Source organism: Sarcophilus harrisii, chromosome 3, assembly GCF_902635505.1.
Source record: "Sarcophilus harrisii chromosome 3, mSarHar1.11, whole genome shotgun sequence".
Classification (NCBI taxonomy): Eukaryota; Metazoa; Chordata; class Mammalia; order Dasyuromorphia; family Dasyuridae; genus Sarcophilus; species Sarcophilus harrisii.
This window is the reverse complement of record NC_045428.1, coordinates 586,643,978-586,715,334: the sequence shown is the minus strand read 5'-3', so window position 1 is coordinate 586,715,334 and position 71,357 is coordinate 586,643,978. Positions and strand designations below refer to the sequence as shown.

Sequence of the window (71,357 nt, the reverse complement as noted above, 5' to 3'; positions counted from 1 at the left end):
AAGGAAGGAAGAGAAATTTTTCCTCCTCCTCTATACTTTATTCTGAATAAAAAAATTCACTCTCAATAGCTGTTTTTCCCCCATACCTCTCTTGAATCACTCCCCAAGGATTGCTCTTGTTTTTAATTTAATTTTTCTTTTTATTTTCAAAACATATTCAAGGATAATTTTTCACCATTGACCCTTACAAAATCTTGTATTCCAATTTTTCCCCCATCTCCTCCACCCTCTCCCCTAGAAGGCAAGTAATCTAATATATATTAAAAATGATCAATATATATGTAAATCCAATACAGGTGTATGTAGTTATATAATTACCTTGCTGCACAAGAAAAAATCAGATCAAAATGAAGAAAAATCAGATCAAAAATGGAAGAAAAATGAAAAAGAAAATAAAATGCAAACAAACAACAAAAAAAGTGAGAATGCTATGTTGTGAACCACTCAGTCCCCACAGTCCTCTCTCTGGGCGCAGATGGCTCTCTTCATCACAGGATCATTGGAACTGGTCTGAATTGTCTTGTTATTGAGATGCTCTTGTTTTTTAAAGGCCACCAGGGGCAGGGCTGAGCCTTCTGCTAGCCAGTAAAGAGCTGCCCAACACTTTTATCAAGTTAATTGAAGAATGGCTTGGTATCTTCTAAAAAAATAAAAAATGTAAAACCTATGCTAAGTCCAATGAGCAGAACCATCAGATCATTATACACGGCAACAACAAGATTATACAATAATCGATTCTGATGGACCGGGCTCTTCTCAACAATGAGAGGATTCAGGCCAGTTCCAGTGGTCTTGTGATTAAGAGAACCATTTACACCCAGAGAGAGACTGTGGGAACTGAGCACCCTCATACACAACATAGTATTTCTACTCTTTTTGTTGTTATGTGCTTGCATTTTATTTTCTTTCTCTTTTTTTCCCTTTTTGATTTGATTTTTCTTGTACAGCAAGAGAATTGTATAAATATTTTCACATATATTGGATTTAACATATATTTTAAGATGTATAACATATATTAAATTACTTGTCATCTAGGGGAGGGGATGGGGGAAGGAGGAGAAAATTTAGAACACAAGACTATACAAGGGCCAATGTCAAAAAATTATCCGTCCTGGTGGCCCAAGAAAAAAATACTTATGGTTTAGATTATCTCATCTTAGATGATCCCATTTCCCAAAAGCAGAAGTAAAAAAGTATCCAATATACAATGAATCAGCTATGTCAGGCAATTTATTCCTACACATAAAAGAAAAGTTAAATACAAAAGACTCACAGTGTACATTAACAAAATGAATTAAAACAAAGTTTACTAACAATGTATTTATAACTACTGTTATAACTCCCTGAGAAGTTGATTCTTAAACCTTACTAGAATATAGAACCCTTTGTAAGACTGCTGAAAAGACATTTTAGATTTCACCTCTGCCCTGCCCTATCCAAACAACTTTCAGGATTTACCTGCTGGCTATATGTCCAGGTTTGGCTCTGTCCTTTTGCCGGTGACCATTCTCTCTTAGATAACTTAGATAGTTGCCAGGGAACCCTCCATTGCTATCATTTAATTTCCATTTGATTGTATCCAGGACTTTCAGACCTCTTAGAACTCAAAAAATCACCTCCAAGCCTGAACACAACTATCTCAGAAGTTCAGGTCAGGAAAAAAACAATTCAAAGATATGATTCAAAACCAGATTCAGGTTTGCCTATGTGAGACGTGAGCTATGGATGCATTTTGTGGAGACCATTGTGGAGATCAGGACAAGCTGTCCCTTTCCTTAGCCCTGTCTTAGGAGGTAGCTTAAAAAGTTCTGACAAAATTCACAGTCTAAATGGAAGAGCAGAGCTGAAAGTTTCTTTCTTCTCTTTATAGATCTTCTCAGTCATCAATCAGTTCTTCTGGTCCTCAGTCAATTAAAAAAAAAACTCTTAGACACATGCTACCATGTGGTCTTTTGGAACCAGGAATGGCAACTCTGGGCAGACTCCATGAGATGGCTCCTATAATCCAATTCAAGCTTGCAAGAAAGAAAGAAAGAAAAAAAAAAAAATATATATATATATATATAAAATACGTGTGTGTACATATATTAACATCAAAAATGTACTCTGTAATTTAGGCTTAATTTTGCCAGAAACAATTTAATTGAATTTAACATTAACTTAATATCGAAGTCATTTCTAGTTGAGACAGAAAAGGAGACAGGAAGGGAAGGGAGAAAGATGTTGAATATGGTATAATCTCCCATGCCCTCCAACATGATTTTCTATCCCCAAGAAGATTTCAGGTAACACTTGTAGGTGTTTTGAACAAGGAAAAGATCATAATATGTTAAAATACAGTTTGGGGTTAATATTTGACTAATCATCACTCAGTTCCTTCCCTACTTCTTAAGAGTTCCTTCCAATAATGAATATTTTTAACCTTGAATTTCCAAAGAGAAAGCCCTATCCCCCAGCAATTATCCCATCCAGATAAGAGTTAAATTTGGCTTCAAAGGAAAGTCCTGGTCTTTGTTCTTTCCACTGGAAGGGGAAAGAGGAAGGTCTGGAAAGGGTTTTAAGTTGGAGAAATAATATCTCCTAATATTTTTAAAGACATTAAAAGGAAGTTTAAAAAAACATACTTCCACAAATATAAAAATGGGATAATAATAGCACCGACCTGGAAGAGTTGTTGTGAGGATAAAATGAGATTACTATTTAAAGTGCTTAGCACAGTACCTGATACTCTGATAATCCCCTGTATCACTTGATCAAGTGTTCAAGTGCTCCATTTCATTCCATCAGATTGTCCTCTCTATTTTCCCCACTCTTTCACTCATCTTCAGTTTCTCACTTCCCATTGACTCATTCCTGCTGTCTACAAACATATTTTAGTGACCCTATCCTGAAAAAAAAAATCCTCACTCAATTCTTCCATCCCTGCTATTATCTTCCTATCTCTTCTTCCACTTGGAATGAATCTCCTCAAAACGCTCCTACAATAGAGATCTCTCTACTTTCTCTCTTCTTAACCCTACACAATGACCAGAGCTTATCATTCCTTGGAAAACTGCTCTCTCCCAAGTTACCAATGATTTCTTAGTTGCCAATGGCCTTGACTCAATCCTCATCCTCCTTGACCTCTCTGCAGTTTTGCAGATCACTCTCTGCCCTTGACATTATCTTCTCTCTAGGTTTTTGGGATACCCATCTTTCCCCGTTCTTCTTCGGCCTCTCTGACCATTCCTTCTCTGTCTCCTTTGCTGGATCCTCTTGGAGATCATGCCCTCCATCCCCTTAGAGTTCCATCTCTTCTCCTTCTATACTACTTCATTTGCTGGTCTCATCCGATCCTAAGGTTGTAATTACCATCTCTATGCTGATGTTTAGAGGCAGCTAGATGGCTCATCTGGAGTCAGGAAGACCAGAATACAAATCCAGCCTCAGACACTTACTAGCTGTAAGATCCTGGACAAGTCACTTAATCCTGTTTCCTTTAATCCACTAGAGAAGGAAATGGCAAACCATTCCAAAATCTTTGCCAAGAAAACCTCATCAACAGTTTGCCTGGAGTGGTGCACAGGGTCATAAAGAGTTAACCAGAAGGAACAATAACAACTACAACAAATATTATCGAATTTTATCCTCAGAACAATCCCGTGAGATAGGTGCTATTATTGTTGTTCTATTTTATGATTGAGAAAACTGAGGATTAGAGAAATTAAGTGTCAACAGCTAGTAAGTGTCTGAGGCCAGATTTGAATTTGGATTTTCCTGATTCCAAGCCCCAAACCCTACTCACTCTACCACCTCTCAGTCTTTGAGAGGTTGAGAATAATTGTGGAATAGAGACAGGTTCTTCAGTCTCAGAAGTGGAGTCCAAGATTTGATTTGGATGTCTTTTCAGAACCAGAAAAATGGAATGAACAGTTGAGGCAGAAGACCAGCATGAGGATAGACGTGTTCTCACTGTCCAAGGGGGATACAAGATCTGCTAAAGGGGAAACCTACAGGGCCCAGTGGCTTGCAGTCCTTCCAGGAAATTTCCACTGTCTGGGATGGGTGATCTCAGAGACTATCTCAATGATCTGATGGCTTCAAAGATTGGAGATAAAGACATCATCCCAGAGCTCAACAGCCTTTAGGTGTCACCTGTAGTGACAGTATTGACTAAGAAAGAAAAGACTCATGGAGGGTGGGGTGGAGGGATCTTAAACTTTGAATAAGGAAACTGAAGTAGACCAGGATGCCATACCAAGGACTGCCCTGGACTGTCTGTCTGGCAACCTGTGGTTCTCAACATTGGACTTTGGCAGCGGCTCCTGAGCATCAGATTTCTGTGGTAGAGGAAAACAAGAGGGAGTCTGCTTTCAGCTGTTCAGTTGGATTTTTGCTAGTTTGAGTGTAGATCCTAAAGCATCTTGGAGGCAGCCACCATTTTCTAGAGACTCGGAAAGTAATGGGAGACCTAAATTTTCTATATAAATGTTTGTATAATTTGATGACATTATCATCATCATCTTTGGGAAGATCCTGAAAGAATCTGAGGAGAGATTGATGATAGTGTCCCATTGGCCTGAAGAAATGGTTCTGAAGTGCCTGTCTTTGCTAAGTATGTGGATGACAACAAGACTTGATCATTGACCCTAAGAAGAAAGAAATGCTTCTTATTTGGCCATATAGAGAAAAATTTCAAGGGATAGCTGGATATCATAGTGCACAAAGCACAAGATCCCCCATTCCTAAGGAGTATGGGGGTGAAGGTGGTGGCCCCAGATACAAGATACCTGCAACAGGAGCAGTGATAGTTCTTAATAAGGGCCAACTAGGTGGTGCAGTAAATAAATGACCTAAGTACAAATCTGACCCCAGACTCTTTCTGTGTGACCTTAGGCAAGTAACTTCAATCTGTATGACTCAGTTTTCTCATTTGTAAAATGAGCTGGAGAAGAAAATGGCAAACCACTCCAGTGTCTCCACCAAGAAAACCATAATGGGGTCATGAAGAGTCAGACACAACTGAATAATAACTAGAACCTTCAAGATCAAGTATTTTTCTAGAGTTTGGCAATTATCAAAAAATCTCTCTCTGAAGGACTTCAGATGAAAAATACTTTCCACCCTGAAGAAAGAACTGATGGTATCTAAATACAAATTGAAACATACTTTTTTTTTTTAACATTCTTATTTTTCTTAAGTTTTTGGGGGGGAGAGAGTCTGTTTTCTTTCACAATATACTGATACAGAAATGTGTTTTGCATGAGACTACACATGACCTATAATCAAATTGCCTGCCTCTTAATGAGGTAAGTGAGGAAGAAGGGAGAGAAATTGAAACTCAGAGTTTTAAAAATAAATGTTAAAATTTGTTGTGAATGGGGGAAAATAAAATACTCAATTAAAAAATCCTTAAGAATTATGTTGCTTATATACTTATATTGTATTTAATTTAAACTTTAACATATTTAACATGTATTGGTCAACCTGTCATCTGGGGGAGAGGGTGGAGGGAAGGAGGGGAAAAATTGGAACAAAAGGTTTGGCAATTGTCAATGCTGTAAAATTACCCATGCATATAACTTATAAATAAAAAGCTATAATAAAACAAAAAGAAAAAAAAAGAAAGAATGGTATTTGCATCTGCAAAAAAAAAAAGAATTATGTTGCTACAACATGACTATATGGAAATATGTTTAAAAAGCATATCTATGTATAATCTATATCAGATTGCTTACTGTCTTGGGGAGGAGGAAGGGAAGGAAGGGAGGGAGGAAAAAATTTGGAACTTAAAATCTTACAAAAATGAATAGTGAAAACTATCTTTCCAATAGTAAAATACTATTAAATAAAAAATAGAAAAAAAAACCACAAGAATGATGTTGCTACATGTAACTGCTTACCTTCTCAATAAGTGGGGAGGAGAGGGAGGATGGGAGAGGATTTAGAATTCAAAAGTTTTAAAAAGTGTTAAAAATTGTTTTTACATGTTAGTGAGAGGGGGCAATAATTATGTTCTATTCTTAAAGCACTGATTGATCTTATTCACACCTGTGTGACTGAAGGGACCCAGAAACAGAATGGACAGCAAGAAACAATTAATGATGGATGGACAAATATGGCCAAACTTTCATATACTTTATTTATGCATAATTATTGCACATTGTCTCTTTCATTAGGCTGTGAACTCCTTGAGGGCAGGGCTGCCTTTTGTCTTTTTTTGTATCCTCAGCACTTACTACTGTGCCTGACATACAATAGGTGCTTAATAAGTACCTATTGTCTGACTAATAGACTGGTCAACTGCCTCTCACATGTACCAGTGCTGGCCCAATGTAGACTTAAGCAAATCTTTTATCCTGCATATAGACGCCAACCTGGATAGAGCTTGGTAGCCATCCTGGAGTAAGGGAGACTTCTAGAGATCCGTGAAATTTGTCAGCAAGGATTTGAGTAGCAACAGCACGTGTTGTACACCATCTGAAGGCTGTGGTTCATAAATGAGTTGTTAATGAGATCAAAGACAGGGTGTATAGAACCAAGTTGCAAGTGTGAGCTGGAATATATATATAACTCCCAGAATTTTTGTGATGAACAAAATGAGATAATATCCGTAGAGTGCTTAGCAGACTGCCTGACACATAGTAGGTGCTTAATAAATGTTCATTGATCAATTGATTAAATTTTAGGATGCAAGACTCTAGTTCTGATTAGCACTGTGGCCAGCCTATGCCGTCATTTATGATATTATATATACATAATATAATATATATTTATTATTATATTTTATTTATTTCTATTTTATATTGTATAAATATAATATATATAATATCTATTGTATATAATATTATATAAATATAATGTATTGTATTTATTATTATAATATATAATATAATTATATATAATAGATATTAGATATTATATATATTTATATATTCCTATCGGAGCTAAGGTAACCACTGCTTGCTAAAAATAGGGAGCAGTTGCGGTCAATAACAAATTCTGTATACACTCCCAACCATCTGGATGTAGACACCCTATCCTGAACACCATCTAACAACAAAGCTATGGAGATATTTAAAGAAAAAAATGAAAACTAAATCTGAACTCCCGAGTGCAAATGGCAGTGTACAGACAGTAGCAACATAGGAGGAGCCTACTTCATTGAGTCAACCTTTTGTGCCTCAGTTGTCTCTGGATCACCAAAGGTGAGAACAGAATGGATGAAGTCCTTCAAGAAACGATATAGTTTCACTTATTTTGGACTCCTTGCCATCTAGGGGAGGGCATGGGAGAAGGGGAGAAAATTGGAACACAGGGTTTTGCAAGGGCTAATGTTGAAGAATTGTCCACATATATGTTTTGAAAAATAAAAAGCTTTAATAAAAGAAGAAAAGAAATGCTATAAACCCAAAAGGGAGTCCATGGTTCCAAAGTACTTTAATTCTGGTACTTTATAGGTATTCTACTATTGAGAGGTCGAGGAGTGGAGGTTGGAGCTATAAAATAGACTGAGATATTGGGCTGTTACTGATTCCCCCAGACGGTGTTAGAAATTAGTGATACTCAGTTTATATATCCCTCTGTGACCATGAACATTTTTCATCTTGACTTGAGACACAAGGGGACCCTGAAGCTAGTGAAAGACAGATTCTATTGGCCCAAGATAGCTGCCAATATCACCAAAGAATATGAGGCTCATGATCATTGAGTAAAAAAGAAAAGTATTGTTGACTCGCGATGTGAATTAGCAAATAATAGAGAAACTAACAAACCTTTGCAAATGGTCTGTATTGACTTTCTAACTTTTGAAGGAGATAATAAGAACATGACGACTAACCAGTCTTCACAATGTTGTTATTCAATCATTTTTCAGTTGTATATGACCCTTTGTGACCCCATTTGGGTTTTCTTGGCAAAGATACTGGAGGCATTTGCCATTTCCTTCTCCAGCTCATTTTCCAGATGAAGAAACTGAGCCAAACACAGTTAAGTCACTTGCCCAGGTTCACGGTGAGTGTCTAAGGTCAAATTTGAACCCAGGTCTTCCTGATTCCAGATTCCTTGCTCTATGCACCATACCACCTAGCTGCACTTCTCACAATATGCTTGGAGAAATCTCACCTGGAAGAAAGCTTCCATAGTTGCTGAAGTACTGTGGGAGAAACATTTCTTAATGTAGAGACTTCCTGCCACGATCCCTCCAGACCACAGCAGAGACTTTAAAAGCATTCTCTTCAAGCAGATGTCAGCATTAGCTAGTTGAAAGAGTTCTAACACGGTATCTTGCCACCCTCAAGGGGACCCATATCCTGGTATTTCAGTGTCACCCTATTGAATGAGCAAATGAGAGAAAATCTCAAGGGAATCAACACATGGCATTCAAGGGGCACACGTTTGACCCCACGGGGAATAACGTCGCCAGTTTTACACCCTACCTGCTAATAGGTATAAGCCGCACCCATGTATTAACTTGTGTTTTAGAGTCTCCTAGGATGGAGAGACTTTGGTCACTCCCCACCAAGTAAATACCTCAGTTGAAAGAGTAGCTAGAAAATAACCGTTTGGACATGTATACTAATATTGTATTTAATTTATTCTTTAACATATTTAACATGTATTGGTCAACCTACCATCGGAGGAGGGGGGTGGGGGGAAGGAGGGAAAAAATTGGAACAAAAGGTTTGGCAATTATCAATGCTGTAAAATTACCCATGCATATAACTTGTAAATAAAAAGCTATTAAAAAAAAAAAAAGAAAGAAAGAAAGAGTAGCTAGTATCACCCAATCACAATCCCAATTCAGATACTCCCCATGCATGTAGGCAAGTCACCTCTCTCTGCTACAAAATGGAGATCATAATAGCACCTAACTCCCAGAATTTTTGCGATGAATAAAATGAGATAATATCCGTAAAGTGCTTAGCAGACTGTCTGACACATAGTAGGTGCTTAATAAATGTTCATGGATCAATTGATTAAAGATTAGGATGCAAGACTCTAGTTCTGATTAGCACCATGGCCAGCCTATTCCGTCAACCAGTTCAGATATAGAAAGGAGCCAAGGTCAGTAGATTGTTGGAGCTCCAGCTCTGTCTGACCAGTGACCAGCTTGATTGCCAAGGCATACCTCATGATAATGCTCATGTTTTCCCATGTAATGAATGTGTGCCTTGCATGTGTTAGTCAATTGCTGCATGTTTTGAGTGTGCTTCTGTTTGATTATTTTCTTGTTCATATTTAGTTTCCTTAAGGGTTATATCCCCTATACATTATTACTATATCGAGTTAAACTTGGAATGACTTTGTTGCTTTAGCACAGTGTCTGGCATATAGTAAGCATTTAATAAGTGCTTTTTGTCTTGCCTTGTATGTGTGCTACTGTTTTTCATATTTTATTATTCTGTAAGTTATTATGTGGATTTACTCCTGCTGCCCTTGGCTCCTGGGGCAAAAAGGAAGAGATTCTATATCATAACCAGTATTTGGAAATGGGAAGAAGGTAGCCTAGTCCAACCTCCACACTTCACAGACAAGAAAATAGAAAAACCTGCAGGAGAAATGACTTGCCTTCACATTCAGCTGATGAATCCATGTCTTCTGACTCCAAATCCAGAGCTAAAAAGGAATGTATAAAGGAAGAGATGATCCTGCATCAGAAGCTGGTCCAGCATCAAGGGAACTGGAGATGCAAATGATTTCCTGGGATTCCATGGATCACTGAGGTCCTGAGCTTGGGGTATTTGGGGGAAAAGAAAAAGAGATAATGGCAAGCTGCAGGAATGGTAAAGACTATTCAGATCATTTTCCATTCTCAATGTGATGCAGGTGCTAGTATTGAATCCCCATCCCCAGTTTCCTTGTTCTACAAAGATTATATTATATCAAGGCACGTGGAAGTCACAGTTTACTTCAGATGCATCTGTGGCCATCCTGACAGATGGCAATAGACTCCATAGTGATTGATGAGGCCCTCCCTTCTGTCCTTCTCTCCTGCCTCTGGTAATTGAACAATTCCCAGCCTCAAGCCTTGCAAAACCTTGCTTCCCTCTCTTATAAGGAGAGGAGGGAGACAAAACCTGAACCAGAGGATTTGCCCCATTCCTGCAGACAGAAGCATATTGCAGTGGCTGAAGTAATTTCTGATGATGGCTAGCCAGCTTTTCCCACTTCCCGGGTCCCTGTGCTTTTGTCTTACTATTATCTATCCCACGGAAACAAAATAAATGAGTGTGTCGAGCTTTGTTTGAGTATGTTGCTATTTAAGTGATAGAGAACAGATTGTAGTCTGGGCAATGGGGTCATCTCTTCCAGGACCTACTATGGAGGTAACCAGCAGGTGGAGAAGTGGCTGAATAATCATTGCTCCGTCAGGAAATTGCCAACTTTTTAGCATCCCATTCCCTGGTATTTTTTAACCAGCGCAGGTTGATAATTGGAGAAAATATAGGAACCTGGTGAGAATCAGAGATTGTTCTGTAGTCAAGTAGCAAGTATTTTGATGGAGGTAGAAGTGTCCTTTGAAATGCTTTAATTGTGCACCCCTGGGTTCCTCGTTTCACCTAGTCTATTGTTAGCAAGTCCCAAGCTTAGGTTGAAAGGAAAAGAGGAGATGGTTTTCCTGGGTATATTCTTGGTCTCCTCTCCAGACCTTTTCTCCTGCTCATAGCTCCATGGGTACCATTGTATCCATCGATACCTATAGAGCTCTAGACTTCACCCATTGTATGAGCATTCCACATCAAAGTCCCCCATAAATTTTCCCATTTCATATGTGTAGCACAGAATGGTCTAAGATGTTTATCCCAATTCCAACTTGTTGGGAGGTGTTCCCCAGAGCTTGACTACCATATACTCTCAGGATTTTAGGGGAGGGAAGGGTTGAATATATCTTTTTAGTGGTAAAGTTCTTAAGCCCCCATCAGTGTGCTTCTCATCGTAATGATTCTTGGATGTCATTTAGTTAACCAGATTCAATTTGTTTTGAGAAAGTGTTTATAAAAATAGTCAAGTTAGAAGTTAGTATAAAACATTCCCATCTTCACCCCCCAGTCTCTAACCAAGTAATGTGACACACTCTCCCAGCTCCTATTTACTGGAAGTCCTTCTCTCATCTTCATGTGGTACACAAGAAATTCTATTTTGACATGGAACAGCTTCTTTTCTGGGCTCCCTTGGGAGCCATGAATCTACTTCTCCATTGTCCTTAGATCCAAATGTAGGCTCAGACATTAGCTGATCAAGAGATCCTGCTAAGACATCAGTGGAAAGTCCAAAATCCTTTAGATCCTTCAAAGTTCAAAAGATCCTCCTCTGGCTAAAGGAAGAGGAAAGAGATTTGAGCAAAGATCAAAGCCAAGACAACTTCCTCTTTTCACCTCTCCCTTCCAAACAATTCCTCCTCAGAGGTTTTACTGGGAAGCCAAACTTGCTCCAGTGTCTCATTTGATTTTCTATATGTGATCCTTAGGGAAGGATCAAATTGCTCCAACCATTCTTATCATGATCCACCTAGCACAGTGGACAAAAGGCTAGACCTGGAGTTAGGGAGATCTGTGTTCCATCTTGATTTAGACATTTTTTTTTTTTAGCTGTAGAACCCTCTATCCGTAAGTCACTTAACCTCTCTCAGATTCAATTTCCTTATCTATAAAAGGAAGATTATAACTATCTATCTCCAGTGTTGTAAGGATTAATTGAGTTGAGATTTGTAGAGCACTTTGCAAATCTTAAAGCTCTCTGTTAATGCTAGCTGTTATTATAATTAAAGGTATATATGATTAGTCCAGTACCAAGATAGAAAGAAAAATTCCATTTAAAATACATGTAGCCCATACAAAATACTTGGGAGTCTACCTGACAAGACAAATCCAGGAACTATACAAATACAATTACAAAATGCTTTTCCACACAACTAAAATCAGATCTAAACAATTAGAAATATACTAATTGCTTATGAGTAGGCTGATTCAATGTAATAAAAATGACTACCTAAATTAATCTTTATTTATCCCATGCCATGCCAGTCAAACTACCCAAAAATTATTTTGTAGAGCTAGAAAAAATAATTACAAAATTCATGTGAAAGAAAAAAGATCAAGGAAATCAAGGGAATCAATGAAAAAAAAAAGTGAAGGAAAGTGGTCTAGCCATACCAGATCTCAAACCCATTATACACTGGTAATTATCAAAACAGTGGTGGATCAGTATAATAGATTAGATACGTGTTACATTTCAGGAAATGACCACAGTAAATTTATATATGATAAGCCCCAAAATCCAAGCTTTTGTGACAAGAACTCATTATTTGAACAAACCTGCTGAGGAAACTAGAAAACAGTATGGTAGAAATTAGATATAGGCCAACAATCTCACATGATATGCTGAAATAAGATCAAAAAGACTACATGATTTCCATATAAATGGTGATACCATAAGCAAATCAGGAGAACATGGAATAGTTTACCTATCAGATCTATGGAAAGGGATGAATGTAGGATCATACAAGAGATAGAGAACTTTATGAAATGCAAAGCAGATAATTTTCATTATATAACATTAAGAAGCTTTTGTACAAACAAAATCAATGCAACAAAAATTAAAAGAAAAAAAGAAATCCAGGGGAGAAATTTTACAACAAATATCTCTGATGAAGGTCTCATTTCTAAAATATATAGAGGACTGAGTCAAATTTATAAGATTACAAGCAATTCCCCAATTGATAAATGGGCAAAGGATATGAACAGGCAGTTTTCAGACAAATAAATCAAAACTATAATCATATGAAAAATTGTTCTAAATCACAATTGATTAGAGAAATAAAAACTAAAACAACTCAGAGGTACCACTCATACCTTTCAGAGCTAATATGACAAAGAAGGAAAATGATAAATGTTGGAGGGGATGCAGGGGAACTGAGATACTCCACTATTGGTGGAGTTGGGATTTGACCTAACCATTTTGGGGAACAATTTGGAACTTTGTCCAAAAGGCTATAAAAATGTGCATACCCTTTGATTCACCAATACTCCTTCTAGGTTTGCATCCCCCCCAAAAAAGACTGCAAAAAATAGGGGAGGCCTATTTGAACAAAAATATTTATAGCAGCTCTTTTTGTGTTGGCTAAAAATTGTAAATCAAGAGATTCTCATCAATTAGAAAATGGCTGAACGACTGTGGTATGTTATTGGGATAAAATTTTATTCTGTTATTTTTTAAATGGCAAGCAGGATGATTTCAGAAAAACCTGAGAAAACTTGTGTTGTACACAGTAACAGCAATATTGTTCAATAAAGAAATATGAATAACTTATCTCTTCTCAGCAATATAACGATCCAAAGCAATATGTAGAATTCATAATGAAACATGGCTATCTGTCTTCAAAGAAAGAAATTATATTACTTGAACACAGATCGAAGCAAACTATTTCTCTCTCCCTCCCTCCCTTTCTTCCTCCCTTTCTCTCCCTCCCTTCCTTCCTCCCTTCTGCCCTCCCTCTCTCTCCTCTCTTTCTCTCACTTTCTCTCCCTTCCTCCCTCTCTCTTTCCTTTCTTTCTCTCCTTTCATTTTCTTGTTTGAAATGACTAAAATGGAAATATTTTACATTATTATTTAACCCTATATATTGGATTGTTTACCATAACAGGAGGAGAGACTAAAGACAGGGAGGAAGGGATAGAATTTGGAGTTCAAATTTTTTTTTAAAAATGTCCTAACATAATTTTGGGGAAGAAATGAAATATTATTTAAAAACAAAAGAATCTTTACTCTAAAAAAAAAAAGGCTATGATTAATCGAAATTAAAATCTATGATTGAGATTGAATGATTGGATGAACCTTGCTCTCCTCTTATTAAAGTATCATGGTATCTAAATCACTTATTTTAAGTGGAGAAGAATAAGCTTCTTTATTCAATCAACATCCTTTTAATGTACCATAAAAACCCTATTGCACATGAATGGGGCAATCCTAATGAAATACAAATAATTCCTATGCTATAAATCTCACCAGCTTTATTTTTTTTTAATAGCCTTTTATTTACAGGATATATACATGGGTAACTTTACAGCATTAACAATTGCCAAACCTCTTGTTACAATTTTTCACCTCTTACCTCCCCCCACACCCTCCCCTAGATGGCAGGATGACCAGTAGATGTTAAATATATTAAAATATAAATTAGATACACAATAAGTATACCTGACCAAAACGTTATTTTGCTGTAGAAAAAGAATCAGACTCTGAAATATTGTACAATTAGCTTGTGAAGGAAATCAAAAATGCAGGTGCATAAATATAGGGATTGGGAATTTAATGTAATGGTTTTTAGTCATCTCCCAGAGTTCTTTTTCTGGGCATAGCTAGTTCAGTTCATTACTGCTCCATTAGAAATGATTTGGTTGATCTCGTTGCTGAGGATGGCCTGATCCATCAGAACTGGTCATCATATAGTATTGTTGAAGTATATAATGATCTCCTGGTCCTGCTCATTTCACTCAGCATCAGTTCGTGTAAGTCTCTCCAGGCCTTTCTGAAATCATCCTGTTGGTCATTTTACAGAACAGTAATATTCCATAATTTTCATATACCACAATTTATTCAACCATTCTCCAACTGATGGACATCCATTCAGTTTCCAGTTTTTAGCCACTACAAAAATCACCAGCTTTCTTATCTACGAAATAAGAAAGAATATTTAATCCATTCTATAAATGAGAGAATTGATGGAAAGAAAGCATTTGGGGAAATTGACACCTCCTGTCCATACATCAACGTAAAAAACGTTGGGGAGCCTACTCAGCCCAGGGAGACCCAGACTTTGAAACGATAAAGGAGAAAGAAAGAGAGCCATCTTTAGTCATTCTTCCCTCACTCCTACATCTATCACAACCAGGTTACTGTTGTTGTCTTTCCATTCTCAAACAAACAATGACATCAGGGAGTTGATGTCAGGACCTGCAAGTGAATTGGATTGAATTGAGGAAGGTAGGGCTGCACAAGGTCACCTGGCCCATTTTCTTCTTCCGAAACATCTGACTCTAATGGCAAGATACAGATCAGGATGATTAGAGCTGGCCCTTGCCACCACCCATCAGCCTTTTCTGAAATTTAAATATAGATGGCCTTGAATGACAGTGATTGAGGTCAGACACCACAAAGGACTTCCTGATTGATTTGTCAAAAGTATAAGACCAAACCACCTGAAATGAAGGAGAAAAAGGGGTAGAGCTGTGATTAGTGCCCAGAAATAACAACTACAATGACAATAATGTAACCATAGTTAACATTTATCTAGTAATTCAAGGTTTGTAAAGCACTTTACAAATATCACCTCATTTGATTATCACAATAATCCTGGGAAGTAGCTGCTATTGTTTTCCTCATTTTGCAGATGGAGAAACTGAGGCAGAAATTATTCAAGTAACATGTCCAGAGGCACACAGCTAGTAAGTGTCTGATACAGGATTTGAACTTGGGTCTTTATGAATGCAAGCCTAGTGTTCTGTCTGCTGTACCATATAGATGCATTTATAGAGCACTTTTTATACATTATCTCAGATGTTCCTCAATACACATAACCTTATCAGGAAATGGCTACTTCTGCTGCTGTTAGTATTGTTCCTGTGAGTAAACTGAGGCTGAGAAATAAGTTAAGTGACTTGGTCAGAGTCACAGTGTTGGAAGTAGGATTTGAACCCAAGCCCCTTGACCCCCAACCTCAATTCTCTTCCTAATACACTGCCTCTCACTATAGGCAATGACCTCAAGGACAGAAGTTGGGGTCTCTGAGTTTCTGGAGTGGTTCCTCAGGAGCCCCCACATTTCTGGTCCTCCCTTCTACCCTTTCTTTGTAGAACAAAGTCTCTAGCTAGACTATGACAAATAGGGGACTGGGACCCAGGGAGTGCTAGAAAAATTGTCCCCTTTTTGTGTCTGAACAAAGAAGAAAGTCCTTCTGGGCCTTTCTCCTCCCCACAAGAGAGCTCCGTGGAGGAGCTGGCTCAGTGCCGGACAGCCCATAAAAAAGCCTGGCCTGGGGTTCCACCAGGCCCCTATTTATGGCTTACAGGAGGCACAGGCTATTAAAACAGCCCCATTTCTGGCCCCCAAATCCTACTGTGGCTCCCTCAGCACTAGCAGCAGCTGCTAGTCCCCAAAGCCCAGCTTAGCTTAGTCCCACTCAGTCGGGGGGATGAGGGGGGAGGCTGTGGAATTGTAAGCCCCTGGAATCAGGAAAGGGACTTTCTCCGAGCAACCCCAATCCAGGCCTCCCACTTCCTCAGACTTTGTAACCCTGGGCTCCAAGTCCTAGGAAGGGGGATTATTCAAAGACCCCTGCACGATTCAGGCCCCCAGCCCCCCTCCTCTCCAAGATCTGCAGTAAACCTTTTCAGAGGCTCCCCTCAACCTCCAAGGCCTTGGGAACCCCTCTCCAGAGGGGACGATGTGGAGAAGCAATTTGCTTCTTTTTATGCATTGGCTAAGGACAGAATAATTTTGGGGACCAGAACAAAAAATGTTGGGGCCTAGATGTGAGCAAGGAAAAGGAGCAGAGGAGTTCATATATCTCCATCACTACTGACAGACAGGCACAGAGTGATAGGCCATCTGGTCCCTGGGCGAGCAGTCAGTCATTCAACAAACAATTGATAAGTGCTTACTATGTGCCAGGCTAATTGCTAGTAATATAAGAAAGAAAAAATAAGTAGATTCTGCCCTCCAAAAGTACATAGCCTAATGAGAATATGCAAACAACATGCAAATAAGTAGATACACACACATACATACTATATACAAAGTGGATAAAAATGGGAGAAATATTCCAAAGCAGCCATAGGGATGAGAGTCTTAAGACTTTACCCAATCAGGGTTTCTGGATGGGTGGATGGATAGTTTTATATGAAGCTTCTCAGTATCTTCATCCCTGCCTCAATCAGGGCAACCATTTGGTCTCTGAACTAGCAGCTCCATTGCATCTTTCATGCAATAGATTGAATAAGATTTGGATTCACTTGTTCTGTTCCCAAAGGTCCTACTTGCTAGCTTGCTAGCTTTTGTTTAAAAAAAAAAAAAAAAAAGAGGAAGAGGAGGAGGAGAACTGGAGAACATTATGAAAGGAAAAATGGACAACTTTGATATTACATTAAATTAAAAGGTTTCTTCACAAAACCAACAAAAACAAGATTAAAAGAGAAATACAATGCTGGGGAAAAAAATCTTTATAGCAGTGTTTCTTATAAAGGTGTCATTTCTAAAATATACAAAGAACTGAATCCAATTTATAAGAATACAAGTCATTCCCCAACTGATAAATGGTCAAAAGATATGAACAATTTTCTGATGATGAAATTAAAGCCATCGATAGTCATCTGAAAAAATGCTCTAAATCACTATTGATTAGAGAAATGCAAATTAAGACAACTCTGAAGTTGTCTCACACCTCTCAGATCAGCTAAGATAATAAGAAAAGATAACAACAAATGGTGGAAGGGATGTGGGAAAACTGGGACACTAATGCATTATTGGTGGAATTGTGAAATGATCCAATCTGGAGAACAATCTGGAATGATGCCCAAAGGACTATAAACAAGTCATACCTTTTGATCCAGTAGTGCTACTACTAGGTTTGTATCCCAAGCTAATCACAAAGGAGGGAAAAGGATCTACCTGTGCAAAGATCTTTGTAGCAGCATTTTTTTTTTTTTTGTGGTAGCAAAGAATTGGAAAGTGAATAGATACACATCAGTTGAGGAATGACTGAATAAGCGGTGGCAATGGAATATTATTGTTCTATAAAAAATGATGAACAAGCTGATTTTAGAAAGGCCTAGAAAGATTTATATGAACTGATACTGAGTGAAACAAGCAGAACCAGGAATACATTGAACACAATAACAGTAAGAATGGGCGATGATCAACTATGAGAGATTTGATTCTTCTCAGTGGTTCAGTGATCCAAAGCAATCCCAATAGACTGGAGAGAAAATGCCTCTGCAGCCAGAAAAAGATCTAAGGAAAGTGAGTGTAAATCAACACATACTATGTTCCCTTCCTTTTTTTTTTTTTTTTTTTTTTTTGTATGTTTGTATTTTTTCTCTCCCAACATTTTTTCTTTTGTTCTGATTTTTCTCTCCCAAAACAATGTATATTAAAAATAAGTTAAATATATATAATGGAGAGATGTGGGCTAGACCAGCATCCTCAAAGTTGAGACTAGTATGACTCCCAAGAGGTATGGGCTCAACTAATAGAGGGTGAGAAAATGAGTCACATCCCCTTCTCTCTGCCATTAATCTTGGGACTTCAGCACAACTACACTGCCCATCATCCTTTACAATCCAACATTCTCCCACTCCACACCCTCCATATTTGTGAGAGCTCCTACCCCTTTCCATTCTATTTATGGTCTGAGCTTCTTGAGATGTGGTTCTTGTTCTTAAGCCATTATTTTTCCTGTCTTCAAGACCATATTAGGAGTTTTTTGGCAAAGATACAGAAGTGGTTTGCCATATCCTTCTCCAGCTTATTTTACAGATGAGGAAACTGAGGCAAATAGGACAAAGTGATTTGTCTAGAGTCACACAGAAACTGAGGCCATATTTGAACTCAAGAAGATGAATCTTCCTGATCTGTTGCACTGTCTCGTTGCCCCTATTGCCTTGGAAAATCACACATTCATATATTTCTTTTTTTTACTCACACACTAATACAGTAAAATCAAATACAAATTATGTTTTAATCTGATAGAACTGTATGTTTCACACTTTTATTGTAGAAGACAGATTGGATCTGTTCTATCGGGCCCCAAAGAGCAGAAACAGGGCTGGGGGGGGGGAGGGGAAGGGAGAGGAGTTTCTAAAATGGTAATTTCCAGTTGATGTTGGGAAATAGACTTGTCAAAGTGAAAGTGACGGCCTTGGAGCATAATACTTTCTAGATACTTTCTATTACTGTTTCTTTCCTATTTTTATTACTGTTACTATTTCTGTTATTACTATTACTGTCACTGTTACTATGACAATTACTGTTACTAGATTGTTTCAAAAACAGATTCAGGGATTGCTTATTAAGGCAGATTGAGGTAGGGATTCCTTTTGGAGTTTGTATCCTTCAATCGCTAAAGTTTTGTGATTATGATTTTTCAGAATAACAGTTAATGTTCATTACTCATTCTATACTAAATAAGAAGCTCCCTGAATGTCTAATTTTAAGCCTCTTGGGTCCAATAGAAAGCCCAGTACATTATTATAATAGCTAACATTTATATAGTGTTTTATATATTTTCTCATTTGATCCTCACAAGGAAGTTACTGTAATTCCCACTTTATAGATGAGGAAACTGAGGTTGATCCCAGTTTCTGACAGCTAGGAAGTGTAAATTCAGATCCTACTGATTCCAAGTCTAGCACTCTCACACTGAATAAGTATTTAGTGTTTATTGTTGAAGTGACTTTGGATAATTCTCCTCGCCACCTTTCCCCGGCTCTTCCTGACTGTTTGCAAGTAGGATTCTTGGCTCACAACTGCTAGCCCAAGATGACCTCCCTAGATCTGACCTCTTTGCCTGTTTGAAATTGTGTGGTTGGTCCATCAGCACCTTTTGATCCCTGGCAGGCTATGGATCCCCAGCAGTGCTGGCCCCCCCGTGGCTCCTGAGCCAGTGTGCTAAGGGAGCCATCATTCTCAGACACTTACCCCTCCAGCTCCACCATGATTTAACCACTATCCTCCTTTCTGCTCTTCCTGCCAAACCATCTCCAAACTAAGTTAATCTACATTCCTCTAATGCTTTCAAGTTTCCAAGTATAAATATTATTAAACTCATTTTGCAGATGAGGAAACTAAAACTCAGGGGATGAAATAATTGGCCCAAAATCACAGACCTAATAAGTATGAGAGCCAGAATTTACTCAGTCCATGACAGGATCCCATTCATCATATCTTCTGCAAAGCCTTTCTAAGAGAGGGAATAGCTTATTCCGGCAATGGATCAGGGACCTCATCATTTTCCTTTCCAGAAGTGAAGCCTTATCTCAGTTTGGGGTAGCTGCTCCATGAACATTTCAGCCCATTTTGGGGTGTAAAAGAGCTGGTCACCTGGAGAAAATTGATTGGCAATCACAACTCCAAAGAAACCTTTCTGTGTAACATCAAGAGCAAAAGCCAAAGACCTTAGATTACTTTTTTAACATTAGAGCAAGTATTATGCTCTCAAATTGGGCCCAGTTCCTATCCTGGGGATAAGATTGCCTCCAAATCTGGGATGTGTTTCCACTATTGAAAGAAAGAATGGGCTTGTAGTCCAGTACCAGGTAGATACTGTTAATATCAGGAAACCCACATTAATGGACAAACTCAGGACAGTCAGATGACACAGACTTAGGTCTAGAATTCATATAAAAGAGGAGCCAAGGTGGAGGAGTACCAGGAAGCAGTTCAGTGAGCTTTCCCTCCACAAAGCTAGAAAATGCACCAAATCAGATCCTGACGGGGAAATTGAGAAAAGTCACATTAAGGGCTTTGTCCTGTCCAGATCAGCTGGAGGATAGAGTCAGGATGGTAGCACCCAGGAAATGGGGTCCATCAAGGCAAGAGAAGATCCCACACAAATCCTGGGCATCCCTAGACCCATTCTGGGACATTACAAAAGAGACAGGTGCCAACTAGTAGCTGTCATTCACTACCTAGTTTTAGCACACAAAAACAGGGCTAAGTGAGGAGACATTTGCTTAGGACTGGTATTCTTGGGTAGAGAAGGCTTAGGCAGTGTAAGCCAGGAGGCTAAGGAGCCAGTCAGCAGCAGTAGTTTGACTCAGATCCTAAGAGCAGAGAAGAACCTCAGTTTCAGCACCTAGCCCAGACTGCGGAGAAATGAGATCAGGAATCACCAGACCCAAGAGAAGCCTAAAATTCTGCCGCTCTGAACCTACAGTGCATTCCAGTTGGCTGATAGGAACAGCATCCAGGAGCATCTATTCATGTACAGATCTAAATGCAGGTCAGAAACTTGCAGAGTTCAGAGGGGTAGTAATCAGATATTGCACCAAATCACACCCCTATAGGACAACTGCAAGCTTGCAGGCCCCCATCCTCGCCCTGAAATCCTAGACCAACGTAACACACAATACCCAAGAAAGCAGCAACAAGACTAGCCCAGACCTTCCCTCCAGAAATGTGGAAGAACCGGCCCTAACATCGAGAACAAAATCATAAAATAGGCTGGAAGAACAGGCAAACAATGAAACAAAGTCCCACCCTATTGAATATTATGGTGGAAGGGATGTTCAAGATACAAAGAGGGACTAAGAAGAAAATGATTCTAAAACATCTACAAGAAATGGCTCAGAGAAAATTACAATCTGGGTACAAATTCAACTAGAATTCCTGGAGGAGATGAAGCAAGATTTTTTTAAAAAATAGTTTTTATAAATGAAATGAAACACTTGAGGAAAAAATTGGATAAGAATGAATTGGAAAGGGAATCAGCATCTTGGCAAAAGAGGTACTAAACTTTGACTACCTGACATCTAGGGGAGGGGGTGGGGGGAAGGAAGAGAAAAGTTGGAACAGAAGGTTTTGCAAGGGTCAATGTTGGAAAAATTACTCATGCATATGTTTTGTAAATAAAAAGCTATAAAATAATAATAAAAGAAAATGTCCTTCAGAATCATCTTGCAGGCAGGGATTTTGACACCGAGCGATTAAAACTGTCTTGCCAAAGTACTGGGTCTGGCTTTGAACTCCTTAACTTTGACTAACAGCTACAGAGCTGGATCTATTGTCTCACCATTCAAAGTAGGTAAAACTGTATCCTGAATGAATTCTGGTTCAAGAGTCAGGATATACTTTTTTTTTTTTAAGTGAAAGGACCTGTGTGTCAAAATATTTATAGCAGTTCTTTTTGTGGTGGCAAAGAATTGGACATTGAATGGGGTGCCAATGAGTTGGGAAATAGCTACAGAAGGCAGGGTGTACTTTTGGAAATAATATTGTGCTGGAATATCATTGTGCTATAAGAAATGTTGAGTAGGCAGATTTCAGGGGAAAAGTGGAAAGATTTGTGTGAACTGATGCTGACCAGGAGAATAGAACCAGAATACTGTACACAATAATAGCAACATTATGTGATGATCAACTTTGATAGACTTACTTCTTCTCAGCAATACAATAATCTAAGATAATTCCAAAAAACTCGTGATGGAATATGCAATCCACATTGAAAGAAAGAACTATGAAATATGAATGCAAATCAAGGCATACTATTTTCACTCTTTTGGTTTTTTTCTCATGATTTTTCCCTTTGGTTTCATTCTTCTTTCAAAACATGATGAGTATGGAAATGTGCTTAATATGAGTGTACATATATAGTCTATATCAGATTGTTGTCTTGGAGGGGGAATTAGACATCAGAATCTTATTACAAATATTGAAAACAAAAAATAAATGAATAAAATTTAAAAACAAAAAAGCAAAAGAAATGGATAACTACAAAAATAATTTTTTTAAAGAAGAAAAAATAAAGAAGAATCCTACATCTTGGATCTTTGTCACACCTTCTTCCTTCACTGAGACCAATGGAGTCATCTTGGGCAAGGCTCTCTATTTCCCCATCATCATTTTCATCTAACAAGTGGGTGGTCTCCATGGATCCCTTGTATGTCACTCCTGACTTAGAAGTACCTGGCCAATTCAGTTTGATGGTCCACCCATAGAAAAAAATGAGTTGCCTTTATGATCACTGATTGATCCCTCTCCATCGAGCTTGCTCATAGCTGCTTTCTTCACTTTGCAGAGATTTCAACTTATTGATGAGCCAGTTTAAAGCATTCTTCCTCAGCCCCATGCCCGGTACTGACATGAGTGTCCGTTGCCCATTCCTCCATGATTCAGCGTGGCTCATCCTTACCCTATTTGGCCGTCTAGTCTTGGATTTTGCCAGTGTAGGTTTTGGCGTGGCCCCAACTCCAGCCCCTCAAGGGGCTGTATTTCCCTTGAGGGAAATTACAATGCCTCCTAACTTGCTTTTCCCTCCACTTTCTTCCATTCCATCTCAATCTTCTGTAAATACCTTTTCTAATAACAAATTGAGGCTACCGGTGGGGCCTCAGGAGTTATCTCAGAAGTCTTAACCATCACTGAAATCCCATGTCCTGAATAAGTATCGATGCAATGAATGCCCCGAGCCTGGGCAAGAGAGCCAATAGAAACATTTACCCATCAGAAGCAAATAGAGACCACACAGTAACATGCCATATTGGTCTTTCAAAGATAGATGCTGTGGTGGGTGCAAAAAACCACCACTGAGTGGACACAACTGCATTGTCTTTACTTAAAGATCTTGACTTGTGGTCACCGTAGCATCATTTCCTCCATGTCCAGATAAATAATGGGCTCAATCTCCAGTATCTGCTGCCAGATGTTTGGGATGAAATAGGGAATTAGTGGACTTCCCGAACTTGAGAATCATCTAATTAAAATCTACACAAAGGGAAAAAGGAGGATGAAAAGATTTATTATTGAGTTAAAACAAAAAATAAGAGTTACCCTCTTGAGATGAAAGTAATGGCTATATTAGAATCTACATATAGATTCAGTATATCATTCTGTAATAGTCATGGCTCAGGGAATCAGATGCTGGCCAGTTGACTGGCAGAATAATGTGACTTTTAGGTTCCAATTTCCTTTCCCTTAGACCACCTTTATTCACTATTCAGCTTTGCTAATTCGTAGAGCCTCTCGGGGACTGTTCAGGAAATTAAAGGGCTGGAGATTTGAGCTATGCTTGAACACTGGGCTCTGCCTCCACCCACTACAGAGTTCTCCTGGACTCTACCCAATATAACCTGCCCCAAATCGAGACAATGCCCTCAACCCCATTATGTCACTTGGCATCCTGATATCAGAAATATTCTAGCCATCGTATTGTTTTGCTGCATCTGATATATTAAGGCAAAATGCAGATATCTCCATGTTTGGGACCACTAGATTAATGTATAGGCAGCCAGGTGGCACCGTAGTGCATACAGCACTCATTTTTTAGTTCAAATCCAGCCTCAGACACTTATGCATCTCAGTTTTGTCATCTGTAAAATTACCTGAAGAAATGGCAATCCACTCCAGTTTCTTTGCCAGGATGACCCAAATGGGGTCATGAAGAGTTGGACAAGACTGAAATGACTGAACAAAGATTAGTGTATCCTGTCATCTTCTAATAAGGAATATGAAAATGGACTTAGTTTGACCCCCTGCTTCCTCTTTTAGAAGTATTTTTAAAAGACACATTTAAAAATTATTCTAATTTGAAGCCATTAAACCAATCTTAAGAAAAACCTTAATAATCTTTCTTTGATTCCAATTTTTCTTTTCTTTCTATCAATTCCAATACAATGTTCTGAGTTTCTTTCTCCTGTTGGCCCAGGAAAAATTCCTCCTGGCACTAAGGTAGTGATTGGACATGGGCAAAGGGTCCCTAACTGACCTACACTGATCATATCGGGATGGCGATGATCAAAATGACAAAAGTCTGATTACTTTGGTTAATGGAAAGTTTTTATGAGTTCACCTTTGACTAACTGGAAAGATGAATCCTTAGAGAGAGGGGCCAAAGAGAGATGGAATAGTTTCAGGGAAATGATTCTCCAAGTGAGTTAAATGACTATGGTTATATCTGATGAAGCAAAATGTGAATTGAGTTTTACTCTGAACTCTATACTTAGGTCTTATCTCATAATAGAATCTCTTCTCTTATCCAGAAAGGTTGGAATATTAAAATAACTGGGGTCACAAGGAAATTTTCAGAGTCATAGAGTGTCTCTCCCTAGGTTTTATTCTTTCTAGAGAGAAAATAGCTATATTAGAATAATCTAAGCCAAGTGTGGCTTAGGTCACCCCCATGATTCCTGGTACTGGAGGAGGTTGAGGCTGGTCAATCTGTTGAGTGAGGGAATTGTGATGTAATAGATTGAGCCTTTCTGAACCAAGATCAACAACTGTGTAGTTCCAAAGTCCATTGATATGGGATTATTTCTTTATTGATGAATATCAATGTCTTCCTCCTGCATGAGGAGGTAGGAGCAGAGGTGATAAGAGTGGGAGTCAGGACAGATCCAGTCTCTTGAGTCTTTTCAAGCTATTACTTCAAAAACTTCTTGCTAAGGTGGCTTAGCTGTACCAGATCTAAAATTATATTATAGAGCAGCAGTTACCAAAACTATGTGGTATTGGATAAGGAATAGATTAGTTGATCAGTGGAATAGATTAGGTTCAAGGGATAAAACAGTCAACAAATATAGCAACCTAGTCTTTGACAAACCCAAAGATCCCAGCTTTTGGGATAAAGAACTTACTGTTTGATAAAAATTGCTGGGAAAATTGGAAACTAATATGGCAGAAACTAGGCATTGATCCATACTTAACGCCGTACACCAAGATAAGGTCAAAATGGGTTCATGACCTAGGCATAAAGAATGAAATTATTAATAAATTAGAGGAACACAGGATAGTTTACCTCTCAGACCTGTGGAAGGGGAAGGTCTTTATGACCAAAGCAGAACTAGAGATCATTACTGATCACAAAATAGAAAATTTCGATTATACCAAACTGAAAAGTTTTTGTACAAACAAAACTAATGCAGACAAGATTAGAAGGGAAGCAATAAACTGGGAAAATATTTTTACAGTCAAAGGTTCTGATAAAGGCCTCATTTCCAAAATATATAGAGAATTAACTCTAATTTATAAAAAATCAAGCCATTCTCCAATTGAAAAATGGTCAAAGGATATGAACAGACAATTCTCAGATGAAGAAATTGAAACTATTTCTAGTCATATGAAAAGATGCTCCAAGTCATTATTAATCAGAGAAATGCAAATTAAGACAACTCTAAGATACCACTACACACCTGTCAGATTGGCTAAGATGACAGGAAAAAATAATGATGATTGTTGGAGGGGATGCGGGAAAACTGGGACATTGATGCATTGTTGGTGGAGTTGTGAACGAATCCAACCATTTTGGAGAGTAGTTTGGAACTATGCTCAAAAAGTTATCAAACTGTGCATACCCTTTGATCCAGCAGTGTTACTACTGGGATTATATCCCAAAGAGATTATAAAGAAGGGAAAGGGACCTGTATGTGCACGAATGTTTGTGGCAGCCCTTTTTGTAGTGGCTAGAAACTGGAAACTGAATGGATGTCCATCAGTTGGAGAATGGCTGAATAAATTGTGGTATATGAAAATTATGGAATATTACTGTTCTGTAAGAAATGACCAACAGGATGATTTCAGAAAGGCCTGGAGAGACTTACACGAACTGATGCTGAGTGAAATGAGCAGGACCAGGAGATCATTATATACTTCAACAACAATACTAGATGATGACCAGTTCTGATGGATCAGGCCATCCTCAGCAACGAGATCAACCAAATCATTTCTAATGGAGCAGTAATGAACTGAACTAGCTATGCCCAGAAAAAGAACTCTGGGAGATGACTAAAAACCATTACATTGAATTCCCAATCCCTATATTTATGCACACCTGCATTTTTGATTTCCTTCACAAGCTAATTGTACAATATTTCAGAGTCTGATTCTTTTTGTACAGCAAAATAACGTTTTGGTCATGTATACTTATTGTGTATCTAATTTATATTTTAATATATTTAACATCTACTGGTCATCCTGCCATCTAGGAGGGAGTGGGGGGGTAAGAGGTGAAAAATTGGAACAAGAGGTTTGGCAATTGTTAATGCTGTAAAGTTACCCATTCATATATCCTGTAAATAAAAGGCTATTAAAAAAAAACAAAAACAAAAACAAAAACAAAAAAAACTTCTTGCTTTCAGTTCATTAGAGAGAAGATGGAAGATCCCAGCCCACTTTAGGTGCTGAAGGAAAAGACTCCAGGAAGAAGCTGATAGGAGAGGAGGGAGCAGTCTCCAACATATTCCCTTCCCTAGATAGCTAATTAGAGATTCGAGGGAGCTCTCCTTTGGGTGAGGTCTAGGATTCTATCTCTTGGTTGAGCTGAGTTACCTCCCCCCCCAATAGGAGAAATCCTTCACTTTGTATTGTTTGGCCCACATGCTTTCACATAGACCTCTGATTTCTGTTTCTTATGAATTGGACAAATGGGCTCCTTTGTTAATTGCTATGTGGATTCATTATGGAACTGGTACTTGATGGGAAGAAAATCAAATCTTGGATGTAAAACCTGAGGATCTACTTCTCCCACTAAGAGTCAGGGATCACAACCAGAGAGCAGTTTGGAACTATGCTCAAAAAGTTATCAAACTGTGTATATCCTTTGATCCAGCAGGGTTACTACTGGGCTTATACTCAAAGAGATCTTAAAGGAGGGAAAGGGACCCACACGTGCAAAAATGTTTGTGGCAGCTCTTTTTGTAGTGGCCAAAAACTGGAAACTGAGAGGAGGATGCCCATCAGCTGGGGAATGGCTGATTAAATTGTGGTCTATGAATGTTATGGAATATTATTGTTTGTTAAGAAATGACCAGCAGGATGATTTCAGAGAGACCTGGAGAGACTTACATGAATTGATGATGAATGAAATGGGCAGAACCAGATCATTATACACGGCAACAACAAGACAATATGATGATCAATTCTGATGAACATGGCTCTTTTCAACAATGAGATGATTCAAACCAGTTCCAATGGTCTTGTGATGAAGAGAGCCATCCACCTCCAGAGAAGATTGTGGGAACTGAGTGTGGAACACAACATAGCATTCTCACTCTCTGTTGTTATTTGCTTGCATTTTTTTTCTGTTTTTCTTTTTCTTCCTTCTTGATCTAATTTTTCTTGTGCAACAAGATAATAGTATAAATATATAAAGATATATTGGATCTAACTTGTATTTCAATATATTTAACATGTATTGGACTTTCTACCAGTTATGGAAAAGGGTGGGGGGAAGAAGGAGAAAATTTAGAACAAAAGGTTATACAAGGATCAATGTTGGAAAAATTACCCATGCATATGCTTTGTAAATAAAAAGCTTTATTAAAAAATAAATTTTAAAAAAAGATCTTAGCTTAAAAAGGCAAAAAAAAAAAAAAAAAAAAGTCAGGGATCAGAAGTTACATTGAACCTAAAACTATATTCACCCTAGACCAGGGTGAAGAATATCTGACCCATTTTCTCTGGCTATGTTCCATGTCCGAAATGCTTTCACTCCTCATCTCCACCTCCAGGCTTCCCTGGCTTCCTTCAAGTCCCAACTAAAATCTCTCCTCCTCCAGGGAGCCTTTATCAATCTCCCTTAATCCTAGGGTCTTCCCTGTGTTGAATATTTTCAATTAATCCTATAAGGTGCTTGCTAGTACATAGTGACTTAAATGCTATCTTCCCTTTGAGATTGTGAAGCCCATGAAGAACAGAAACTGTCTTTTATATTTCTTTGTATCCTCAGCACTTAGCGCTGTGTTTGGTATATAGTAGGCCTTTAATAAATATTTACTGACTGACTGGCTGCCTTGTGCCTAAAGCACAGAGGAGAGCATTTTCTCCCCCTAAAAGGGAAACCACGCCAACCTACGTTAGACCAATGTTACTAATACCACATCCTCATCACAAAACAATAAACATTTATTAAGCACCTACTATGTGTCAGGCACTGTACTAAACTCTAGGAATACAAAAAGAGGCAAAAACTAGCATTTCAAACACTAGCGCTCCAGCAAACCTCACTAGCTGATCTCATCTGATATTAGAGAATCAGCTTTTTCAGGTTCCGGAGTTCTGTATTCCCTGAACCCCAAAATCTAAATTTTTACCTAAAATTTGACCCTTTGTTCATGATTTGGGCTAGTCACCAACTCATGGGCTCAGTTACTTAATAAAATAGGGATAAATCCTTCCCCCCCTGCTGGAACCACAAAATTTTAGAGTGAGCAGGAACCCTAGTGGCGTGCAGACCAACCAGTTTGGATCACCAAAAGACCGCCCTCTCCAACATACCAGACGTTGGAGCATCCGCCATCTTTTCCTTCTAGATCCCCAATAAGGGGGAATACACCACCTCCAGAGGCATTTTTAGACGGCTTCAATTGTGTAAAAAAATATTTTCCTGACTCCAAGCCTGAATTCTTTCAAGTACTGGAAGACATCTCTCCTGAGCTTTCCCTTTTCCAGACAAAACATGAGAAGAGCCTGGAGCAGTGGAGAGAACGCTAAACTGGAGCGCAGGACAACCAGGGCTTGAATCCAAGGACAAACCACCTCCCTTCATCTCAGTAGTACTTCCCTCCCAGGGGATCAAGTGAGACAACATGCAAAGCTCTTTGAAAATCTTTTTTTTTTCCTGAGGCAATTGGGATTAAGTCACTTGTCCAGGGTCACCCAGCTAAGAAGTATTAAGTGTCTGAGATCAAATTTGAACTCAGGGCCTCTTGACTTCAGGGCTGGTGCTCTATCCACTGCGCCACCTAGCTGCCCCTCTTTGCAAATCTTAAAGCACCATAAAAATTCAATTTTTACTAGTTATATTAGGAAGTCTTCAGGACTCCAGGCCCAGCACTCTATTCACTGCATCTCCCAGCTGCCCACTGGCACATAGTGGGTGCAGAATACATGTTCATTATTGTTTGATTCACATAAAAGCGTCCTAAAAAGAACAGCCTCCTATCTTAATCATTCTCAGGTCTTGAAGACTCTTCCCAAAGAGGAAGGCCTATGGCCCATGTCTTATGAACAGAGAAAATGAGGTAAGAGCAAGGAAGGATAGCAGGAAGTATGAGCAAATCACTTGATCCTTCTTTCCTCAATTTCCTCATCTGTAAAATGAGCTGGCAAACCACTCCAGCATCTTTGCCAAGAAAACCCAATTGGGGTTAGGAAGGGTCGTTCTTTTAGCTGATCCTTTTTTGGCATAGACTTGAGGCCCTCCTTCTGGAGATTTATTACTGCCCTTTCCAAAATGTGGTGCCCAGAACCAAACATAAGATGTGGTCTGACTGGTTACATAAGAAATAAACTCTCAGACTCACTGACTACAATATCTCATAGACCTGAAGCTGAAGGAAACTATAAGAGGGTTGATAACTATCTTTGCATGTAATTTGAAAATAAGAAGCTATCATTTAAAAAGAAGCTTTAAGAAATCATCTAGTCCATTATTATACACATTTTACAGATGAGAAAACTGAGGTTCAGAGAAGAATCAGTGATTTGCCATGTACCCGTGATGCCTTGAGTTCAAATCCCAACCATGACATTTAGTAATTGAAAGCTGGGAAGAAGAAAGGAGGAGGGCAGACTTTTTCCAGGGTCTCAGTTTCCTCACCTATGAAATGGGCTTAGGAAATTATCTTATAAATGGCAAATAACGATTTATCACATATAGGGCCCAATCAATTATAACCACAACTCTTCTTGAATCACCACTCACAGGATCATCATCCTTGTCCCAGCCCACGTCATGATTCATCTGAATTATTGAAATGTGCCCTATTGAGAGGCCTTCAAGCCTCTCTCCTCCACCCAGAAGCATGTCACTCCCCTGCTCAAGAAGCTCTAGTGGCTCCCTATTGTCTTGGTTTGGCATTAAAAGCTCTCCATATCATTGTGGCTTTATTCTGCATTAGCTTTGATATTGAAACTTCCCTCCATGGCACCAGCTTACCCTTCCAGACTTAGATTGTGTGACTCCCCTTCTCACATTCCATGGTCTAGCCAAACTGCCTTCTTTTTAAATTATTATTATTATAACTATGTTCTTTTTTTTAATAGTTTTTATTATCAAAATATATGCAAGATAGTTTTCAACTTTCACCCTTGCAAAACCTTGTATTCCAAATTTTTCTCTTCCTTCTCCTTACCCCCACTCCCAGACAGCAAGTAATCCAATATATTAAATATGTGTTATATATATTTCCATAATTACCATGCTGCACAAGAAAAATCAGATACAAAGAGGGGAAAATGAGAAAGAAAACAAAATGCCAGCAAACAATAAAAACAAAAAAGTGAAAATCCTATGTTGTGGTTCACACTCAGATCCCATAGTCCTCTCTGGGCGCAGATGGCTCTCTCCATCACAAGTCTAGTGGAACTGGCCTGAATCATCTCATGGTTGGAAAGAGCCCTGTCTGTCAGAATGGTTCATCATATAGTCTTGTTGTTGTATGATGATTTCCTGGTCCTGCTCATTTCACTCAGCATCAGTTTGTGTAAGTCTCTCCAGGCCTTTCTGAAATCCTCCTGCTGGTCATTTCTTACCAAACAATAATATTCCATAATATTCAGATACCACAATTTATTCAGCCATTTTCCAACTGATGGGCATCCACTCAGTTTCCAGTTTCTGGCCACTACAAAGAGACCTGCCACAAACATTTTTGCACACGTGGGTTCCTTTCCCTCCTTTAAGATCTCTTTGGGATACAGGCCCAATAGAAACACTGCCAGGTCAGAGTATACACAGTTTCACAGCCCTTTGTGCATAATTCCAAATCAACCTGCCCTTCTTAGTCTTTCCCATTATACATGAGATTGTTGTATCTCTGGATACAACAGAGGTTGTATCCTCTGGATAACAGAGGATACATGTGTATCCTCTCTGGATTCCCCACTTTTGCCCCGGCTGTGCCCTTACCTGGGATGTGAAAATTCCTCCCTTTCTTCAAAGTTCAAAAATACCACGTCCTTCTGAAGGCCTTCCCACCCTTGTACAATTACCTTGAATCTCTATCTTTTGTGTATCTGCTTATCATAAACTCTAGAAATGGAAATCTCTTCTGAGAAGTCATCCAATCTATTCCTTTTTGTTTTTTACAGATGAAGGATCTGAGACAAACAGGGTGAAGCCCAGGGTGAAACCATAGTCAGTGTTTGAGGCCAGTTTGAACAGAGGAAGATGAGTCTCCCTGACTCCAGATCCAGCACTCTATCTGCTGCATCTCCTAGCTGCCCACCGGCACATAGTAGGTCCCCAATAAATGTTCATTGATTGTTCGATTGACATAAGAGCAATGTCCTAAAAAGAACAGCCTCCTATCTTGATCATCCACAGGTCTTCAAAGCCTTTCCCAAAGAGGAAGGCCTATGATTCATGTCTTACAAACAGGGAAAATGAGGCAAGAGCAAGGAAGGAGAGCAGGAACTTTGTGAACAGCTCAGCAGCCAAGTTAGGAACTAAACGAGATTCCCAGCCCCCCCCCCCCCATTGGGCTGAGTCTTAAGTCTTCTCCCCAGGACTGAACTGAGTATGTGGGCAGCCAGCCAGCCAATGTTCAGCTAATGCTCTGGGGGCAGTTGCAGAAAGCCCACTCCCCTGGAAACAAATGGGTAATAAAACCCAACCCTGCGTACCTCGGATCCGGCCGAGCCCTAATCCTCAATTACCTCCGAAAGAGCTGTTCCAGATAGCGCCTCACTAAAGAAAAACATATGCTTGTCAGGCCTGGATGGAGATTAACGCCGCACAGTTGGACCTTGTACATGTGAAAGCAGGCCCCAGAAGGAAAGAAGGAAAATTATGGGGCCGCTCGAAGGCTGGGGCAACCTGCAGGAATTGTTTTTTAAAAGAGAGACACACTCCATGCATTATTCCTGGAAAAGAGGGGACCATGAAGCTAATTATGCGTGCTACAGCCACATATTGCTGGGAACGGCTGAATAAGTTATGGTCTCAGAATGTTAGGGAGTATTATTATTCTGTAAGTGATCAACAGGCTGATTTCAGAGAGGCCTGCAGAGACTGACAGGAACTGATGGAAAATCATCCTTAGCACATTCGCAGGAGATCTTTTTCCCATTCTTTGTATCCCCATTGCTCAGTGTAGCACCTGGCACATAGTAGGTGCTTAATAAATGCTAGTTAATTTCTGGGCAGGGAAACTGTATCCTCTCTCTCTCTCTCTCTCACTTTCTGTCTTTTTCTCTCTCACTCTCACTCTCTTTTCAATAATAGCTTTTCCTTTTCCCAAATACATGCAAAAATAGCTTTCAACATTCATCCTTGCAAAACCTTGTGTTCCAAATTTTTCCTCCTCCCTTTCCCCCTAGATAGCGAGCAATCTGAAATAGGTTAAACACATGCAATTCCTCTAAATATATTTCCATATTCGACATGCTGGGCAAGAAAAATGAGATCAAAAGGGGCGGGGGGGAGAGCATGAGAAAGAAAAAAATAAACACGCAAACAAACAATAATAAAGATAAAAATGTGCTTTGATTCACATTGTCTCTATAGGTCTCTCTGGAAGCAGATGGCACTTTCCATCACAAGTCTATTGGAATTGCCTTGAATCACCTCATTGAAACTGTATTCTTAAATAAGATGATCTTTGTAAAGTGCTCAAGCACATAGTAGGTGCTTAACAGATGCTATTTAACTTGAGTTCCTGGCAGAGAAATCATAGTCTCCAATAAGATCTTTGCAAAATGCCTTGCACAATACCTGGCACATACTAGGTGCTTGATAGATGCCAGTTAACTGCATTCTCAAATGAGATCTTTGTAAAGCCCTTACAGTGCCTGGCACATAATAGATGCTTAATAAATGCTAGCTGACTTCTGGGCAGGGAAATGTACTCTCAAATGAGATAATCTTGTAAAGCACTCAACACAGTACCTGTTCCATAGTAGGTGCTTAATAGATGCTATTTAACTTGACTTCTTGGCAGAGAAACTGTATTCTCAAATGAGATCTTTATTAAGGCACTTAGCATGGTGCCTGGAACATAGTTAAATGCTTAATAGATGCTTATTGAATTCTGGGCAGGGGAATTGTATTTTCAGATGATGTATAATCTTTGGAAAGTGTCTGGTACCAAATAAATGTAATTCCTCCTATTATTATTATTTCTATTATTTCCCCCAATTCCTATGGCATAGATACCATAGAATTTAGATTTAGAAGGATCCTATAGACCATGAAGCCCAGTCTTGTCATTGTGACCAATGAGGAAACTTGAGGAAACATGCGTCCAAAGTCATATGTGTATCAGCTAGGACGCCTAGACACCAAACAAGGCAATCGGGGGTTATACTGCTTCAGCCACCTGCTAACACCCTTTTCTCCACAGGATTCTGCCTCACTGGACAGCCCAGCACCCTCTCCATGCCTCTGAATTCTTAGGACAGAAGTAAACCAACAAGCAGATCTGAGAAATCCAAGAGACTAAGTCCACTGGGGCATGGACAATTTATATTTCGGTCTCCTTGACCCTCTTCTATTCCCAGTGTGGGGTCAATAAGCCGTGTGAGATTTGTTGTTTTTTAAAACTCTGTTCTTACTTGGCCACCGAGCTTAATCTACGACCAGGGCAATCAGCTGCTCCCATAAATTGGTAGAAATACCCCCAGCCCAGAGGCCTTCCTCCTTCCAGCCCCATCAGGACCCTTGGCACATCAGAATAGGATAAGGACTATTTTTTGATTGACCTCTCCAGGACTAGTAGAAGCTCCCTAAGATTTTATTAGACTACATACAGGACTTAATTTCTTTCCCTCTGTGGAAACTAAACCATCCCCTTTCTACTTAATAAGGGAAATCTTAGGGGACCTGCATAGGGATTAAACCTGTACTTTCATTTATATAGGCAACAAAGTGTCAAGGAAATCATGTCTGCCCATGCAAGCTAAAATCTTCTACACAACCTACAGAATGAGATAATGGCTTGGGACCTTGAGAAGTCTATGATTTTCCCAGTCTTAGAGCCAGTTGGTGTTAAAAGGCTGGATTTGAATACAGGTCTTCATGGCTGTTTCTCTAATCACTGAGCCATACTGAGTCCCTTGAAGAAAAAAAAAATATTATCTCAGTATTCTTGGATAAAGGAAAATATTTTTAAAATCTCATTTCAATGTTTTTGCCAAGTCCTATATTTTAAACCTTATCTATGCTTGGAAAAAATTCTAAGGAAGCAAAGCCCAAGGTAAGGGTCCTTCATTTCCTTTTTTTTTTTTTAAATAATAGCTTTTTATTTTTCAAAATGCATACAAAGGTAGTTTTCGACATTCACCCTTGCAAAATCTTGTGTTCAAAATTTTTCTTCCTCTTTCCCCCTCTCCCCTAGACAGAAAGTATTCCAATATAGGTTAAATATGTGCAATTCTTCCAAATATATTTTCCCAATGATCACGCTGCGCAAGAAAAATCAGATCAAAAAGGAAAAAAGAAAAAAACAAGCAAGCAAATGGCAGCAAAGGTGAAAACACTGAATGTGATCCACATTCAGTCCCCATAGTCGTCTCTCTGGACACAGATGGCTCTCTCCATCACAAACCTATTGGGATTGCCTTGAACCTTCATTTCCTTCTTATCAAATTTATTCTTAGACTCAATACAAGTCAATTGACACCATGCTAAAGAAGATGCCATTATGAGAAAAGAACTGCCTTCAGAGAGCTTATTAAACACCAGAACCGGGCCTCTACGTGGTTCTGAAGCACTTCCACAAAGGCCTCTTCCAACTCCCCTTAAGGTGCTCTCTTCCCTGATTGTAACAGAAGCTCCTCTTCCTTTTCCCCTAAATCATCTTTGGAAGTAGAACAAATAGTAGTCTTGCTGGGCCAAAGGCAATAAGTAATTTAATAACTCTTTGGGCATAATTCCAGATTGCTCTCCAAAACAGTGGGATCATTTTACAATTTCACCAATTAGTGTCCCAATTTTTCCACATGCTCTACATTTGTCACATACAAATGTCCCATCATGTGTCTATGGTAGATGATATTTCAAAGGGTTTTTTAATGTGCATTTCTCCAATTAATAAGGATTTAGAGCATTTTTATGACCATAAATGATTTAGATTTTTTTTCAATAGAAAACTGTCCATAACCTTTAATAATTTATGAATTGGGGAAATGTCATATTCTTAAAGATGTGACAAAGTTCTAATTACTATTTGTAAATTTCTCTCAATTTTATTTTCCTTTTTTTAAAAGCCCGTTATCTTTTCCCTTTACTTATTCCTTATTTTATCCACCACTCTATAATTCCCTACTTTTGTCCCTGCCCAGCCTCCTAAGTTTATTCTATACACTTTAAAAAGTCCCTCTCCCCCAGGTTTCTCACCTTTCTAGAAGCTCAGAATTCTTCTAAACCTGTTCAGATATATATTTTGCTTCCTCTTCAGCCTAAAGGAGTAGATTTCCAACATTACAAACACTCTACCCCCACCTGCTCCCTCTGTATTAGTTCTTACACCTTGTTTTTATGAGATAATTACAGCAGCTCTCTTTGTGTTGTTCTAGAACTGGAAACTGCAGGATCAACAGGGGAATGGCTGAACAAATGAAGGTGGTGGAATACAACTATGATGTGAGAACTGATGAGCTCAATGATGTTAGAAAAACATGGAAAGACTTGCACAAAATAAGAGTGAAATGAGCAGAACCAAGAGAACATTATATACAGTAAGAGCGATATTGTTTTAAGGACTAAATTATTTTGTCTATTATAAATATCCAACTAGAAAAGATATAAGATGCCATCTGCATCCAGAGAAACTGATAGATGTAATTTTGCACGTGTGTGTGTGTGTATACACACATACCTACTTGTATCTAATGGCAGCTGTCTTGAGTAGGGAGGAGTCAAAGAAGGGAAGAAAAAAGAAAAAAATATATATGAAATTTTATATATCTCAAAGAAAAAGCAAGTTGGATAGAGAAGGATCTAGTTTCAAGTACAATCATCTTTTTATTGTACTATTCTACAAAAACACTTGTTTTATTCCAAATTAAAAATAATTTTTTAAGGAATATAATAAGCTCCTTGATTGGTTTTGTGTCCTCAGCTCTTTGCACAATGAGTGGCATATGGGAAGCAATTAAAACTACTTTATCCATCAATTCATCTATTCCACTTTCTCTCCATCTCTTATCTACTTAGTCCTCAGCAACTTCAGCATAAGCCCTTCCTACAATGCTATAAATCACCTGCCCATTTGGGGACTCAATCCATTTCAGCCACTGGCCCACTTGGCATCTATTAGGGAAAGGCCCCAAAGTCTTCCAAGAGCAAGGGAACTCCATGAACAGATAATAGGAGGGACATTTTCCTAATCTTCCCTTTTAGCATTTGCGTAACTGACAAAGCACAGGATGCGAGTCAGAATTTAGGGATTCCCAGCCCCTTTGGGACTTTCCAAGTTACTAAACAGGAACTGAGAATGTGGCGCACTTGACATTTCTGGTGGTTTGTTTTGTGTTTAGAGTGGTTGATAATAGACCTATAATCACCTGGGCAGAAAATCTGAGAAGCTGTTACAACAGTAACCTGCCAAAGCTTCTCAGGCTGGGGCTGCCGCAAAGTTCCTCTCCACCCGTCTGAAGTCGGTTCCCCAGGCGACAAAGGAACCATCAGGTTCCTACTATTCAATAGTTTGAGGTCAGACTCTCCTTTACTAAAAGGAGCGTCTGACCAATAACTTCCGGGATGAGAAGTAAGACCTTTGACAAGACAGCGACCTCGGTCCCTGAAAGCAGGACTTCACATATTTCATGCATTCCCTCCACAGGTAAAAGCCTTGCAATTTCTTTGCTGTTGTTTTTCAGACATTTTCAGTGTCCGACTCTTTGGGACCCTATTTGAAGTTTTCTTAGAAAAGATGCTGGAGAAGGAAAAGTGGGGCAAAGAGGATGAAGTGACTTGTCCAGGGTCACACAGCTAGTACTTTGCATTTTCCTTCTCCAGCTCATGTTACAGTCCTTATGAACTGATGCAAAGTGAAGTAAGCAGAACCAGACCATTGTGCACAGCGACAGCAACAAATAATTCAGTGGATGACTTGGCTACTCTACCAATACGGTGATCCGGGACAATTCCAAAGGTCTCGTGATGTAAAGTACTATCCTATCCACCTCCAGAGAACTGATGGGAGTGCAGATTGAAATATTTTTTCACTTTTTCTTGCTTTAAAAAAACATGGCTAATAAGATGTTTTGCCTAATTATGTATAACTGAGATACTGTTTGCCTTCTCAGTGATGGGAATGGGAGGGAGAAAGAATCTGGAAGCCAATTTTTTTGAATGGTGAAAATAAATTTCTTAATTACAGAAATAAATGTTAAAAAAAATTAACACATAATTAGAAAATTTTTAATGAAATAAAAATATATTGGGGAAAATCCAATAAAGATTTAAAAACCCAAATCCAAGAGAGAAAACAAAAAGGTGAACTTGGCTAGTATTGGTTTTTGGTTAGAACTCTACAGTAGGTCACTGACAAGATTTTCCTTTGGAACTTCAGAGTACAGCACCCAAGAAAACGCCTCCTGCCCCTTTGGCACCTCCTCATTCTTCTCCCACTGCTCCTTGAGGACTGCCGCCTTTCCCTCCTCAGATTTCTTACCAGGTCTTTCTCCTTGTTGCAGGTCACACTAGGAGTCCTACAACTGAGCTCTTCAATAACAAATTAAAGGGAAGTAAACCGATGTTCACTCGGCAAGAACTTCCAAGAACAGATGGGACTCAGCAGATGTTCTTGGACTGCTTAAACACCTCCTGGATGCCCGTGGAGCACACCAGCCATTTTCTACCAGCTGCATACTCATTGTAGTCTGGGTACTGGGTAGCCCGAAATGTGCCAACCCCCAATTTTCAGCCAAGAAGCAATAGCTCGACCCAACCCCAAACATTGCTTGGGAGCAATTCCTCTGTCAGCCAGGTCACACGAGTGAATTGGGGCAAGTGGAATATGGAATATAGAGTAGCAGCCACTTTTAAATCTGAATCCACCATTACCCCAGCCAAGATGGCGAAAGGCAAGAGGCAAACGAAGGAAGGTTGCTGTTCTGGTCAAACTTACCTCCCCAGAGTGACTTTACAGGAATAATTCCTGGTTGAGAGGATCCTCATCTTCTGTGGAAGGGGCTATGGGATTTAATTCTGTTTGTTTCAGATACTTTGGAGAAAGGAGAGGTGTTCGCATGTGGACAAGGGCAGCAAGGCCCTGGGAAAGCATACAGGAGTGCTCTGGGCTGCAGCCAATCAGAAATCAAGCCTCCTTCTCTATGCTGCAGTCAAAATGAGCATAGCCCAAGAACTCATTGCTCTCTACTACCTTTATTCCAACAGGTCAAGCCCAAAAAAGGAAGCACGTTTTGAGCTCTTGCTGGGACAGCCCGAGGGAGACCGTTTTGCTGTATTCCAGACAGCCTGGTGTAGACCACTCAGCCGACAGCCCCATGAAAGTCCAGCGCGATCACTCTGCTAATCCCTGGCCTGAGTGGAGGCTTCTGGCCAGCAATACCTGAGGCACAACCTGGGAGGTTTTCATGCCCAGACAATTCTTCTAAAAGCCCATTAAGATTCCTTCAAATCTTACAAAGCTTGCCCCACCACCACCACCCAGGACCCCCAGAAAAGGCCAAGCAGCCTTTATTAAGTGCTTAGCATGTACCGGGCTAAGAGCTTACATCCTGATGAAGGCTGGGGGGGGGGGGAGAGAAGAGAACACATGCAAACAACAGCCTTCCAAACACACACACACACACATAAAATCTCAGCAAGAGGACACCAAGGTACAATAGAACAGAGTCCTGAAGGCAGCCAGAAGTAGGGGGAGTGGAAAGGAAGAAGGGGGAGGTTCCATCAGGGAAAGAAGGCAGCATCAGGTCAATGATTTCCAACCTCCAGTCATCCTAACACCGTTACACCCCCCATGAAGGACAGACTTAAAAGCCTTTGGGCCAATTTTCCTGGCTATTCCAAATCCAGTGACCACAGGAGTTTGCGTTTTCCCCAAAAGCCTATTATTTCAGCTGGACAAGGCTGCTCCAAAGGACCACCCCTCCCCAAATTTCCCAAGTCCTTGGATGGGTGACCTCCTGGCCCAATGGAAGCCCACACTTTTTCTACCATTCCCTCTCCTCAGTCCTTGCAGCTATGGGTCAGCTAAGCCTCTGGTGGGGCCCCTACTAACTGTTCAAACCCCACGCCTGCTCTCCCAGACAAGGACATGAACACACGGGAACTAAATACAAAATCAAATACTTTAATGAAATCAGGGAGCAGGGAAAGAAACAGCTCAGATATACCACTAAAACTGATACTGCTGGCTGTGTATGTTTCTTACATTTTCTGTTTTAACAAGCAAGCAGAATGACAAACTACGAATTCTTCAAAGTTTCAAATATCCTGAGTAGAGAGTTGTGTTTTAAACCACATAAAATGCATATATATGAAACTTCTCTATTCATGAGCTGGTGTCCTGCACTCAGCATTGCACAGATAAAAATATACTACTTTCAATACACAGATCTAAATACTTCACATTTTTAAATCAGAATTCTCTACACAAGTTTTAGGTTGACAGAATTCAAGTTCTGAATTTTCAGTATAATAGCTTTAACTTGTATTAAACACATGTTTATTTACAATGTGGATAAAGTGTAAGGGTACCTAGTAAGGCCATATTACCATATTGTACTGTTAAACACTGCAAAATATATACACAAGTACAACCTAATATAGGCAGAAGTTCTAAAAATCACTTTTCTTGGTTTAACGTAATTGAGTTTCAGTATGGGGGAAAAAAGACAGCTTGTAGTTAGCACCAAGCTACACCAACAATTTAATTAAATAAGCATTTGAGCATTCTTCCAGCTCCATCCAGAAGGGCTGTTCGGTCAGAGTAGAACAAGGAAGAGGTGCACCCTCCACCTCCTAGGAGGAGACTGTGGCCACCCATCCGGCTCTTCTAGTACTAACACTTGTTACAGGGATGGACCCAGCACCAACTTCCAAGGACAAGCCCGGATGCCCAACTGGACAGTTGTTGGGGGAACCAAGCTGTCTACCTGATTCTAGCTTCAGTCTCATTACCATGTCCATTAAATGACCATTTCCCTTTAAATTCATGCTTAACAAGTCCAGGAACAAATAAAGCAGAGATGATGGTCACATCACTCCAGACACCAACTCACCCAGGCTATGGGAAAGAAGGGAGCCGAGGCCCTGTCTGCATCCAAAGGGAGAAGGAACCACACCTATCGATGTCCCCGCAGGCCTCATCTCCTGTGCCGACTGTGTCCGGGGTGTTCTCGCTCATAGCGATGACCAGTTCGCTCATAAGAGCGAGAACGTTCCCGCCTCTGATCCCTATAGTAATGGCTCTTCTTTTTGTATTTCCCAGAGTTATCTGAGCGTTCCCTAGATCGGCTTCTAGAACGGGATGAGCTCCGGCTCCGGGACTTGCGGGGTTTCTGGGCGGCATACTTATAGTCCTTTGATTTTTTGTAGTTCCTGATCTTCGAGCCCTTATAAGAACCACCATGGTTGGCCTGTCTCGGGGGAGAATCGCTGCGGCTCCGGGAGCGGCTCTGAGATTTTGACCCACTGGATGTTGAACAGCTTTCGCTTTTTCTAAAGAAAAACATTCCCGATCAAACCTCTACATTGTGAAACCAACTGTCCCCTTTGTCCCAAAGCTCCCCCACCTCCTGGCTGACCGTGAGATGAGCCACCTGCGGGACCCCAGGGAAGGCCACCAGAGACGAGCTGTACGTACCTTCTCTTGGGAGACGCGGATCTGGACTGTGACCGCGAGTAGCTCTGATCCCGGCTTCCGCTGCGACTTCGACTTTCTCGGCCTTTTGGCAATCTGTGAAGGAAAAAGTCTCATGAGACAGACTGAAGCGCTGGCCGCCCAAGGGGTTAACAGACTGCCCACCCTGACAGAAGGCCTCACCCATTCACTGGACTGTTGGATTTGGCCCTCTTGGCACCCTCCATTTTTCTTTTGGCGTTCTTCATTGCTTGCACAGAAAGTGGGGAAGGTTTATTCCCTTTGCTTTCTTTGGGGGATTCTATCAAGACAGAGAAGAAATTACACAAAATGCAAACAATCAAGGATTCATACAACTGTAATACACAAACTGAAACTCCATTTAGTCCTCCCCTTCCCTAACCCCCACCAGAGCCCAAACTAAGGTAATCATCACACTTGTAAGTGGAGCTGTCATCAAAGGAAGCACAGAACAGCTGAGGGGCAAACCTTGGAGGCAGAGGGGAGGAATGAGCATTGGCATTCCCAGGCCCTTGGACTTCATCAGATATAAAACATGGCACATGGGCCTCGACAAAACAACGCTTGGTTAATTCTGTGTGTCCCACACACATAAGAGTCTCTGAAAGTGATTTTATGAAAAGAACTGAGTGCCTCTCCTCCAGACTCATCTCCACTTGACTTGCTGACTGTTCCTCACATGTCTGTCTCTCACACAGCTTTCCATAGAAATCCTGAAGCTGACTTCTGATCAAGGGTTCCCTATAAACTTCAAGGATCAAAGACATCTGTGGGATATGAAAGCTCTTTATATAAGCACGCTCTGATTCACCTTTCTAGGATATTTACACCAGGCCACCTTGCTACTTCTGACAATGCATTTCCAGTCCCCAACCCTGTTCCCTCTCCCCACCCCCAATCTGGAATGATCCCTCCCTTCCAACTAGATACCCACTTGCCCCTTGCAGATCTCAGTTCAATCATCTCCTACATGGACACATTTTCCTGCTGCTGGCCTACCATGTACAGGAGAGAATCTAAGTGTCCTGCGGACAGGGAGCATTCATTTTTCAGAAAACACAAGTCCACAACCCCTACAAAGCCATGAATGATGTGGAAGCACAAGAGCAAACCTCACCAAAGACTCACCTATTTTAGGAACCGGGGAAAAGCCCGATGTGTTGTCTAAAATGGGAGTTCCATCAGCAAGCAGGCCTTTAGCTTGGGCTTTTGCCTCTTCAATGGCATGTTTTTTCTTTTCAACTTCACTTTCTAAATATGTCAGATCGACCTACAAAAATAGCACCAACCCCCCAAAAGAGGCAAAAGATAAAAAGTATGAAGGTCAGACATAATTAAGGGGGTAAAACCAAAACAAAAATAATTAGTAAAAAAAGAAAATAAACCTTTTTCCGAGTATAGAGCAACAAAATTTTTAAGCAAATTTCCTGGATCTCTTCCTCAGATGCTCCAAACAACAGAAACCAATGGGGACGATTCGGAAGAGGAATCTAGAAAAAGAAACGCCACTCAATATTCACACCTTTACAGCGCCAGGCATATAAAAAGGAGATGGCTGATACTTGTGTTTACCAAAACCCACTATTACCCGAGTAAAGATATTTTTTAAATTATTTTTAGAAATCCTCTTAGAAACAGTCAGTTCATCACTGGCCCCCAAAATTACAAGTTCAAAATAAAAAAATCAGAAAAATAACCAAATAATGTTGATTTTCCCACCGGAATATAATGTATCATATGTTGATTTTCTGGGAACCACCACCACTTCAACCCCTCATTTTACACAGGATAAGCAAAATACTGACCTCTAACGTTCTGGCAGCTAGATAAATGCAAGCACAGGCAATGCTCTCTGGCTGGAACCTTACAAAGACATCTGTTCGAAGGCTATCATTCATATAGTTCCTAAAAGTCAAACACAAAAGAATTGCAACTCCCCAAGGCATTGCTCAACATGTCTGCATTCAATATAAATCACTCATTTCTAAGCATTCTACCTCTAAATCTGAGGGCTAGAAAGTCCTGTAAATCTCAAGAGTTAATGGAGTATCATTAGAATAGCTTCTTCTGGACACAGGGCAGAAGGGGAGGGACAATTTAAAAAAAAAAAAAAAAAAGAAAAAAAATTTTTTTAAGCTGACTTTGTCAGATAATACTGTTATGAAAGAGAACCAATTTTAACTTTACTTTTTCCTGCTAAGACTACTGGCCTGCTCTCATGCAAAAGCACAACGCTTTGGAAAGACAACATCTACCATAGTGGTTAAAAGTATTCAATTAAAGGAATTTATGCTCAATCTCCGTAGTGCAGAGAAGCATGCAAACTCAAGTCATCAGCTGAGCACTGGTTCCTTCTGGAGTTCTTCTCAGATTAGTTGTCCTCTTCCCTGTAGTTCCTTTGCATCAGAAAAATGTTTGGGTTTTTTTGATTTGTGTGCTTTTCCTTTTCAACCTGTCCATTTCCCAAGACGAACTGATTCACAGCAACCGGAACAGAATCCATTTTGATGGGAAAAACGCCCTTGTGCGTAATTCGGATATATGGGAACATCATGCAGAAGAAGGCTCAATACCCAAAGTGAAATCTTCTTCGCGGGCTTATCAAAGAATCGTTTCCAAATTGTCCCATTTCAACAAGGAGTCTTAAAATGAACATTCACAGAATCAGACAATGGCAATAAAATACTGGAAGTTTCACAGTCAGTAAGCACATTTAAAAACTATATTGTAATTTAAAAGTTATTAAAGTACAAAAGTTTGTATCTAAACAGAATGCAAAATATTAATTCATTACATTTTCAACATATTCCTTCAGAGAAAGGCACTTAAAATTTAATTTACTAAAATTAGAACTTGGGCATCTGGCTGTAGATCAAGTATGGTGTAAAGTAAGGATTGACCCCAGGTTAAGTTATGATTTTTTTTTAAATTCTGATTTATAATAACTCCAATGAGTATTCAAGCATAGCCATAGAGTGTTCATCCATCAACCGTGGGCCAGACCATCATACTGTGTGATCTCTTCCCTAGTATCTGCCTGAACCCCATGGCAGCATTAAGCACATACTGCCCACCCACAAGTTTCTAAGAATTACATTAAGCTGTTAAAACTGTAAAAGAGAAAGACACTTTCATCTGGCTACAAATTGTACTGCTCTAAGCATCAATAAACAAATAAAATCACCATTAACCTTTGGGAAATCCCACACTACAAGGTAACTGTACATTTGTTGATCAGTAGAAACTACTTTTTTTTTTTTTTTTTATCAGTAAACAGATGATTTTAAACATTTTAGCTACAGTGATTTTCTCCTTTAATCAAAACAGCCACAAACAATATATATGCCCAATTCACTTTCTTTATAAAAGTCCTAAAATACAAAACAATTAAGAACATTTAAAAAGTAGAATACTTGTACTTATTGCTGTACTTGAAACTGACAATGTTTAAATAAATGTATCAAAGTTTAAAGGTGTGTACCTTTTGCCAGACTAAAGTTGTTGCTGGAAAAGTGCAACTAAAGAATTGTAATCAATGTATGGCTGAACCAAGACAAACTGGACCACAGGCTGCTACAATTACCAATCTGGATCCCAGTTAACCTGTCACCCTTTTTGAACCCAGTCCCCTCCTACCCTTTACACAGTTTTGCAAAGAAAAAGGTAGCACACCTTTAACATACAGGTACAGCAGCTTTATAAAGTGACACAATTTAAGTTAAAGACAGTTATAAAATCTAATAAATACAATTGTCAAAGCACAACAAAAAAATGAACAAGAAAAAAAAGTCAAAGATAACCACAAGAAGCAGTCGGCCAGTTACTATACTATCGTATATACCACCTGTCTAGAGCCAGCCTTCTCTGGAGAGCCTGCATTGGATTGACTGAAGACGGCAGCTATCCCTGCACCAAAGCGCTTGGACAGCAGAGGAGAAGTCTTAGTCACTTACCCTCAGAGGCTACCCTTTGATTAAAAGAGTACAGAAAAGAAAAGTCAAAATGGGTTCTCCATCAAACAAGTAATAGCACCAGACAGTTCAGTCAGCAGAAATATGACCCTTAATAGATTTAACTCCATGAAAAAAAAAAAAAACAAAAAAAAAACACCACAAAACACAAAAAACCCACACACACTAAACTGTCAAATCAGAATTTGCTTCAAGCATACACAATGCTAAAAACAATGCCTGGAGTTTTAGGAAATTTTTTCGTCCCTCTCCTTCCTCCCATGGGGATTTAATAGAAAAGCAGATAGAAAGTTTTACACCAGATGTTAAGCCACTAGTCTAGGTCTACTTTGTGGTCTCTGACAGCAGCGTACTATGTCCAGTGCTCCATATCAATGGGTGACTGGGGTTTCTAGCACAGGGAGGGTTACTGAGTACTTCCTTTTGTACTTTGCCCAAGGGAAAGACCATTTGAACCCCTTCACTTCAGAGGAAGGGAAAGCAATGGAAGATAGGGAGGAAACAGGGGAGGAGGATATACACTACCTTACCATTAAGACAGTGCCTGAACTTTTAAGAAGCTGATCGAAATCTACACAGCAGCCTGGGGCACTTCAGACAACTGTGGAGCCCATAACCAAAGTCATGGAATAGACTACCCACTGCCCAAAGTGCCTCAAACCAACATATTTCTGCCACTGCCCTTGCTGGTCTCTTAAAACAAAAAAAATCAACTTACCATGAGGTCTGGACCAGGTGTTGATTACGCTCACATTCTAACACCTGAAGGTACATAACGATTATCTGGAAGATATGGGTCATTCAGTTATTACCAAGAATCTTTAGATCCAAGAATTTAGTTTCTAGGAGTAACCATGCAGCAAATGAGATCATCATGCTAGATTTTCAAGGAATGGCCTCAGGATGCTATATCCAGACAGACAGACAGACAGACAGCACTGTTGGATGCTGGGCATTTGCTGAATGATACACACTCCCTGCTTTGCAGTGCACCAGGATGCTCGAGCTGGGGCGCAGCTGCACCCCACCTAGCATGTCTCACCTCCACCTAATTTCTGCTCTCAATTCAATTTCCACTGTGGGGTTAAACGTCTTCTATACCTCTCGATTGCTATTTTAAGTAGGTACTGCAAAGACTACTCCCAGGTAAAAGCCAAAAGGCATCTTTTAAAAATCTAACACTGGTAGATCTAGGAAAGGAACACTACAAATATCAATGTTAAATTTCTAATCTGAGCAATTTTTAACCACAGTTCAGTGTAGAGCACCGGGAGGGGGGGGGGGGAGAACCCTCCCATTGCTGAGGACAGCAGAATACTCAAAGTGCATGAGCCATGCTTCTGTAGCTGACAATTGGATTTACTTCACTATTAGAGAAAAGGGCTCTTGGAATTCTGACAATTCAAGGTGGGAAAAAAGAAAGAGCATCACCTAATCAGTTTTATAAAGTCAGCATCAGTGCCAACCAATGAGGAAGAACAAGTGCTTCTAATCCCACAGAAGCTAGTTTTTACAGCAGAGCCATCTATTTGGAAATCTTCAGAAATCTAGTAAAATCACTATGTTATTGACAGAAAATGAAAACCCAAATCAATTCACCTCTGGTGTCTTCATTCACTAGTAAGTGGGCAAAAATGATTTTTCTTATTTCTTAGCTAAAATGGCATAAATTGGACCAGCGAGTATTGATGCAAGTTGAGTCTAATGGGAACATATACTCAGAAACCACTTACATTTTAAGTAAATATACCAACCTTATGAGGGTGCTTTACATGGACACAGAACCCCAACTCCTTCAAAACTCTTCTCTCAGCCTTTATAATTTGGTTCTTCAAATTAACATAATCCTGATCCAAGAGCAGAGGTACAGGTTTCCTACAAGAAATTCCCCAGTCAAATGGAAAAATTAATATCACCATTGTACATATCTATAGTAGATGCCACAATGTATATTACAAACGTCATACCTAGCACATTACGTGACATTAACTTTCTTTCCCCTAAGAATATAAACCAACTCTCCTTCATCCTAATCTTCAACCTAATCATTGGTTTTCCTCTTCCTTGAACATACCCACAACTCAGGTTCTAATTTCAATAATCTGGACACGTAGATACTGAGAAATGCTAATAAATTTAGCACATATCACTAAAGCACAAGAACTTCTGAAATGTACAGTGAAAGCAAGTTCAGTAATCTAAATCAAGTAAATGAAATTATTACATCAAAAGAGCTTTCATCCATCTAGAAGTTGCACAGTACATAAGACTATCTTTTCAACTAGTCAAAGGTATAGAATTCACTGAAAGCCAAAAGAGAGGGCAGAGATGAAAACCAATAGGGGTAGTTTAGTTAAACAATAACAACTCAGATTCATTAATGCTTGTTGCTCATGGGAGCCAAAGTAGCTTATCTGGGTTCAAATCCCCCTTCTATTATGGATGACTAAAGTGACCTTGTACAAGTCCCTTAATCTTTGGGGAACCACATTTTTGCATCAGTGGAAAACAGCAGATTGGAACAGATAACCCCAGATGACCTCTTAAAAGTCCCTATGATCCCAATAAAATACGATTGGTTCTTTTGAGAATACTTAAAAAGATAACAAAGATACTTACTTTTTCTCCCTCAAATGCCGAAGTCGGTGAAACACATTAATTACGTCCCTTATCCGTCTTGGAGCCTCTTCTATTTTGGAGGCCAGATGAACACAGGCCATTGACACATGCTGAAATATAAGTATTGCAACATACTGATGTTTTGTTCAAATCTGGAACTGTGATCGCCTCCATCAGCTTAAGGAGGGCTAATAAGAGAAAATGGCAGGTAAATACAAATAACAGGACAACCTGCAAGATAAGCAGCGCTTTACAACTTACATGGCTTATCAAACACAATGAAGCAAAAATACTTAAATCTACTGAGGACACCTTTTTATAATTAGGACAAAAAGCAAATGTGTTATTGATTAAGCTTCATACATTAAAAACGATTTAGCATGAAAATGAAAGGAGGAAAGGGGAAACGGTCCTACTTACTTCCATGGAATGCTTCACAAAGGATTTAGTATAAAAGAATCGTTGAAATAACACCTGCCCTGTAGCCATGGCCACCTAAAAAGGAAAAAGAATTTGTTTTAAAACATTTTTAAAAGGACTCCAAGATTTGCCAAAAATCATTTTACCAGGTTTTCAAAAAGAAAAGAAAAAAAAAAAAAAAAGATATTGAGTCTCCAATGACTCGCAGTATTCAAGAGGTTAAAAAAATGAACAAAAATTAAAAGCTTTTCCTGCTCATGGTACTGATCCACTTATACTTCCCAAAGCAGAATAGAACAGCTGCCTCAAAACCAAGAAAATTCAATCCATCTCAAAATATGCAAAGAAACTATCTCCTCCTCCCCACAACCTGGCCATAACTTCTTAAACTTTAAAGAAAAAAATTGGCTGGAGCTACCCCAAGTGCTTCCACACACTGAGCCCTACTTCCAAGGGCCTAAGAGGAACAGGCCTGGCAATAAAATCTAGCAGCACAGAAGTGGAAGAAGTCTAGAACCTGGGGCCAGGGAGGAACAGAGAGCAGCAACAATGTGGGAGGGGGGAAGTGACCAGGAGACAAACACTTGGGCAATCCTCCCCCACGCCACTTGCACAATACCGGGCAGCTGAGACAGCTGGGGAAAACCCATTCTAGTACCAAGAGTAGGGCCAGTTCTTAGTTTTGTTTTCCGATCTCTAGCCTGGGTGTGTGGCCCAGGAAGCCCTCAGTCACCAGGCCAGCATCCTCCACCACTTCTCAGAATCTCACCCCAAACAGTTAAGATGGTTTTGGTTTGTAGTGGTTACTTCCACATGGGCAGATTTTTCTCCAGGACTTTAAAAACTAAACCAGCCTCTGGGCTCACCCCCAGGGCTTTTTAAGAGAACCACTTGCCCCCAGGGCCCCCGCCTCCTGGGGCCCCCGCCTCCTGGGCTCCCCTTTTGGCTAGCCTCCCCATTAGCTGTTTTCCACTCTCTTAGGATCTGCAGTCGAGGTTCTCAGCACCTTCCTGAGGGCCCGCTCTTGGGGGGGAAGGGAGGAGGACTATCTCTAGGTTTAGAGCCCCGGAGGAGCCTAAGGCCAGCCCCACGGACTTTGGGACCTCCAACGTTCGTCTGTACACGGGAGGACAGCGGGGTCCGATTTTAGACGGACACAGACTCACAGGAACATGAAAGGGGGCCTCCCGAACCATTTCCTTTACACAACGGGAAACAGAAGCTCAGAAAGGGTCGGGGTGCCAGTTGCTCATTTCGCACCTAAGGAAATTGAGGCTCGGGGTCCCGCAGGCAACCCCCTGCCCTCCACGAGGAGCCGCCGCCCGGTTACGGACGGCCGCTTCTAACTCGAGCTGGGGCTCTCTGCGAGTCCCCGGGCCTCTCGCCCGCCTTTGTCCCGGGCGGATCGGGGAACAAAGGACCAGGCCGGGCTGCCTCCTCCCCTCCCCCCACAGCCCTCCCCGCCCGGCTCGCGCCTGCGCGCTGGCGGCCGGGCGGGGCGGCGGTTATCTCAGCCCCGCGCCCCCCCTCCCTTCCCGTCCCTTACGGCCGGCTCCCTCTTCCCTCCCCCTCCCCGGTTTCCTTCCCCCTCCCCGGCCCGGGCCCCGTACGGACCTGCGGCAGGCGCAGCAGGATGCCGGCCGCCTGGATGAGCTCGCAACCCACGACGCGCAGGCCGGTTTCGGTGTCGGGGTCCAGGCCGCTCGACATGGACGGCGTGAAGCGCAGCTTGTCGTCGGGCAGCAGGCAGTTCTCCAGCGTGATGAGCACGCCCGAGTACAGCCGATCCCCGATCAGCACGCCCGGGCCCGAGACGCCCGAGGCCGCCGCCGCCGCCGCCGCCGCTCCCCCGGCCCCGCCGCCCGAGCCCGAGCCCGAGCCGGCCGCCGACGCCGCTCCGCCGGCCCCCGAACCCGCCGCGGCAGTCGCCACAGCCGGGGCTCCCGCAGCTGCCGCCGCCGCCGCCATCTTGAGTCTTCTTCGTGCTTCTGGCCCCCGCCCGGCGGCGCCTCCCTGCGCCCGCCCGCCCCCGAGGACTCCATTGGCCCCCGCCGCCCGGCCCCCGCCACCGATGCGCGCCGCGATTGGCTGCGGCGCGCGTCACTCTGGCCGCTCTCTCTGACTCACGGGCCGGGAATTCGGCACGGGCGGGGGGAGGGGGCACGTTACCCAGCGCGCATTGCGACGCCTCCGCCTATGGTTCGCCCTCCTCCCCCTCCTGTCTCCCAGAATGCCCCACGAGAGTAGCTTGCCGACTCTGGTTTCGGTGCCGCGTCCTGTTAGCGGAACCCGAGCTGGAGGAAACCGCCTGCTGAGACCTTTGTCCTCTCCCCCTCGGGGATGAGCTCAGAGACATGGCAGGGTTGAGAAGGGCTGCTCGGAGGCCAGCCTTGGCACCCCAGCAGGAGATTAGCTCGGAGCCCCGATTTCTGGGAACTGGGCGTAAGAACAGCACGTGCCCGACCTTTTGGAAATTGACACACAACGATGACAACAAACTTTAAAGCGCTTTTGAGCTTTTCAGAGCCCTTTCACGCTCCGAGTCCGTAAGCACTAAATAATCGCCGCCCACATCCCCGCTTGCTGTGCTCAGAGTCTAATAAAAACTCCGCGCCACAAATGAAAACTCGCCACCCCAGCAGGGAGGTGCGATTGTCCCCATCTTACTGCTGAGCAAACGGGCAGAAAGCTGCTGGGCGGTGAAGCAGAGTTTGGACTCGGATTGTGCTGACTCCAGAGGCAGTTTCACCGGCAACAAAGTGCCCGGCTACTTAGTAAGCAGATGCCATGTTCTGGGCGCCGAAGGCAGCCCCATCCAAAAGGAAGAGGCGGAACTAGATCCGGAATTCTTAGCCCTGAGGTCTTGGATCTTTTTTTTTTTAACATTCTGGTAACTATTTCTTATATAATGGCTTCCTTTGTAACCTATATATTTATTTTAGCTTAAAAAGCTGATTCTGAAGAGGGAGCCGTAGATATCACCAGATCACCAAAAGGGTTCATGACAAAAAGACCAAACAAAAATAAAACTTGGGTAGGTGAGTAGCCTCTGAGAGATCTTCCACTTGAGGGAAAGGAGTATCTAGGATGAAGTGACTGACCCAGTCCTCAGGGCAGGAAAAAAACCTGATTCTTCCCCTCCCATAGCCCCACCAGTTGAGTCTTGTAGGTTCTAACCTCTACATGTCTCCTGTGGACACTCTAGTTTAGATCAAAGGTGCTGTTATCTCCGTGTTATAGATAAGGAAACTGAAGCAAACATATTTGCCCATAGTTACACAGCTTAGTGTCAGTTTAACAAAAAAAAAAAAAAAAGAAAAAAGAAAAAAAAAAAAGGCAAAACATAATTTCTTGGTTCTGTTTATGAGATGCAGAGCAGCTCTGAGGGAAGCATCTAATCAGAGGGCAGAGGATAAAGGAGCAAAAGGTCATTTCTAATGGAATAGGCCACAAATGGATCAAGCTTCCAGGATGAACATATATACATTACCTTAAAGATTCACCTTTACGTAACATCTTTGAGCCCCAGCACTATTGGGGGACAGAGGGGAGGGAGGCAAGGACTGTTATTCCTAGTACATCCTAGAAAGAAGACTGAAAGGAGGATGTAGACCAGAAAAATTTTATTTCCAGAGAAACAGAAAAGATTTGAAAGCTGCATCCACATCTGTAAGAAATAAGAAACGGGCAGAATCTGTACAGATATGGGCAGATTCCAAGAGAAGGATCCTGACGGAGCTAAAAGGGTCACACATCCTTGACTACAGCTCCATAGAGGGCCACAAAGCTTCAACCTCTGACTACTAAGGGTGCTGGTACTATTTAGAGTGAAAACACTTTGTTCAAGTTCCTAGACAAAGGACAAACTACCAGTATAAATAAGATCGCAGATATGCTGGCATATTTCTAGGCAGTTTAATTGAGCATGTTATGCTTTTTGGAGCTGGAGCTTAGCTCTAAATAATGAATTTATTGGGAGGCTTTGTGTCTAAAGCAAACATCAATTAGAAACGTAAGTGCCTGGCACATGTTAAGAGCTTAATGTTCATTATCTTGATTGCAAACAATAAACAATACTTGCTGAATTAAATACATGGAGCTGGGGGAGCTTTTACAGGACCTTAAACTAATATCCAGAGTTGGATCTCAAAGAGAAACTAAGACTCATTTTACAGATGAAGGAACTGAGGCTTGGATAGAGGTAGTGATTGCTGCCTATTTGGAAAATTTTATTTAGCAACAGAAAACCCAGTATTTCCCAGGTGTTAATAGCAGTTTTTACACATCACACCTTAATGCAGATAAAGTGACTTAGATGCTTTATATTTCATTAAGCCTTCTAATTACCTAGGGACTGATATCTCATCATCATTCCTCACTTCACAGAGGATACAGAAACCCCATAGTGACTTTTCCAAGATTACATAGTTTATCAGCCAGGATTTGAACCCAGAGTTCTACTAGGTCCAGCACCTCTTGGAGTCCAGCCCTCTTGAGGCAATGATTCTAGGGAATACAGTCATACATTAAATATCTAAACTGCAAATTCTTTAGGATTTAAAGGGGGGAAAAATTTGTCAAAGATGTCAGTGGCTATAGAAGGCATGCCCTGAGGCAATTTGGTTTAGTCTCTTGTGTCACAGGGGCTGCCAGGGAGTAGGCACTGAATATATGCTTGTGGCAGTGAAGTGAATAACTGAAGAACTTCATTACTTAATTCCTTTCAGAGCTTTTTGTCATCCCCGTGCTTGCTTGCCAACTTTTTTTGTTTTTATTTTTTAAAACATCGTCTTTAGTAGGGTGCCCTTCAGGTTGGATGATTTGCCATTTTAAAGCAGCCCCAGAATGAGTTATCAGTTAACAGGCTGCTCCCTTCCCCGACCCAGGCTGGGTTTTCAGGAGGTGCTTCTTTATGCAAGCACAGTGCGCCCCAAAAATGCCCCAATAGCCAAGAAATGCCAAGGGAATGATCCACAACAGTTACCAACTCTATGTTATAAAAGCTTTATTTGATAATCTCTTCCAGAATACATTTGTAAAGTCTGCCCTTTGTTTAACAGAAAACCTAAGGAATGAATCCTTTAGAGTTTCCAGCAAGAAAAGGGCTCCCCCATCCTCCCACCTGGTAAAAGCCCAGCTACCTTTCTGCTGTGCTCCTGAAATGTGAAAAGACACAATTACGAAAGAACTGGAATAGTTTGAGGGAGCTCTTATACTGCTCATTGTTGTTATTGGTGTAACTGACAGTTACCCCGAGTCCTCCCTTGGGCAAAGCGCCTGGGCGCTGGTGGTGGCCATGGCTCCAGCGCCTTCACTGATAATGCACCACCCGGGAAAATATCCCCGCCGGCTCCTTCTCGTCCCCCAGCGCAGCTGCGAGGCCTTCTTCTCTCCTCCTCTTGGCCAAAGCAGCCAAGGACTTAAAAGTCTTGGGTTCGTAAATAGCCAAGTCAGCAAGGACTTTCCTGTTGAGTTCCACCTGACACTGGGGAGAAAAGAAATGATGTCACATAGTGACATCACAAGACCAGAGATCATGCAGCTGCTAGTGGAAGGCCTTGACTGAAGGGAATACCCACTGCCACCTCAGGTGGCAGAATGGCCCCTTCCATGTCTGAACCACTCTGATTATAAATAAGCTCACACACATTAAACCAAAATAGCTCTCTGTACCTGTTCCACTGAGGTGGAACGTAGTAGGTGCATAATAAATGTTTCTGGATTGACCAACTGGGGCCAAACAGAACAAATCTAATTCCTTGCCCAGGTGACTACCCTTTCAAATCTTGCCAACAGCCCTCCTTTCCCTCCTCCCATTATGGTTATTTTCCCACCAGACCAAAAATATCCCAAGGTGCCCCAAGAAGCATTCTGTCCATTTTCTCCAATCCCCCAACTGCCCCAGCCATTCTCCACTCGCACTGGTCAATGCCCTTCCTGAAATCTTTAGCCTAAAAGGGACTAGGGAGGACCAGCCCATCTTCCCAGTCCTTGCCACTGGGCTGGGCACTGAGGGACACACATGGCCCAACCCCTACATGTGCTTGCGCACTTCCCACTCAGACAGGGGTAACACGTCAATGTGGAAGAAGCCTCTGTGCTGAATTCCCTTCTGGAAGCCCACATCTTAGCCAGGCGATTCCTCCCACAGCCACCACGAGGAAAAGCCTCTGTGTGGAGGCCCTAAGCCTTGTCCCAGGGACTTCTCCACCAAGAGTGGAGTGCCTGGACCAGCAGGCCCGGCCAGCCTCTTAGGAACCTTTCCATGTCCTGCGGATCCAGGCACTGTGATGCTTCCTAGCTGACATTCCTAGCTCTCTCAAGTCTGTCAATGCTTTCCCATTCCTCATGAACAGTAGGGAGCACATACAGCAGAACCTCGTCTGACCCTCACAACTACTCGGGGAGTACTAGCCTTACTTTGCAGGTGAGGAAACAAGAGGAGGCTGGCAGGCTTGTCTGAAGGCTCCTAGCTGCTCAAGTGTCAGAAGCAAGATTGGAAGCTTGGATCTTCCTGACACACAGTCCTGCCCTGTACACCCTGCACCCGGCCCAAAGGTACCTCGTGTCAGCTTGGCCTTGTTCTACGGAACTGTGTCCCCTTTATGCATCCCCGCCCCTTTGGCAGCCTGCAGCTCTGAACCCAACACTGAGTCCCTCCCCTGACCAGCTGACCATCTCCTGGGAGAGGTCCCAGCCCCATCTGGACATGACACAAGGCACCACGTGTGGGTGAGGGAAGGAGCGAGCTCATCTTCTTCCAGAGTGCTTGGTGGGGCAATCAAAACTCTGGGGTTGGGGGGGACTGGCTGAGGGGGGTGGGGGATGGGACTGGGGCCAAATTTTCATAAAGGTGATGAGGCAGAGAGGGACCCGGGTGCCCAGCACCCCAGCTGGTAGAAAAGCAAAGAACAAAACCCACATGTGCTGATGCCCTGAGCCTAGTATCTGTGAGAGGGAGACCTCAGCTTCTTGCCAAGGAAAACCGCTGAAGTTTGATCTGACACGGACCTGCCTGAAATGTGCCTTTCAGAAAGTGACCACAAAGTCCTCCTGGGGGGCCAGCTGGGCTGAGCTGAGCATGACCTCGTTTTTGCAAACACAAGCCTGGGAGGAACCACCTTAGTTCTTTCAATGTACAAAACTCACTAAATGCCTTCTCCTATCCTCCCCACCCCCTGCCTATTGAGCCATTTCCTCCTGAAATTTCCATTTTTTAAAGCCAAGAAAAATGACAATCTGACCTTTCCTCCTGACAGAGAACTAGGCAAGGCCCACCCCACCCCACCATGTACCGTGTTTTCCATTTCTGAGATGCTCCTTTGGGGATTTTGGAGAAAGAAACAAAGATGTCTCTGTATATGCAATCCCCACCAAATGAATTCCAGCATTCAGGAACAGAAAATGGGTTGCAATGGTACATGGGAGCTGCTGATGTGAAACTACTGTGACCTGTGACTGCCCTGGAGCCACAAAAGCTCTATGTCATGCTTTTACCTAATTACCACAAGCGCTGGGACATACCTTGATTAAATTGCTAATGAACGAGGGATACTTCAAGCCATGTTCTTGGGAAGCGGCTGTGATTCGGTTAATCCAAAGCTGAAATCAAAAAACACAGAAATGAGTTCCCTGCAGATTGTACAGAAAAAGCCCGAACTGATTCTGGTTGATCTTCTACCTCCACAGACACCAGAGTGAGGAGCCCTGGCTCAGACTCGCCTATCACAGCAGATACAGAGGCCCAGGAGGAGCAGGGCCTGCTGGCCCTCTCCACAGGGGGTTAGAATGATCTTGACCCACCTCATCTTATTTGTGCGGCCATATCCATGCAAACACTCCTGTGTCCTAAGGAAAAGTCCGGATCTAAAAAACACTGCCACCGTATCAAACTCCCAACTACTCCCAAAACCTGGGGCAGGGTAATGTCCCCGGGGCAAAGAATAAAGGGCCCCAACCAAACAGGGAACAGGTCAGGGGAAACCCCACCCCCTCCCCCCCCGGGACTCACCGCCTTGGTCTTCTTCTTCATCTCCTGGGAAATTTTTCATTTCAAAAACTCTTTCCCCCCCCTAACCCAACAATTCTTCCTTCCCAAAATCTAAGTGGGGAACACCGGTCTGTCAAACCCGAGGGAAATACCCAAAAAACACCTCCCACCCTAACAAAACCCCATTGGGTCCAACCCCCTCACTCCAGGGAAAAAGCCAAAATAAGGAAAAGGGGGGGGGGGCCCCGGCCCTCCCCAAAACCAACCCCTCCCCCCCCCAACCGCTAAACAAATTTTTCCCCCCCAAATTCCCCCTTCCCTTTCCGCCCCCCTCCAGGGCCGCCCCAAAAACCCTCAAATCCCAATCTCCCCCAACACACCCCACCACTCCCTCAAAAACACCCCCCCACACCCCCACGCCCTCAAACCTTCAAAAACCCCAAAACCCCCAAAACAAAACCCCCCAACAAAAAAAAAACCAAAAAAAAAAAAAACGAAAAAAAAAAGCAAAAGAAAAAAAAAAAAGGCCAAAAAAAAAAAAAAAAAAAACACAAAAAAACAAAAACAAATTTACCCAAACCCCACCCCCCCCAACCCAAAAAAGGGGCCCCAAAAAAGAAAACCACCCCCCCCGGGAAACCCACCCCAAAAAATACCCCCCAAAAAGCCGCAGAAAAGCCAAAACCTTCCCAAGCCACTTACCCCCCCCCCAAACCACCCCAAAATTCCCAAACCCCTCCAAAATCCCCACTTTGTGCCCCCAAACCCCCCCTCCCACCAAACTCAGCCACCCAAACACCCCACCCCCCAAAACCAAACACCCCATTTCCTCCAAGCTCCCCCCCCCCCCCCCCCTTTAAAAAACAAACCCATTTACCCAAAAATTTCCAAAATACGCACCCCCTCCCACACCCCCCCCGCCCAGCACAGGCACCCCCTGCACCCCACCCCCCCCCCCCCCCCCACCCCCCGGGGAAACAACCCATTTCCCAAACCCAACACTCCCTTTCCTTTGCCTCCACAAAACACCAGCTTCCCCTTTCAACCTCCCTCCCCAAAACCCCCCCCCCCATCCTCAGCACCCACCCCAGAAAACCCCCCGAAAACACCGGCCGCCAAACCCTCAGCCCATCCCCACCACTTTTGCCCCATCCCAACCAAACAATGCAGCCAGGGGCCCCCTTGCCAAACTTTAGTTCCACCAGCCCCTCCCCACACCCCCTTGACCCCCAAAACAAAAAACCAAAACCCAGGGCCCCCCCTTTGTCCCAAAACTAACACCACCTCCTTAGAAACACTTTTAAAATAAAAAGATCCCGACATGCAAAAAGAAAATTTCCCATTTAAAACTACAACCCCAACCCACCACAACCCCAAAACCAAAAAAAAAAAACCCCCCTCCAAACCCCCCAAACAAAACCACACTTGCCCAAAAAACCCCCCCTTTTAAAAATCACCCCCGCAAAACCAAAAACCAGAAAACCGGAAAAAAATGGGAAAACATCCCACTCCATTTCACAAAAAAAACCCCAAAAAAAAAAACAAAAAAACCCAAAAAAAAAAAGAAACACCCGAAAAACAGAAAAACCCCCTTTTAAAACCCGAAGAAAAACACCAAGAAAAAATACCAGAAAAAACCCAAAAAAAAAAAACAAAAAGAAAACCTCAAAAACCCGGAAAACCCAGAAAAAATGAAAAAAAAAAAACCAAAAAAACTCAAAAAACTAAAAAAACCCAAAAAATAAAAAAACAAAAAAAAACCCAAGAAAATTGAAAAAACCTCAAAATAAAAAAAAAAAAACAAAAAAAAAAAAAACCCCAAAAAAAACAAAGAAAAACCAAAAGAAAAAAAAAAAAAAAAAACCAAAAGAAAAAAAAAAAAAAACCCAAAAAAAAAAAAAAAAACAAAAAAAACCAAAAAAACAAAAAAACCTCAAAAAAAAAAAAAAAAAAAAAAAAACCCAAAAAAAACAAAAAAATAAAAGAAAAAAAAAACCAAAAAAAAAAAAAAAACAAAAAAAAAAAAAAAAAAAAAAAAAAAAAAACCCCAAAAAAAAAAAAAAACAAACAACCAAACAAAAAAAAAAAAAAACACCCCAAAAACAAAACCCAAAAAACCCCAAAAAAAAAACCCAAAACCCACACTCCCAACGCAAACCCCCCCCTCCCATCCCCATTCCCCTCCCCCAAACCCCCCCCCCCCCGTAAAAAACCCCGAGAAAACCTCCCCCCCAAAAACCCCAAAAATCCCCACCCAAAAACCCCCTTTACCCCTTTCCCCAAAAAAAATAAAAGTAAAAAAAAACCATTCCCCCCCCGCCCCACCCCCAGCTTTAAAAAAACCCCCAAAACTGCACCCCATTTTCCCCATACCAAATAAAAAACTTCCAACCAAAACCCCCCTTTTTCCAAAAAAAAACTTTAAAAAACTTTCTTTTTTAATCACTCCAAAAACCTAATTCATTTCCTCATCACTCCCAAAAAATCCAATCCCAAACAATGGGTTTTTCCCACTCCTCTTCGCTTCTCCTAACCCCAAACCCTCATTATTTCTTGCTTTTTTATATCTTTCTCCAATTCTTCCTAGAAAAACATTCTCTTATTTGGGGTCCCAGACCATTTGCCTCCCCCTCCTCATCCTTTTCCATCTTTTCCTTTTCTCCCTCCCTATCCCATTGGCAAGTCACACACCCGGCCCAAAAAAAAATCCCAAAAATCTTTTTTTCATTTTTCTTCCCCATTTTTTTTTGCCCCCCAAAAATGAGCTCGGGTTTTCTTTTATTTCAAAACACTCTGAAAAACCGGCTTTATTTGTGTTCCCAATTTGTATTTCTCCAATTTCCTTTTTGTTTTCTTAGGTTTCCTTTCCCTCTTAATGTTTATAGATAAGGTCTACCTCAGTTGCTTTTTAAAACCCGGCTTAATCATTCCTCTTAAATGGTTGATAGATGAAGGTTTTTAACTTTAGGAGGTTTGCTTCTTAATGTTTGACGGATAAAGGTTTATCCATTTAGATGTCTAGAATTCAGTAACCTCCCTCCATTGTGTCATCCTAGGGCCCCCCCATTGGTTATTATCCCCACCTAGGTACCCCCATTTTACTTTCTTGTTATCCTATAAAAAGCTTGTTCCGTATGGTGGATTCTTTGAGATTATTCGTCCAGCCCTGGGACCAAGAGCCATCTTGTCCCAGTATCTCTCTCCATTTAATAAACTATTGAATTGGTGTCTAACCTCTGTCTTGCTCAGTTTCTTCAGCATTACATGATAAAGCTCCTTGAGACTCAAATGGAGCTCTTAACTATTCCTTTAAATTCAAATCACTCTGGCTCCCATTGATTGACTTGAAATAGGTCATTTCATTCAAAAACCATTTCATTTGACCATTATTTGGGTTTTCATAGATCAGAAAAAGTAGAAATAGTAGTTGTTTCTGCTCTGGCCAGAAACTCGGAGTCTTCTTTCAGATTGATTCTTTTGTGAAGGCAAACTGAATCATCTTTTGCCTCAATTTTTACTTGGTGTTAATCACTGAATAGATGTTTTGTCTCAAACTGAGACCCGGGAAAGAGCTTAGCTTAAAAAGGCCATTCTGCCACTCAGTCTCCTGAGCTATATCTGACCCCCGAACCCATTTGGCTGTAGAAAAGAAAGCGAGACTGGTGACTTTGCACAGCCCTCCCTCATTTCAGTCCAATTCACTCGTGGCCTCTCCTCCCTGATGCCAGCAACATCAAATAAAAGCTGATACATAATATTTATGTGATACTTCATTTCCCTAAGTCTGTTTCTTTATCTGTAAAATTGGCATGTTAGGCTTGATGTCCAATGAGATCCCTTGAAGCTATCCCACCCATTTTATGTTTTGTCATTCTCCTTTGTTGGAGTGTGTGTGTGTGTCCCCCAAGGTTCTATCCTGGGGTTTCTTCTCTCCCTTTTCTCTCTTCTTGATTTCATTAGCACTCATGGGCTCAACTATGATTTCTACACAGAATACTTCTAATTCTGCATGTCTTGCCTTGAGATGTCCCGTATAGAATTAATTCTCTTCCCCTTAAAACCACCCTCATCCAAACATCTTCATTTGGCTTCACCCCATTCTTCCAGTTACCTACTCTTACAATCTTGAAATCATCTTTAACTTTTCCCTTCCCTCCCCCACCCTACATTAATCCCATCCTATTGGTATGGTCATGATAGCAATTCCTAATTCCAAGTGATGTGCTTGGGGTTTAGTAGCAGATGATGAGATTGATGTAGGCACCAAATGTTGGAGTTCGGTCACATGAAGAATTCACAATGGCCATTCTCTTTGCCAAAAGGTAGGTTTATTTAGGAGAAGAATAGGAATGGTAAATATGAAATGGAGTTGGAAGACCATATATCCTTAGCAAGGAAAAGGGATTTTAATAATTAATGGAAAATGGAAAGGACAAATTCACTAGTGGAACTCACAGTTAACCAGGAGAAAGGGAATACTCGATGAGGTGGGATCCTGCCCTTAACTGACAGGCTAAATCCATAGTTAGTTAGCTATAAAGAGCACCATGACACAGAATGTAGTAGCAGGCTATAACCCCAAAAAGGTTTCAGCAAATACGGTGTGAGCCACAGGCAGATTTATAGGAGAAATTTAACATTGGGGGTTTGCTGGACGTAGCTAGGTGGGGCTTCCCAAGACTTCCACAGAGGATGAGACTATAAGATTAAATTCCCATCAGTGCTTTTCCCTGCTTGCCTCAGGGAGTAATTTTATCTGAACTTCAAGCTCTCTGTCAACCTCACCTAAGTAACCCAGGATCTCTACACTATCTGTTGCCAAGTCTCATTAGTGCTATTTTCATAACATTCTCTTTTCTTTCATTCCCATCTCTCCCCATTCATGAGCCACTCCCCAAGCTCAGGTCCTCCTAGCTTCTCGTCTAGATTATTGAAGTGGCTTTCTAACAGGTCTTGCTCCTTTTCTCTTTAATTCATCAGTCACACAGTTGCCAAAATAATCTTGCCAAAATACAAGTCTGTGTTTCAAGCTGGAAGGCCTTAAGACCATTTGCTTTTAGCAAGAGGCTCGTAGCAAGAGGCAAATCTGGGATTTGAACCTGTCTCCTGAGGCCTTTAAGATAAAATACAAGCCTTTCAAGCCTGGTGTGGAAAGCCACTAACCTTCCTGCCCAGACCTCTTTCATAATATCCCCTTTACACAGTTCAAGTTCTAGGCAAAAGACTTCAGCACTTCCTTTCTGGCTCTGGACAGCCTATCTCAGTCCCTTGCTTCCTTTAAGACTTGACTCCAGCACCACCTCCCTAACCAAAGCCTTTCTTCAACCCTCTCCAGTCTGAACTTTATTAGAATGGACTGGGCTCTGTGACTTGAAAAAGCCTTTCTCTTTTTTCCATTCTTCATCAGTACCTGGCACACAGCAGGTACCTCAGAAATGCTATTTCTTTTAATTGTTTTCTCCCTCTTCAAATTATCTTATCCACTTAATAAATCCAAATTGCATTGGTTTACTTCTTTGTTTATGTGTGTGTCTCCTTACCTCCCACCCCCAGTAAAATGTTAGCATTTTGCAGATAGGGATCAGTTTTGTCTTTGACTCCCCAGTACCTTGTCACAAGAGACACTTGATGTGTGCTTTTTAGAAGTAGATATTTGCAAGATTAAACATCTCCCTTTGCTGTGTATAATATGTAGGTATAAAAGCAGCATTTATTTAGAGCTTGCTATATATGCTCTCTGCATTTGAGTTTAAACTCCTTGAGAGCAGACTGGCTTTTGATTCTATCCTCAGCCTTAGTACATGACCTAGAACATAATAGGTGCTTAATAAATGTTAATTGATCAATTAATATCTGAAGATGTAAATGTTATTGCTTTGGTTCAAACAGTAAAGTGACATGCTTATGATCAAACAGCTAGGAATGTCCAAGGTCAGATTTTCACACAACAAAGTCCATGAGTCTTCCTGACTCTAGGTCTGACTCTCTGTCCACTGAATACCTCAGTTCCCCTGCAACTAGTAGGTGCTTAATAAATGATTGATTAATTTCTGGAGATACAAATATTGCTGTTAGTCAGTTGTGTGACACCATTTGGGCTTTCCTTGGCAGAGATCCTGGAATGGTTTGTCATTTCCTTCTGCAGCTCATTTTATAGATCAAGAAACCGAGGCAAACAGGGTAAAGTCACTTGATACAAATTCAAGTAATCAAGAGTCCCTACGCTTAAGGAGCTTACATTCTAAGACAGGAGAGTTTTGTTAGTGTTCATATTTTCACCATTTTCATAAGTAAAGGTGGAAAGCAGAATTGGGGGGAGTTAGACTGGGAAGGGTCTTTAAAAAGATTTTAAGGTCCCTTCCAGCTCTCAATCTGTAATCCTATTGTTATGGACCAGAACACTGTACTTGAAATAAGGATTCTTTCAAGGTGCTAACTCAGTGGAATTGATAAGACAATGATTATCTACTTTGGTGTGGGGATTAATAGTTCTCTACTTCAGTATGATTGATTTAATCTTACAACAAATAATGGTTCCCTAGTGATATAATGATTGGTTTATGTTCAGTATACTGTAAATGATCCAATTATAATAGAGCATATAAACTGGGACAAAGCCAGGGTGGAACTCAGAAACACATTCCTTCCCATGGTCCACCTTGGTGGTGGCTGGAGACCTGTCCTCCTGCATTTCCTCCACTGAAACTGGGCCCAGGGCCCTAGGCAAGGAAACTAGATTGTGAAGGAGATAATAAAGAATTTGGACTTTAAATACCTGGCTATTCTTGTGAAGGCTGCTCCAAGATCTCCAGAAAACCAACCAGAACATTACTCCTATGATCCCACGTTGTAATATTTATAATGTGCTGGGCATTGTGCCTGACACATAGTAGGAACTTAATGTTTATTCTGTTTTCTTCCCTATGAGCAAGATTGTGTAATAGATCTTTCCAGTAAATCTTAATTGTTCCATCAGTCTGATAAATATCAAGATCTATTAGAAACTTACCACTTTCTGTGGGACCTGGAAAATTAGGACAGATGAAAATGATTCTTTACCATACCAGGGCAATTTGAAAAGAGCTAGGAATTTTCAACCAGGTTTATCCAAGTCATAAACAAGTCCCTGAAATTGTAATAGGAACAATCTGAACTTTTATTCCACACAAATTTGATGTGAATGAGTGCAAGGGTGAATGTTGGAAACTACCTTTGCATGTATTTTGAAAAATAAAATGCTGTCATTTAAAAAAAAAAAAAAAGAAGAAGAAGAAAAGAAAAGATGTGAATGAGTAAATAGCAATTTTAAATGCAGGAGATTGTGGGAAATAGAAGGGTAGGGTGAAGAGGGAGTTGATAAGTGTGTTTGGAAGAGACATTGAGTACACTTTCTGCCTTAAACACAGCTCCCTTGTCTCTTGAATTATCACATGCCTTCCTGGACATCAGCCATTATGGTTAAAAAAAGATCGCATCTTTGATTACATTTGTTGATACTCGGCTTTTCTAACAGGATCGGCAAGGAAGAGATTTAAATGAAGTTATTGATAAGAGCTGTTATAAATATCTATATATTTAAACATGGCTTTATTTTTTTTTTAATTAAAGAAAAATCTCTCATAAGTTTACTCTTTTTTTAGAAAAATATTTAATTTCTAGAATCATAGTTAGGGATAGTTTCCATTCTATTGATGGGGACTCAGAGGCAAAACAGAGGATCAGTCAATCAAAAAGCATGTATTAACAACCCCCCACAAATCTAATTGGGGTTACTAAGTGATGAGGTAGAGTCAGAAAGACCTGAATTCAAATCCTGCCTCACACTTCCCAGCTGTATGATTCTGGGCATGTCACTTTATCCCATCAGCCTCAGTTTCCTCATCTGCAAAATGAGTTGAAAGAAATGGCCACTCTATGAAGAAAGCTCCAAATGAGGTCCCAAAGAGTCAGATATGACTGAACAACATTGGAGTCATGACTTGGACCATAGCAGCTGTGTGATCCAGTGATTACTTCACTTCTGTCTGTCTCAGTTTCCTCAACCATAAAATAGGGACAATAATGGCAACTACTTCACAGGCTTGTGAAGATCAAATGAGATGATATATATAAAGTTTTTACAAGCTTTAAAGAGTTATATAAATGCTATTATCAGGTAAATCTCAAAAGATGATGGCAAAAGGTAGGGATTCCTGTTCTTCCCTCCTCATGCCATGGGGTCAAATGTCCAGGGGTTTGGGTCACTTCTGCTTCATTTCCCCCAGAAAAAGGTAAACATGATTCTTCCCCCTCTTATTTCCCAATTCCCACCTTCATTTAGTCCCTAAGGGCACCCAACCTTAAAAACACTCATTCATCTGGAGTCTCGGTAATAACAGCAACAACAACATTTTATATATATCCCTATAGGGTTTACTGTCCTTGTGGTAAAGCAGGTGTTAGTCCCATTTTACAGATGAGTACCCGGGCTACTCTATTGATCTTGGGCAAGTGACTGTACTCTGTGGGCCTCGGTTTCCCCTTCTGTAAAAGGAGACAATTGGATAAGGTAATCTCCAGGAGCCATCCCATAAGTCCTCTGATCCTAAGGCCACAAAGCTAGCCAGGCACACACGATCACTCAAACCCAGGTCCCCCAGGGTGGATTTCTACACAGAGGGGCTTGGGTCCTGCCCAGCCTTGCCTCTCTCCTCTTGGCTTTTCTGACAGGAACAGAGTCTTGAGGGGACTGTCTGGGGCAGCAAGGTCTTCTGCAGTCTCCCGCCACTGTGTCCTCAAGTTGGGGTTGGCCCCCCGCCTTAGTAAAAGTTCTACCATAGAGCAGTGACCCTTCTCGATGGCCAAGTGCAAAGGGGTCTTGTGGAGCCAACCGGCGGCATTGACCTCTGCTCCCTGGTCCAGGAGGTAGCTTGCAACCACAGTGTCTCCCCCCAAGGCCGCGTGGTGCAGGGGTGTGAGATGTAGTCCATCCTGGGCCTCCACCGAGGCTCCTCTTTCCACCAGCAGCCGGGCCACAGAAAGGTGGCCAGCAGCAGTGGCCCGGTGGAGGGCAGAGCGGCCATGTTGGTCTGGAAGGTCCCCATTGGCACCATGGTCCAAGAGCAGCTTTACTACCTGGGGACAGGAAGGAGACCAGGTGGAAAGAGCTGGGGGTGAGGACTCCTCTCTGAATTCCAGTTCAGCTTGTTAAACTTCAGCGAGACCGCTCAGCAGCCTCCCCTTTCACCAGAGCCACTGGCTTGGTAGAATCCTATTCCCTTCTGGTCTGACAGAAAGAAAGGAGGTGGCAGGAGACCAGGATGTGAATTATGACTTACTTGTGACCTTGCACAGGTTCCCTATTCCTCCAGCCCACACAGCCCCCTCCTGCCTTTGAACACCTGATCCCAATTACTCACCCTTTAATCACATCCTGCCTGCTGCTGTCCCAATTGTTCCCTAGCCAAACTAGGACCGCTCCTAGGGCAAGGAGGTCACAGGGACAATTATGACGGTGACAGGGAGGCTGTTGGTGGTGGTTTATGTTCTGTTAATACTGCAAGGTCTACATATTGATTTCAAATTCTCAAGCATTTATTAAGCACCTATTCCAAGCATGGCTCGATGCTAGGTTTAAAGAAAAAATCCCTATCCTCAGTAGCTTACATTCTACTCTGGATAGGACTTCCCACAACCATCCTGGAAGGCAGGTTGGGCAAGTTTTACCGCCATGGTGAGGAAAAAGACAGAAGGGGCAGCCTCTGATCCCCTCCTGCCTTTCCAGCTCATCTCCTTTTCCTTCCTTACACACACACTCTTTGACAACCAGCTGGACTCTGGTTGCCATCATGCCTTTGTTTGTACAGTTCCTCCCTTCTCCTCCCCTGACCCTTGCCTGCTAAATTCCTCCCTACCCTTTAAAATTTCCCTTCAAAATCTTTCTTGCTTATGGAGCCTTCCTCAATCCCCTCGTCGGTATTGATTTTCACATAATAGATCGTTTCAAACTTTTCAACTTTTCATACTTTTCTATCCTTATAATAATCTGTTTCTTCTTTCCTCCCCGATGCCATCAACAGTAGCAGGAGATGACAATTTTTTTATCTGTAAATTTTTATTGAATGATTCACCTGGAATCACATTGTCAGATCCCAGTCTTGAGGATCCTGCCTCTTCTCTTGCCATTGTAGTAGATGGAACACCTTCTTTTCCCTCCCAGATATGAATAGCACAGGCCTAGGCACATAGAGGTGTGAAGGATAGGGAGGGCGGAGACACTGATCCTTGAACCTTGGGAGGTGGATCTGGACTGGGGAGGTAACCATTCTAGCTAAATCCTTAGGATTTAAATGTTAGCATGTGAGAAGATAGGATTGGCATCAGGTACTGATGTCCCCTGATCCTGGACAACCCTCCTTCTTCATCTCTACTTCAGCTCACATGTCCCCTCCTACATGAAGCTTTAACTGGTCCCCCCAGTACCCATAACTTCCTGCTCAAGATTTCCTTGTAACTAAGTTAGATGAGTTAGCCTGTTTCCCCCCAGCAGAATTTAACCTCTTTGGGAGGGAGGGACCAATTCATTTTTGTCTTCAAAACTGGGAACACCCAACTCAGGTGCCTGGCACATAGTAGGTAGTTAATAAGTGTTTCTTGATCACCTGATTGTCTGATTTCCCCTGGACTTAGGGCAGAGTGTCCTAGAGTTCAACAGAACCCCTATTGCTCCCTCTCCCACCCCCATCCCAGGGAAAGGGCAAATAGGACAGATCACACCCAGCCCACAAGGTCATCTCCATCACAGCATCAATGACCCACTTAGGTCAAGAGAAGCCTCTTAGTCCTTCATTACTCCAGCCCTGTTCTCACCCAGCTGACTAAATTTTTAGCAAACAATTAAATGAACATATTCTCCTTGGCTGCAGAGCCCATGAACTCCAGCTATATTCTTAAATCATTTCCCTTGCTCTCTCATCTCCTCTGGCTCAGGGACATCTCCTCATCTACCACCCACTTCTTGAACTTCTCCTTGGCATAAGATCACAGCATTTGGGGCTGGAAAGGCCTTTCGAGATGACCTATTCCAATCCCTAATTTCTAGGAATCTTAGAGGAATAAGATAGTTTATCCAAAGTCACAGGGCCAGAATCAGAGCCAAGATTCAATGCTATTCTTCTTCTGACTCTTAATCTAAGGCCCTTTCCTTTGGTTCTGCCATTCCAATACCTCTCCCAGACTATGACTCCAGAAAGCCAAATGAGTCCGAAGAGAACAGGATTAGCGTCTCCTCTTTCAACCTCCCTACCTGATTTTCAGGGGTACCCCTGTCCCAAGACTACGTCACTACTATCATTGGCTCCTGACTGCACCACAACCCTAAATACTCTTCTAGTCTGGAGAATCAGGCCCAAGATGTCATCCCCCTTCTCCCACCGTTTCCCATCCCTGCCCACACAAACAAACAAAAAAAACAGAGCAGGAGAGGACCCACCTCCTGGTCTCCCAGGTCCGAGGCGATGGTGAGAGCTGTTGCTCCAGTACCATCCTGGGCATTGACCTGTGCCCCTCGGATCAGAAGAAACTGCAGCGACTCCTTTCTCCCAGTCCCTGCTGCCACGTGCACAGGGCAGGGCCCCCCCAAACAGCTGATGTCCATCGAGATGCCCTGACAGCTCAAAAGTTCCGCCACAGGAAGCTGGTTCCCTGCAGCTGCCCAGTGCAGTGCCGTCCATCCGTGAATGTCCCCACTGGCAGCGTCCAGGCCGTGAGCGAGCAGTCGCTGAACCAGCAGCAGGTGTCCCAGGGCGGCCGCCCAATGCAGTGGTGTGAGACCTGGCAGATTCCTGGCTGAAGCCGATGCCCCTCGCTGCAGGAGCAGCTCGGCCACCTGGCTCTGCCCCTGCCAGGCGGCCCAGTGCAGAGGAGTGACCAGGTCCTCATCTGCTGCATCCACTGCGGCCCCACGCTGCACCAGGAACCGGACCAGAGGGATGTGGCCACTCACCACTGCATGGTGGAGTAGGGTTCGACCGGCTGAATCCCTGCAAGGAAGGTGATAGCTAAGGTGGGGAAGTAGAGCCCCTCCCTAATCCTGAACCAGGGGAAAAGATCTGAAGTCTCAGGCCTGCTTCTTCCTCTTTCTCATTCATCCCTCCCTGCTGAGGGATGCTTAAGTGTGGGACCCAGAAAGCCGACTGCACCATCAGGGGAGGTCGGTTCTCCAACCCCACAGCTGTGAAACAGCACACCAGAGACCAGAGGAATGTTTTGTTATTACAATCTTTATCTTACTCTTTGAAGAAGAGCCGACAGACCCAAGGAAAGACCAACAGAACCCAAGAGTCAGAAATATCTGTCTGAAGGTCATAAAACAAATTTACTGACGCAGATATTGCTTGAGAAAGAATGTGTGCTTTTCCTTCAATGATAACCTTGCTGTTCTTAGAAAATACGTATTCTGTGGGGCAATGAAATAAAAGAGAGGTAAGAGTTCAAGAAACCTTCACTGCAACTACTTCTCAGTCTCCTTGTATCATTATCGTCCTCTCACATGACACAATCTATTCTGCTAGTCAGAATTAGATCCCAGCAGTCACTAACAGGTGACTCCTCCCCATCTTCCAGGACATATGTGGATGGAAGTGGTACATTTAGCATGTGTGGGAATCTTTGAAAATGGTTTGCTATCTCTGACTTCTGCAGGAACAGACCCATTTCATCCTAAATCTTAAACTTATCTGATCCCCTCTTCACCTCCAACCTCTTTCATTTATTCATTTTTCCTTCCTTCCTTTCTAATATCCTTTCTTTCTTTCTATTTTCTCCCTTCCTTCTTCCCTTCATTTTCTCTCTCCTTTTCTTCTTTGTTCCCTTCTTTCCTTTCTTTCTCTCTTCCCTTTTTCTGTCCTACCTTCTGTCCTTCCTTCTTTTCTTTCTTTCTTCTTTCCTCCCTTGTTTCCTTTCTCCCTTCCTTCATTCTTTCCTCCCTCTCTGCCTTCCTTTCATCTCTTCTTTACTTCTTTATTCCTTCTTTCTGTCCTCCTTTCTTTTCTTTTTTCTCCCTCTCCTCCTTTTCTTTTCTTCCTTCCTTCCTTCTTTCCTTCCTCCCTTCTGTCCTTCTTTCCTTCTTTTCTTTCCCCTTCCCTTCCTTTCTTCTTTATTTCCTCCTTTCCTTACATCCTTTCTTCATTCTTTCCTCCCTTCCTTTCTTCTTTCCTTCCTCCCTTCTCTCTTCCTTCTTCTCTTTCTACTCCTTCCCTTCCTAACTCCATTCTTTCCTTCCCAGTCTCAGAACTGAAAGAGGTCTTAGAAACCAAATGAGTTCAAAGAAGCTAGACTGATCCAAGCACCTTGGGGAATCATGGGAAATGGGCCTGGGGAGAAGATGGCTCTGAGATCCAAAGCCTAGGAAACAACATGCATGTCAAAAGCAAGGGCTGTCACAAGCCACTTCCCAATGGGCCCACAATCACATGTGTGCACATAATCATGATGAAAAGTGCCTTCTGCTAATTTGTAAGCATTTATTAAGTGCTGATTGTGTTCCAGTCCTGGAGGAACTCAGTCTTGAGGAGCCATAGCTTCTGAGATATTTGTTATCACTTGATGATTGAACCAGATACATTGAATATGGACTCCAGGGGCTACCTGGTTTATAATTTAACAGACAACATTAATATTAGCATTTAAAACAAAACAAAATTTTTGAGGGGAAACAAACAAAAGGGAAAATGTGTGTCATTTATGGAGTTATACACATAGGTATGTTTTTTGATGTGACATGGGAACATTTATCAGGGTAAGTGTGTCATATAGTGGGGTGGGAGTTAGTGACTGCTCATGTTTCCAGCACTTCTCACATAGAGTATCTCACCTAGTAATAGTTAATAACTATTGGATAATTGATCACTGAATCTTGCTAATAGCTTTGCATAGTAGGCAGGAGGGATAGGGCTACTGTCCAGATTTTGTAGAAGAGGGAGCAGAGAGGTTAGTCACAGAGCTGCTAAGGGGCAAACCTTAGGACCTGACATCCAGGGAGGTTTCCCCAACCCCTTGACCTGCTTGGAACCACTGTGTGACCTGGGCACCAGAGGTATGCTGGGATACCTGGGGGAGGGCCGGGATGGGGCTGCTCACCTCTCATTGATGTAGGCCCCCTGCCTCAGCAGCTGCTTGGTCAGGCCCAGCTGGCCCCTCCATATGGCCTTGATTACTTGGTTGTGGCCCCAGGCCTTTGGGGCAGGAAGGAGGCTCAGAGGCCGTTCTTCCTCTTCCTCCTGGGCCCTTGCCTCCCCCATCGCTAAGTCCATCCAGTGCCTGCTCAGCTCAGCCTCCAGTTCTCTGCGCTCCTAGAACACATGACAGCTGAGGTAAAGTCAGAGATCACCACCTGACCCCAAACCACCCATCAGTCAACAAATACTTATTAAGGGCCTACTGTGTGCTGGGCACTGTTAGGTGCTGACGATATGAGGATAAAGAATGAAACCTCCAGCTGGTCCCCCCGCTCCAGCCAGAAACTGAACCAAATCCATTCCCAGACTGGCTTCCTAAGCCCATTCCTAGTTGCAGCCCAACTCCAGACCCAGACTAGGCCCAACCTTGACCAAAGGCTTAGGCTCGTCTCCACCCAATATGGGTACTGCCCCCCTCCCTGGCCCTAGGCTGGTTGTAGCACAAACAGAGCCTGCCAGAGCAGAGGATAGATGCCAGTGGAAAGGGGGTAAGCACAGAGTTTGAGGGAGTTTAGGCCCTAACTCTCCAGGCTAGGGGAAGAATGGGCAGGGGTTCTGTTGCCCCAACACTTTCCCTGCTGAAATCCCCCCAACTTGGGCTCTCTGTCGTCACCCTCCAAGGCTGAGTAGCCCACGACCAAGAGCTTCTCATTGCTGG

At 41.8% G+C, this 71,357-nt stretch overlaps 3 protein-coding genes and 1 pseudogene across 7 annotated transcripts; all 4 read right to left on the bottom strand.

The window, feature by feature from the left end:
• Positions 1-21,635: 21,635 nt before the first annotated feature.
• LOC111719641 lies at positions 21,636-23,112 on the bottom strand (annotated as a pseudogene).
• Positions 23,113-39,930: 16,818 nt separating this feature from the next.
• CCNL2 (cyclin L2) lies at positions 39,931-50,591 on the bottom strand. 5 transcript variants are annotated; one of them, XM_031963046.1, is made up of 11 exons: positions 50,108-50,591; positions 48,494-48,568; positions 48,074-48,183; positions 47,209-47,329; positions 46,173-46,237; positions 43,289-43,388; positions 42,869-42,973; positions 42,612-42,753; positions 41,646-41,763; positions 41,466-41,558; positions 39,931-41,320 (listed from the first exon to the last, which is right to left on the bottom strand). In XM_031963046.1, the coding sequence occupies exons 1-11, from the start codon at positions 50,459-50,461 to the stop codon at positions 40,966-40,968; spliced, it is 1,638 nt and encodes a 545-aa protein (XP_031818906.1). In that variant the 5' UTR covers positions 50,462-50,591; the 3' UTR covers positions 39,931-40,965. The 5 variants fall into 5 exon arrangements, with proteins under 5 accessions (XP_031818906.1, XP_012399762.1, XP_031818908.1 ...); XM_012544308.3 differs by lacking the exon at positions 50,108-50,591 and having other exon boundaries at positions 48,074-48,261; XM_031963048.1 differs by lacking the exons at positions 47,209-47,329; positions 48,074-48,183; positions 48,494-48,568; positions 50,108-50,591 and adding an exon at positions 45,328-45,450.
• Positions 50,592-53,481: 2,890 nt separating this feature from the next.
• Positions 53,482-56,525, bottom strand: MRPL20 (mitochondrial ribosomal protein L20). The gene is made up of 3 exons (XM_031961573.1): positions 56,505-56,525; positions 56,018-56,095; positions 53,482-53,978 (listed from the first exon to the last, which is right to left on the bottom strand). Exons 1-3 carry the CDS (start codon positions 56,523-56,525, stop codon positions 53,805-53,807), a joined length of 273 nt encoding a protein of 90 aa, XP_031817433.1. The 3' UTR covers positions 53,482-53,804.
• An 8,189-nt stretch (positions 56,526-64,714) lies between these two features.
• ANKRD65 (ankyrin repeat domain 65) lies at positions 64,715-70,908 on the bottom strand. The gene is made up of 3 exons (XM_023498812.2): positions 70,602-70,908; positions 67,954-68,503; positions 64,715-65,597 (listed from the first exon to the last, which is right to left on the bottom strand). Exons 1-3 carry the CDS (start codon positions 70,772-70,774, stop codon positions 65,100-65,102), a joined length of 1,221 nt encoding a protein of 406 aa, XP_023354580.1. The 5' UTR covers positions 70,775-70,908; the 3' UTR covers positions 64,715-65,099.
• Positions 70,909-71,357: the final 449 nt, after the last annotated feature.

Bases quoted from the DNA above. Each gene is read 5' to 3' on its own strand.
- MRPL20 (XM_031961573.1), bottom strand. From the start codon at position 56,525: ATGAAGAAGAAGACCAAGGCG. The intron at 56,096-56,504 runs GTGAGTCCCGGG...TTTTGATTTCAG, and splicing joins TGAAGAAGAAGACCAAGGCG to CTTTGGATTAACCGAATCAC. The intron at 53,979-56,017 runs GTATGTCCCAGC...TTTTCTCCCCAG, and splicing joins TCATTAGCAATTTAATCAAG to TGTCAGGTGGAACTCAACAG.
- ANKRD65 (XM_023498812.2), bottom strand. From the start codon at position 70,774: ATGGACTTAGCGATGGGGGAGGCAAGGGCCCAGGAGGAAGAGGAAGAA. The intron at 68,504-70,601 runs GTGAGCAGCCCC...CCTTCCTTGCAG, and splicing joins GGGGCCTACATCAATGAGAG to GGATTCAGCCGGTCGAACCC. The intron at 65,598-67,953 runs GTGGGTCCTCTC...TCCTGTCCCCAG, and splicing joins CGGACCTGGGAGACCAGGAG to GTAGTAAAGCTGCTCTTGGA.
- CCNL2 (XM_031963046.1), bottom strand. From the start codon at position 50,461: ATGGCGGCGGCGGCGGCAGCTGCGGGAGCCCCGGCTGTGGCGACTGCC. The intron at 43,389-46,172 runs GTAAGTTGATTT...TTTGACTTTTAG, and splicing joins CACCTGGTCCAGACCTCATG to GAACTATATGAATGATAGCC. The intron at 41,321-41,465 runs GTACGTACAGCT...GTTTTTCTTTAG, and splicing joins TCCGCGTCTCCCAAGAGAAG to AAAAAGCGAAAGCTGTTCAA.